Below are 69,853 nucleotides of genomic sequence, written 5' to 3' on the forward strand. Positions count from 1 at the left end.
GGTATGCAGCTGTGATGCACATGGCAGGAGAAGACCTCAGACGCCACAGCCTAGCTCTCTGTGGGGCAAGTGTGTCTCAGCCTCTCTCTGAGGAGGGGAGAGCCCCTGGACTGGAGGGTGCCCTGCTCAGCTCTGCCTGGGTATTCTGTGGCTTGCAGGGTGGAAGGTGAAGGGCTGCAGGCGCTGAGTCCCTGGTGTGCACTCTTGGCTCCTGGCCTGTGACCCTTCCAGCTCCTCTGGCCCCCCAGTTACCCTTCCCAGGCCCCCCACTCTCTGCCCAGCTTTTCCTTCTTTGGCAGCCCCAGTTCCTTCCTTATACCCAGTGGGACAGCAGGGCCCAGCCCTAGGGGCCGCAGGAGACAGACATGCCCCAACTGAGACAGACAATGGCCAGCATGGCAGGTGGCCCAGTCTCGGCCACCAGGACGTCCTAGGAGGTACGGCCCCTCAGCTGAGCTGGCTGTCCTTAGTGGCCCAGCTCTGGCTCTGGCTGGTCCTGTGAACTCAAGATGGCAGACACTGTTCCTGGTCTCAGGCCGGGTCTTGGGTGAAGAACGTTGGGTGTAGGACCCTGTACCTTTCCTCCTGGAACACCCCCAGTGGCTGGCGAGGTCACTGAGGCTCCATCCAACGGGCAGCCTCCAGGGCAGCCCTCACTCCTCCCTTGCCCTGGAGGTGGGCACAGGTCAGTGGAAGGATGGGACTGAGGGGCTGGGCCCTTCACCGACCCTGGAAGGTGGCTCCCTGTGGCCTTCCCTGCAGTTTCCTGGTCCACTGTGGTTCAGCCTAAGACACAGGTGAAGGCGTGGTTATCGCTTGGCTGCTTTTGCCAAAAGAGTGGCTTCCAGTGAAATCCTTTGGCTGCCGAAAGGCAAAGTCACCCTCCCTCCCTGTGGCCCCAACACCTGCAGGGTTTGTCAGCAGAAGGTTTTCACGGTCCACTGGGCATTCGTGGGCCTTTGGCATCCTCGAGGGCCTGCCTTTGGTTAGCACACACCCTTTGCTTGACCCAGAGGGTCCAGATGGCACTGGCTCCACGGCATGGCCTTCAGAATTGAGGCCGGCTTCGGCGAGGATGGTCCCATCTACTCTGGCCTTCAGGCCTTCACCAGGAGAGATTCAGGCTGCTGGCCCAGCCAGTCTCTGCAGGGACACCCTGGTGGGCCCAGGGAGGGACTGGGGTCAGCTGGGGCCCTGGACTCACAGTGGATCCCACTTCCCCCACGTCTTGCTTGGTTCTGGGCATAAGGGTCCTATTTCTTGGGGCCTGGCCTGGCCCTCTCACTGCTCCCAGGAAACCTGGGGAAACATGGCAGGCTGTGTTCCCCATCCTCAGGCTCCCGAGTCACTTCTGTCCAGTCCTCTGCTGGTATCTGTGACTCAGCACCATGACGGGGCCCTGTCCAGGGCGTCCTGGGCAGAAGGCAGCTCCGAGTGCACAGCGGGCACCCCATGGACAGGCTGCGTCCATGTGCCACTCCTTGGCCGCCCTCTCTTCATCTGTAGTGATGACACAGTGACCCCCACCTGTAGGCCTGGTGGCACTGCTGTCACCAGGCACAGGGAGCCTGTCCCCAACCTGGGTGGTGGTGTGAGAGTGGCTGGGCAAGGAATGCTGCTATCCCTGCTGAGCTGGGTGGGCACTGATGGGCATGGGGACCTGGAGTGCTGACCCCTAGCCCTACTGTCGGCAGGCCACACCTGCCTCTCTGGGGAACTGCTGTGTCCCCCTTGGCTGACCTAGAAGTGCCTAGAAATGTCTTTTATGTGGGGAGTCGGTGGGTGAGGGTCCCACTGTCCCATCCCTTGAGGAAGGGAGGGCTCTGGGCAGGGTCTGTACCAATTCCCCAGTGCCCGCTGAGGCCTGTGGCTGCCTCAGGCACAGTGCCAGGCACCCCTTCACCCTGGCATAGGTGTCCTATTTCCAGAGTGTAGTGCTGGATGCTTCTGTTTGGCTGTGTTAATTGAGACCAGCTTTTACAGAATGAGCCTCATGGGGTGGGAAAATCTGTACAGCCTTGGTGTTTAGGGTAACCTGAAAGTAGAGAGTGAGCTTGGGGTGCAGTCTCACTCCCCCATGCCCCTGGGCACAGCTACCCACAGGCCCACAGCAGGCAGGCAGGACTGATGCCATCCTCCAGATCCCCCGACCAGGCCCAGAGGTGGGGCCAGGAGAGATCTGGGGAGTTGGTGCCACCAGATTTCCCAACCATGACAGGATGTCGGGGGGTGGGGGGCAACAGCAGGACTGCCCCAGGCTGGGTTCCCACCCAAGTCAGGCTTGGTCGTGGCCTCATGGCCAGTTTGTCCCTCTGCGGATCTGGAGGGGTCCTCGGCTGCAGCGGGGGGCCCAGATGATCCTGACCTGGGGATGGGAAGGCCTCTGTCCGTGGTTCCCCTGCAGAGCGGGGCCTGTTGAGAGGAGCAGGGGATGGTCTGTTGAAGGAGTGGGTGAACGGAGAGGCATGCAGGGATGGATATGGACAGGGCGGGTGCTCAGACCCTACAGTCTGAGGTGGAGGGGTGGGGTTGGAGGCTGGAGTGGCCGCGGGGGAGCCTAGAGGGGTAGGGCTGTGGCTCCACCACTGTTGGCTAAGGGACCTCAGGGAGGGCTTCAGAGGCTGGGGCCCTGGCTCCCAAGGCCTCAAGACCCTCCTGCTCCCCCTGAAGGTAGCAGTGACCGCCTCTCAGAAACCCCTGGCATCCCTGGAGGCTGTAGTCCCCCGCCCCGCCTCCACTCTTTCTCTCTGCTCTGTCATTTTTCAAAAATAATTGTGCAGCAGCACCAGGCTGTCTCCGTGCCCCTCCTGTAGGTTGCCCTAACCCCACCAGGTCCCTGGCTCGGCGTCCCCAGACTCTGCCAGGCTGGCCTCACCGTGTGTATCGAGGTGTTCTCCCTGCAAGGTCTTCATCATTCCCTAATTGCTCGCATTTATTTTTCTCCTTCCTTGGTGAGTGGCCCTGCCAGCCTCAGCCTTGTCTCTCCTTGGTGAGCGTCATTAATGCAGCTTCCGCGCCACGATCAGAGGGGGCTGCCCCCACCCTGCCGGCCCTGCCGCTGCTCCTCTGCCTGCCTCGAGATGGATGTTCATTTATTGCCCATAAATCTCTGCACAGCCCTTTGTAAAGACAAATCGGAGGCCTCCTGTTCCCCGGTGTTGGTTGGGCCGATCGGTGGTGGGTTTAATTGGCCCTTCCCGTGGAGGCTGCCCCTGCAGGAGAGGCTCATTGTGGGCTGGGCCAGATGCACTGCGTCTGCAGAAGGGGCCATTCTCTGCCCCTCATTTTGTCTAGCGTCTGAGGCTGGGCCATGTGCAGGGACAAAGTGTGGATCCTCCCTCAGGCTTCCAAAACATGGCCTCCCCACATTCACGTGGCCTGGCAGCAGCCCAGGCCCAGGCAGGGCCCTCTCTCACCCAGGGGGTGATGCCTGCAGCTTCAACAGCAACCTCCAGGAAGGAGGCGCATGGGTTCGTTGAGGTGATACAGGAGTGGAAGAGCTTGGTCCCTTTAAATGAATGATAGGGAAAAGGGGAAGTGCTGCGTAGAGGAGGGTGTGATCCCTGGCTGGGGCTCCATCCCACAGACCTAGGTGAGGACAGGCATTTTTGCATTTCCCAAGACCACCCTGGCCTGCCACACCCCCATCCTATGACTATAAAAACTCGCGAGACCCTGGCAGGCATGCACAAGCTGCTGGACGTGGAGAGGAGCGGATTGGCAGAGGAGCACTCAGGCGGCTGGACGTCGAGAGGAACGCACTGACGGGCACTGGCACCCCGGCAGGCTACCAACCGGCAGCAGAATGACCTGGAGTTTGGCTGGGGCAGCCAGAGGAGAGCCCGGGCCCGACTCCAGGGGAAAACCGTCCCACTCTATCTCCTTCTGCCTTCCCCCATCTGCTACCTCCACTCAATAAAACCTTGCACTCATTCTCCGAGCCCACGTGTGGTCCAATTCTTACACCAAGGCAAGAACCTTGGGATGCAGAAAGCCATCTGTCCTTGCGATAAGGCAGGGCTCTAACTAGGGTTTAATTGAGCTGAGTAACAGAAGCCACCGACAGAGTTAAGCTAAAACAGCAAAACTAAAAGAGCACCCTGTAACACGCTCACTGGGGCTTCAGCTATAAACATTCACCCCTAGACACTGCCGTGGGGTTGGAGCTCCACAGCCTGCCCATCTGTATGTTCCCCTAGAGATTTGAGCAGCAGGGCACTGAAGCAAGCCACATCCCCATTGCATGTCCTGTGAGGGGAACAAGGGGACTTTTCCTGTTTCACCAGCACACAGCAGGTGCCTAATAAACGCACAGCAAACTGGTCAGAGAGAGAGGGACCCTCCACTGAGCCCAGCCACTGCACAGGCTGGGAGGGCAGGACTCCTGCCAAGCTTGGCACCCTTTCCTGCACCCTGGTGGCTGTGAGCCTGGCCCTGCCCCGGTCAGCAGGCCTGTGCTGACCCCACATGCAATCTGCTGTTGGTGCCAAGGAAGTGCTACCTGTGCAGCTCTCAGAATGTCAGGCTGGGTGCTCCTCCACCGAGGTCAGGGTCAAGAGTCCCTAGGCCAGCTCTGGGGGGCCCACAGGGCGTGAGGGGGGTCCAGGCAGCCAGCCCGGCCCAGCCTGGTTCCACTGCTTACTGTGTGGCCTTGCGGGGCTCCCTTGGCTTTCTGGGGCCTGGGGAACCAGGCGCGAGCTTGGTCCTGTGGTCTGAATCCAAGAAGACAGGTTGTGGGTGGGGACATTTGGAGGGAGGGACAGCCTCGGCCTCAGCTTTGGGACCGTGTGGCAGAAGCACCCTGTCTGGCCCTCTATGAGCTCCTCCAGGGCTGGGCCCAAGCAGGGACCTCTTCTTCCATGAGGGTTTACTCATTCCTCAAAACAGGCACAAAAGCAGAGGGCTGTTGAGGGGTAGTGACCTGCCCCTGGCTCTGGCCATGCGGGTCTGGGCACTGTGGATCCACTCCATGGCCACCTGGCTGGGTGAGGACCAGCCTGGAGGATCAGGGAGAGCTTCTTGGAGAAGGGAGTGGTGTCAGAACTGAATACTGAGCAAAGAGGAAGGACCAAGAAGAAGATCCTAAGGAGTTCTGGGGCTGGGGGCTGGGGATTGGGAGCAATAGGAGAGACGAGGCTGGACAGGTGCCTGTTCCTCCACCCACTGGCTCAGGACTCCAGGCTGGGCCCAGCAAGGGTCCCCTGCCCCTGGGAGCAGGACTCCCCTGCAGCAGACAGAGGCGGGTGGGGAGTGCGACGCACCTGGAAGGGGCTTCTGGAGAGCTGTGCCCTGGCAGAGCCCCACCTCCCCCGGGAAAAGACAGTAGCACCAGGCCCCAGCCCTGGAGAAGCCTGACCAACCAGAGAAGTCCCACAGCCTCCTCCATGGAGTTTGGGGCCCCGCCTCTAGACCTGGGATTGGCACTTTGGGGTCAGGCTAGCTGCTGGGGAGCCCTGGGCCCCGACACATGCACCCTCCCAACAGGAGTGGGGCTCCGGGGGCCACTGGGCTCATGCCCATCGCAGCCACTCTCCAAGGCCTTGGCATAATGGGATCCTTGAGCTGCTGTGCCCGGCGGGGGGCGGAGGGGGGAGATGGGCTGAGATACACCCTTTGCTGACAGTGGCCATTGCACTTTTCCCACCCAGGCCTCATGTGGGGAGCCCTGCCAAGCCCAGGCTGTGGTGTACACAGGGGCTGGGCTGCAGGGCAGGGCTCCGGAGTGGCCTAGCCCAGAGCAGGGTGGAAAAGGAGCCAGCTGGGGTCCAGGCAGAACAGAGGCCAAGGCCACCAGTGAGAAATCTGGGCATGAGGGTGGCCACCAGGCCGGCACCGTGGGGGAAATTGAGTTGAGGGCTGGGCCTCCTCACTGTGGCTGGAGGCGGCCCAAAGGCCAGCTGACCAGACACAGAGCTGCCTCAGTCACAGAGGTGCCACAGCTCAGGGTGCCACCCCGAGTGACATCCCTAGGCCGACTGGCACAGTGGAGGGAATTGACACCCAGGGTCTTGTGATGTCCCCGCGCACTGGGATGGAGAAGCAGAGCAGCACTCCGGAGCACAAACACAGTTGGCAGCGAAGGGTCTGCTCCCGCGTGGCCTCGGGCCCAATCCTGCCTGACATGTTGCTTCATGTCTCTGGGCCTCCGTTTCCTCATCTGTGCCCTGGGGACATTAGCAGTGTCTTCCTGCGGGGATGTGAGTGTGAGGTGCCCTACCACCCCAGGGAGGCTGTGAGCTGCAGGCAGCCCGGCAGTGAGGAGCCCCCACCCCTGCAGCCGCCACAGTGGCCCGCCCCGGGCCCCAGCTCACACCACAAACACTTGCCTCCCCTCAACTTGTTTCCGGCATGTTCTCAGTCTCGCTGGATGTTAGTTTACCATCGGCTGCTGAACATTCGGCAGCTTCTATTATTTCAGAACTAATTTAAGGATTAAAAAGTAATTCTCCCAATTACTAGGCGAAGCCCTGGGCAGCCAGATAAACAGGGGGCAGGCGCTCCCATCCAAGGACAGGGCCGCTCCTGCAGCCCTGGGCAGACAGGTGTGCAGGGCAGCTCTGGTGCTGCTCAGCCCCCAGGGCCGCAGGGGTGGAGTTGGGGTGGTTGAGAGGAATCCCCAGGAGCAGCCCAGCCTGGGCCCGACATCTGAGGGTTGCTTGCCCCTATCCCCCACCCAGGTCGGCTACAGCCACCTAGTGGTGAGCCCAGCCCTAGCTGTCACCTCCACCAATTGTGCTGGGTGGTGCTGCCCTGGCTAGGCCTGCAACACAGGGACAGGCCCATGAGCTGTGAAGGATTCGGTCCACAGGGCGCCCTGGGGCTGGCCAGGCATCTTTGGACGGGGCCAGGAGAGTCTGTGGTAGATCAGCAGCCCGCATGGGGTGGGGGCCAGGATTTGATACCCTCAAGGCTGATTCACGCAGCTTTAATTAGCTTTCTGCACCTGCTCTGGGGTCTGGGTGATCAAGGCTGGACACCAGCTGCCACCCCCAACCCCTGCCTGGTCCAGCACCTGACCTCAGGGGCCCAGCCGGCCGGGGCTGGTCAGGCAGAGCTGGGGAGTGCCGGGGTCGGCGCAGGAAGGAGCTGAGTCCCTGGGCCCTGGCCCAACGCCCCACCCACTCCGGGCCCCTCGTCAGCAGCGGCCGGCCGGTGAGCTCATCTCTTCCTGGGCTGTAAATATCACCCAAGTGCTCACGACTCCCAAATGTGTCCTCCAGCCGGGCCCCTCTGCTGAGCTCAGCCTGCACAGCCCACGCGACACCCCCGCCCAGATGTCTCCTGGGCCTCGACAAAGCGGCCGCTCCTCTCGGCGCCCCCACCTCAGGGACGGGCGCCCCGTGCCGGCTGCTCAGGGCGGACGCCTGGGAGCCCTGCCTGCCGCCTCCACCCCATGGGAGCGTCCATGCATCCTGCTGAGTCCAACTTAAAACTCGTCCACATCCTTCCGGATCCTCTCACCCCGTCCTCAGGTCTGGTTGGACTGTGCCCAACTCCCCACCCCTGCCACTGCACAGGCCCCCACTGTGGCCTGGAGGGGAGGGTGCAGAGCCCTGAGGGCAGCTGGTGGTGACAGTCAGCCCCGAAGCTGGCCTGAGGGCGACAGGTGCCTGCTTCTTAGTTAGGAGTGGGCCCAGCAGAGGTAATGAACTCCTTGTCCTGGGAGGTGTGCAAGCTGAGGTAGGATCTGCTGTCCTTCCACAAGCCATTGAGGGCGCCAGCATCCACTGCAGTTGGGTCACTCAGGTGGGGCTCAAGGCTCTTTGGAAATGGGTGGCTTCGGTTTCCTGGCTCTGACTGCAAGGAGCCCCCAGCCTCAGCTGAGAGCCCTACCCCAGATCCAGCAGTTTAGCTGCCTCTTCTCAGGCATGACAGGGGCCACTTGGGAGAAAAACTGAATAAAACCCTGCCTATGCCAGTGCCCAGGCACAGCCTGGCAGAATCCTGGGCCTGGCTGTGGGGTCACAGAGACTGGGGGTGCCAGGGGTGCTGATGGTAGGGCTCCAGGCACAGGACAGAGACTGCACAACATTTTGACATCAGGCCATCCATGGAGAGGCCTCTGCTGGGGCTGCCAAGGGTCTCCTGGGCCCAGAGGGGCTGCAGAGGGAGCCCTGGGCAAACAGCACCTCACCCCGGCAGGGCTGCCCTGCCTGAGCTGCCCCCAGCCTTGGGGCAAGGCTGCCGGCCCTGGATCTCAGGTGAGCAGAGGGGCAAACTGCAGGTGGAGGTGTGCGCAGCCACATGGGGGGCCTCAGCACCTGTGGGCACAGGCACAGGGTCTCTCAGGAGAGACAGTGCATGTGGGAGGACCCTGAGGAGGGTACAGGCCAGACAGGACCACTGCATCCTGGCTCTGCCCTGTGCTTGATGGGAGGGGTCTGAGCCTTGGGCCGCAGCACAGGCACAGAGAAGCGGGCGGAGGAGCTGGGGCCTTGGCTGCTAAGCGCGTCCTCCCCGCTTCTTCTCCCTCCTTCTCCTCCCCCCAGGCTTCTGGAGCCCTGGCCGCCCCCACGACCATCTGGCTTCACCAGCAACGCTCCCCCACACCCTCCCCCACGTCACTGTTTTTCTCCCTCTCCCCCTCCCCAGCCACTGCCCTGGCGGGGAGGGGGCCCTTTCCTGGGAAGGCTTCCTGGCCATGTGGCCCTTCCCTTTTGTTTCTGAGTCCTCTTCGGCCCAGGCCGTGGGAAAGCGTGCCTGTGCATATTTCTGCCTGTGCATATTTCTGCCTGTGTATATTTTTGCCTGGATGTGTGTGCTGCTCTCGAGCCCCCGGTGCATGCATGTGTGTGGACATGTGTTCCCTGCCCTGCTGTGTGTGCATGCGTGTATGCATACATGGGTGCAGGGACATGCAGACCCACCACGGCCTATGTTTGGGGTGTGGGCATGCTATAAGTGGGGGTGCCCCAGACACGCATGTGGGGTCTAGTGTGACCACCAGCAGCGGTGTGAGGGTGCATACAGCCCCCACTGGGCCTTGAGGCCAGGCCTGACCCGCCCAACTCTCCTTCAGGGCCTTCCTCTCCTGCCACCCACCAGGGGTAGGAACAGGGTCCCTCATCCTCAGCCTCCTCCGGGGGTCTGCCCAGGCAGCCTGATTGGGGTGGGGGGCCCGAGAGCAACTGTCCCCACAGGGGCTGCTATGTCCAGACCCATGGACCTGGCATGTGCTCCATCAGCCAGGCTCAATGACGTCAGCCACCAAGCATGCTCCATCTGTGCGGGTGGGGGGCCAGGGGCACCTGACATTGGAGCTGCCCTTGGCCAAGGCTGTCCCACCTGTGGTGCCAGGCAACTCCCTTCCTCTGGGGGCCTTGTGATGGGGGAGAGGCTGCCCGTCCAGCACCCACCCCTGCTTCTCACCGCCCACAGCACCCTAGCCCGAGAGGCCACAGCTTAAGAAAAGAGCTCTTTATTCCACGTCGTCCGATATTTTTACACAAGTAAAATAAAATGCATATCTCTATATACCGCGATCTGGGTGGGAGGCGGCGTTCTGGAACAAACGCTGCCGCCGAACCCTGTAAACATGATGGGGTGGAGATGGGGGTGGCGGGCGGTAGGCGTCCGTCAGGCAGGGCCTGGCCTGGCCTGCCCCACGGGTCGGCCGCCCGGCTGGCTTGGCGGCGTGGAGAGAGACCCCGTATGTACACACACCTGGCTGCTGAGCACGCTCTTGTGTCCGCTGGGGGTCAGCAGGGCCCAAGCACTGTCCACAGCACCAGCGCCAGGCCCAGGGGGGTGAGGCTGCAGGTGAGGCTGGGTAGGGCACCTGAGCCTTCTGAGTCACCAGTCCCGCCACCCCCGCTGCCTGCCTGGCCCAGACGGCAGTGGCTGCGGGTGCGGTTCTTGCGTGAACAGCCTGGCCTCCGGCGAGGGCCCGAGGTGGGGAAGCCTGGTGGCTCGGAGCCCTCGGGCCGCACTGCAGTGAGCGGGGGCTCAGCAGAGCCAGGCAGAGTCCCAAAGGGGGAGTCATTGATGTGCCGTGGGCCAGAGCCGTTGCCCGGTGGGCTGTCACCGGGCGGCACGCGTCCCTTCAGCGCATTGCCTGCCGAAGCTGGTCTTCCAGGCTCCAGTACTGAGGCCTTGTCAGCGGCATCTGGCTGGCAGCACTTGGGAAGCCCCAGCGGCTCCTCATTGGTGGCCCTGCCGGTCCAGATGGGATGGTAAGGGCCAGTGGCCACAGCGCAGCCCTGCAGGTCATTGGCAGCTAGGCGTTTGAGGTCACGGCCAGCCAGGCGTTGCGGGAGGCTGCAGGGCACCTCGGAGGAGGAGCCTCGGAACTTCTGCAGCCAGGCCCAGAGTGGGCGTGCCCGGCAGTCACACACCCAGGGGTTGTCATTGAGCCTCAGGTACTGCAGGGCACGCAGGGGGGCCAGGGCCTCAGTGGGCAGCGCTGATAGATTGTTGGCAAACAGATAGAGTGTCATGAGGCGGCCAAGGTCACGGAAGGCATGCGGGTGCACATGGGCCACGCGGTTCTGGTGCAGTAGGAGACGGTCGAGGCTGTGCAGCCCACGGAAGGCGCGCTCGGGCACGCTGGAGATGCGGTTGCCGTGCAGGAAGAGGTGTGTGAGGTTGCCCAGGTCGCGGAAGGTGTCATCAGGCAGTGCCTGCAGCGCGTTGTCCTGCAGGTAGAGGTACTGCAGGGCAGCCAGGCCGCGGAACAGCCCCGGGCCCAGCTCCTGCAGGCCGCAGCGGTCCAGGTGCAGCGTGTGTAGGCGGCCCAGGCCGTGGAATGTGGCAGGGTCCACAGACCGGAGCTGTGCATTATCGCTGAGGTCCAGCTGCTCCAGGAGGGCCAGGCCGGTGAAGGCAGCCGCGTCAATTCGGGCCAGCACATTCGAGTGCAGCCACAGGATGGTGAGGTTGCGGCAGGCGCGGAAGCTGGCAGCTGGCACATGCGAGATGCGGTTGCCGTGCAGGAAGATGCGCTGGCTGGTGGCAGGGATGCCCACGGGCACAGCCTGCAGGCCCTGCTGGGGGCAGCTTGTCGTCACCTTGGGCTCATTGTAGCATACGCAGGCACCTGGGCATGGGGCTGCCACCTGCCAGGCCTGCAGCCACAGCACCCATGCCAGCAGCCGGCTCCCTGTGGGCAGAAGACAGAGTGGTTAGCAGGCAGGGCAGGGGTACTGGAGAAGCTGGAGGTTTTGCTAGAGCCAGGTGGGCCCCGGAGATTGGGTCTCAGGAGGACCTGGGGCTGGGTCCAAGATGTGGCCACCACCCCCGGGAATCGCAGTGTTGGGATCCCTGCTTCACAGGCCTCATGGACGATGCTGGGCTAGAACATGCCTTGGAGCCATGCACTCCACCCTGGAAGCCACATCTGCAGACTCCCCATACCACACCCGGGAGCAGCCCACTGGGTCACCAGGGGCACTCACTTGAAGGCCTCCTGGAATGGACACTCGTGACTGCAGGTACATCCTCAGGACTCCAGTGAACACAGAGCCCGCATTGCAGGAGTCCCCGGGGGGTCCCAGTGGGGGTTCCACCCACAGGGCCTAGGAAACACTGCAATGGGGCTGGGGTCCCTCTGGGCACGTCTGCTATCTCAGAAACAGGCGCCTGGATGCCCGAGGGCGGGGGTGGAGAGCAAGTGTGTCCAGGGCTCAGGAGGAGTCGCGTCCCACAACCACCCAGGCAGCCTGCTCCCTCCTCCACACATCCTCCTTTCAAGCACTTCCTGACTTGGCAGGAACCCTCCTGAAGCCTCCCCCCCTGGCCTCATTCTCTGCTCCATCTCCTCCCTGGGAGGAGTTCACTCCTCCCCAGCCAACCCCTGCAGTGCCAGCTGCCTGCACCCCTCCCACCCAGACGCCATCAGCAGGGATAGCCTCCCAGTGGGTTCTCCCCCAGCCCCAGGTGCCTGCAACCCCTCCTCCATTACAGGGCCAGATACACCTGGGGCTTCACCAAGGCCCTACATGGGCAGTAGTCCCTCCCGGGGTGCTGCATCCAGAGCTGGTCTCACCAGCGGGGTCACCCACTCCGGAGTAAGCTTTCCTGCCTCTCATTCCACCATTGAGCCCCCACCCCTTTGGAATGCTGAAGATTCTTTCTGCCTTCAGGAGTGAGTCTATTAAAATGTGAATCCCCCTGGGAGGGTTATGGCTTATCAGCTAACACTTGAGTTATCAGCTAACACCTGCGTTGACAGCTAACACCTTCCACGGCAGCTGGCTAAGAGCAGGATTCTGCAGACAGGAGGCCGGCTAAGTGCTGGGGTTGGAGCCGGGCAGGAGGAAGGAGTGGACCACAGGCCAGCTTCCCCAACCCAGAACTGTGACCCTGGGGCCCTCCTACCCACATGGGGCCCCTGCCCCACTGGGTCCTCTCTACTTGGGCAGACAGTGCAGTCGCCCGAAACGCAGAGCCCAGCAAGCCCAGCACGTGCAGTGACCGCTGGGCATGTGCGTCCTCCCAGACTCAGGTTCATAGGTCCTCAGACCCCCTCCCCACAGCCTGGGGGCCTCCTCTGCCAAACCCCCTGCCCCAGGGCCATTTGTTGGCTACCAGGGAGATGGCAGCCCAGGGATGGGGGTCCGGAGGTCCCTCCCTGGGTGGGCTGGGTGAGGAAAGCACCTGGCCTCGTGTTCCGTTTAAACTGCGGACACCCTCTCTGCTCTCTTTCTACACACACTTCCTAGGAAGGTGGGGCCTGACCATGTCAGCTCCCCACTGCTGTCTCACCTGCTGTGACCAGAGGGAAAACTGTGCTATGTAAATGGCACTTCCTGTCCTGGGGCCAGGTGGGGCGGAGGCCCCACATGCTCATGGGGCAGGGTCAGGACTCACTGCCACTGACTGTGGGGGTCACCAACTGAGCCTTGTCACCAACCATACCATGCGGCTGACTGCACCCACCAAGACTAGCCACCCATGGTGGCCATGCCCGCCACATCACCACTGAACCATGCCACCATCCCACCACTGTCCTGTGGCTCCAGGCCTGAAGCTGTGGGCTGTGAGTCTGGCTGTGGTCAGGGCTCAGCTCACTCGCCTTGAACCGAGCCCTGTGCTCATGGATCTCCCTCCCGAAGCAGCTGTGTGTCCACTCTAAACATGCCCCCAGTGAGGTGCCAGAACTGAGCCACATGGTGGTGCGGGGTCGGGGGAGACAGGGGAGGACATGGGGGAGTGGCCACGTGGCGCTCAGTTCTGCCAGGAAGTGGGTATTGGGCGCAAAGATACGGCTCGGTTCCTGCCGAGACAACTGCTTTTCGTAAACCAACTTCTGAGAGTCGGGTGAGGTGGGCTCTCTCCTCGCTGCAGCCACGGTAATTGGCTCCAGCCCGGCCCCCCTTGGGGCCTGCCCGCTGGTCTCCATGGCAACCCCTCTGCTGAGCGAGCAGGAGGGGGCATCTTTTTATGAGATAATCAAACCCAACTTTGCAGCATGGGTTTGTCTTCACAGCCGGGGCCCTGGGATGAGGGAGACGCAGCCAGGTGGGGGGAGGGTGTCCTCTGACCCCATCCCAGGGGCCAGACTGGTGACTCACCAGCCTCCTCCCTGGCCCCATGGTGGACTGCAGCCCCTCCCCACCCCAAAAGACCTCCCTGGCCCGTGGCCCCTGACCTGTCCCCTGGGCTCTGCAGCCTCAAGGCCACAAGGCCTCTCTGGCCTTCTCGCCCACCTTTCTCTCTCCTCTATCTGCCTGGCCAACTCTAATAGGATGCTCTACTGTCCTTCTGGAGATAGCCTGGCCTCCCTGCCTGTCATCACCCCACTTTCCACTCTCACCCAGTCTCACCCTGGCCCCAGTTCTCACGGAGCCTCCAGTATGAGCTCTGTCCTTCCTGCCCCTTGCACACGGGGTGAGCAACCAGCCCTGCCATGGCCCCAGCTCTCACAGAGAAACCACGGATAGCGTGCCTGTCCACCGTCCCCACCCAGGTTGGCCCTGCGGCCACACAAACTGGTACATCTGTGCCTCTCCCACCCTCCCAGGCCAATTTACATCTCTTCTTTCCTCCAGGGTCTCCTCCTGGGACCTCCCCAGAGGATGGCCCTGCTGGCTGTCAGGGCTGGGTCATAGCTAGGAGCTCCTGTCTCAGCCCAGGCCTGGCTCAGGAGCCACGGTCAGGGGAGGGCTGGCTCTCCTGCCTGGAAGGCTCTGAGCTTTCCCAGGGGGGACAGTGACCGGATACTGACCCAGAGCCTCTCCCTGTGGCAGCCAGACTGGGCAGGGTAGGACCCAGGATCACCAGGCTGAAGGCCCAGGAGGCTGGGCAGCAAACAGTCCAGGATGCATCCCCCTGACGGGAGCAACAGGCAGCCCAGGTGGGCACCAGCACCATCAGTTCCGGTGAGTGGAGGGCTGTTCACGTTCACTGCAGGAGGGAGTGTGGCGGGGGGAGGAGGAGGTGGGAGGAGAGCGAGGAGGGCAGGAGCAGAGGGGAGGGGTGGAGAAGGGGGATGGGGAGGTGGCGGTGGGAGGCTCTGGGGATATGCCCAGCCAGCGGGCAGGCAGGAGGCTGCTGAGGTCAGCAGCTCACCCCAGCAGCCCAGGGAGCTGAGCCGAGCCGAGCAGGGATGGCCTTCTTCATGTGGTCCCTGGCCCCCACTGTTCCTGGGGCCCCGCCCACCTCCGTGCCCTCCCAAGCTTGGGCTGAAGTTCCACAGGGATGCCTCTGCCCAGCGATGCCAGGAGGCAGCGCAGGGCAGGCAGCTGTGGAGGCCCCAAGCACCGGCTTTCATCCACGCACAGCTTGGTGCCCTCGGGCCCCAATGCCGCCCCTGGGCTGGGATCACCGGAGGGTCCCATCACCTGCTATAAAAAGTGAGACAGCAATACATTTACAGATTAGGAAACTGAGGCAGTGAGTGGTTAAGCCCTGCCCTGCTCCCACTCCAGACTACCCAGGTGGAGAGGCGGCCAAGGGAGACACTCACAGTGCTGCCCGGAGGTGCCACGAGGTATGTCCTGCCCAAGCACGAAGGCTGGCGGCCTGGCTAGTAATGGGGGAGGGTGTGGAGGGGCTGGGCTGCAGGCCACGTGCAGAGGGGCAGGCAGTGCCCTCCTGTGTCATGGGTGGCTGGGAGGGGAATCTCCAGGGAGGCTCTGAGCTGCTGCTTCCCAGGGCTGGGGTAAGAGCCTGCAGAGGGCTGGGGCTGGGGGTGGGGCCAGCTGTAGCACAGCCGGGACATCAGTCAGCTCAGGATCCTCTCGGACACTAGCCATGTCCCCATGAGGCGGTCACGTCACAGACCACAGTTATGAGGCAGAACAGGAGGCCACAGCTCAGTGCACCAAGGCCAGAAATAGCTCCAGGCGGGGGTGGCGGGCCTATGTCATCCCCACACCACAGAGGGTCAGGGCACCCCTCCCACGCCTGCTCCCCACTCCTGGCCCTCCACCACTGACTCACTCCCCCCGCCCCCACCCATCTGTCCCCCCATCCTCACTTGCTTCTCACATGCACACCCACCCGCCATCCATCCTCAGGCCCACAGACACGTGCAGGGGCAGCCAGAATTCCCATGGTGTTTCCTGTGCCCTTCCAGGGCTCCAGGTGCTGGGGCAGGAGATTGGCAGCAGCTTCTGGTGGGGGCAGTCTGCCCTTGAGGGGTCCTGAATCTCCTAGGGAAGTGAGTACCAGCCCCTGATGCCCTGGCCCTGGCCCCTGCTCCTTGTTGATCTTGGCTGCAGTGGCAGGGTAGGCAGACCAGGTCAATAACAGGCAAGGACACCTGCCATGGTGAGAGGTCACTGGACCCAGACTGAAGCAGCTCCAGGCCTAGCTAGCTACATGCTGTGGGGGAAACTGAGGCCCAGTGTGGGCAGAGCCTTCAGGACTGGCCTCCTGAGTGTGCCTGGTGCTCCCTCAGCCCCCTCAGCTCCACTCTTTGCCCTGGCCGGCAGGGCTCGTCCCTGCCCCGTGATGCTGGGCTCACCAGAGACAACGAGATGTAGGTAGGTCCAGGGCCAGCAGGCCAGGCCAGAGGCTGGGCCCTTCAATCCAGCAAATTCTCTTGGAGGGGGTGTCAAGTTTACTGACCCATTTTACAGACGAGGAACATAAGAACTGGTGTGGGTATAATCAATAGCAAACACAATCCAAGGTCAAATCCAACCATATGCTACTTACAAGAAACATGCCTAAGAGTACACAAAATCTTGTAATTAAAGATATTATCAGAAAAATAATAACAAGTAAAGCAGGAGAAGCCACAGCCCCAGGGCTAGCGGGCTTCCCAGTCTCATGGCCCCAGGGGTGTGAAACGGTCTTGCTGGGCAGTAAAGGCTCAGCCACCCCCGCTCCTAACCTGAGCTCCACAGTCCTGTTTCCAGCCAGCAGGGCACCCTGAGAGGGTACACCTTTCAAGTCACAGACACTGAAGCTAGCAGAGGATGGCCTGGCCCAGGTGAGAGCTGGCAGCCCTGGATGGCACCCTCACCCCAAGGACACATCAACGTGGGCCACACCGTGCAGGATCATCCACTCCCTTGGCCCTCCCTCCGTCCCTTGGCAAGGTGTGAAGTGGCCCCTGTCCCAGGTGCTGTGCTGAGTGCCGCCCACACAAGACCAGGCCGAGGAGCCGGGTCCCAGGCACTCACGGTCCAGGGCCAGCTGACCACGGGCAGCCACCCTGCTGCATGGCAGGTGCCCTATGGGAGAGTTAGGAGCCACAGAGGCCTGAGCCAGCCCCAGGCAGCATGAGGATGTTGGCAGGAGCCCAGGAGCCCACTACCAGCCAAAGGGTCTCGGCAGAGCCCCAAGTGGGCAGGATCCTTGGCCTAGCACCTAGGTCTCGAGGATTCATCTTTGGTCAAGGCTGGGCTGCCTGCGTGGAGGGCTCCAGAACCTTACCCCATCCAGCCCACACACCCCTCACTGGAGGTGCACCCTTCTCGGCTCCCACCCCAGTGAGCCCCACACTGGGGGCCCCTGGAGGCTCTGCCCAGTGGAGGCCTCGCCCAGCCCAGGGCACAGCCAGTGCCCCCTTGCCCCACAGGAGGCTTGAGCCCACCTGGTCCTCCATGCTCCACCAGGAGCCAACAAACACCCGCTGCCTAATTATCTGGAGAATCCTGTCTCCACCAAGGGCTCATCTTGGTCCTGCAGCTAATTCAATCCAGCAGCCAGAGCAAGCTGAGTCCCCAGAGGACACTAATGAGGAAGTGACCGGTGGCCGGCCTACTCCCACCCTGGGGACGCACTCTGAGCCAGGTCTGGGCCCAACACTGCCATACACCTGCCTCCCATGCCCATCTGCCTGCCTGACCCTGCCCGGTACCTGGTGCCTAGCCCTGCAGGGCCCACATCCACTCCCATGGGCTAGCATCCAGACCTAAGCCCCAGCCCTCCCACACTCCGCCAGGACCCTGGATCTGCTGCACGCACAAGGCTGACCACTGCCTGTAAGCCCAGAGTGTCGGCCTTGACAGGGCAGGAGAAGTACAAGAGCACATGCTCAGGGTGCACGAGCCAGGAGCACAAACTCAGTGCATGCAATGGGACCCCTGGGGGTGCACACGATAGGCGTGCATACCGGAAACACACAATAAGAGCCCCCAGGGCTGGTCAGGGCTCAGGCAGAGTCCACTGAGCAGTAGAGGGTTGCTGGGATGCGAGCCCCTCCCAGGAGCCAGGGCCCGGCTGGAGGGTCTGCACGCCGCTGCGGCGGAGGAAGATGGGTAGGCACATCCCCATGTGTTCTCTTGCCCTCAGCATTTGTAAAACATGATCAACCAGGCAGGCGAGCGGCCTCTGTCCGAGCAGAATTTATTCTGCTGTGAAAAGACACGTGTGGGTCCTGAGGCTCTTGCCGGCTTGTTCTCAGCAGCCTTGGATCAGCCTCAGTCAGCAGAACAGCAGCTGGACAGGCTCCCATTGGAGCCATCCCAGGGACTGCCCAGCCCTTCACATTAGAAACTGAGCTGGGGGCAGCAGCTGGCCCACGGCATATAAGCAGTGCCTGCTAAGACCACAGAGAAGCTCAGCCAGGCAGGGCCAGTGGGATCCAGCACTCCCCAGGGGATGAGGAATCTAAGAGGCAGGAGAGGATCCTCCTCAGCCTGGGATGTTCCCATTGGAATTCCCCCAGCCAAGGCCAGAGTTCCGTGTCCGGGGGCCAGAGTGGAACCCTTGTCAGAGCCGACAGGCCTTGGCCTCCTATTCTACTGGCACCTGGCAAACTGGCCCAAGGGCTGGCTGCTGCTTCTGTAAAGGATGTGCTATTGGCAGCCAGCCACACCTATGTGTTCACGCATTGTCCATGGCTGCTTTCCCGCAACAACAGCAGAGCTGAGTTGTTATGACACACTGTGTGGCCCACAAAGCTGGAATTATTTAGTATCACACCATTCACACAAACAGTTTGCCGACCTGGTTTGTGAGCAAGCCGAGTGTGGGTGCTGCCACCTTCACCCTCACAATGGCCCCAGCAGTTCACTCAGACCCCCACTAATGAAAAGGAAACCAAGGGTCAGAGAAGACCACGGTCCTGCTGAAGTCACATAGCCAGGTGAACAGAGCCCAGCAACCTCAGTGCAGGCTCAGCTCTGTGGAGACCTGGGCAAGGTCAGCATCTCACGGAGGCCTAGGGTGAGGGGTTCTAGGCAAGAAAGAGACTGAGAAATACTGAAATACTCTGCAGGTCAAAACAGAAACGATCATTTTTCTAAAGAGGCTGTCAGGAGTCTCACAGTCAAACACGCATAAAATAGGACAACCTAACACAAATAAGTTGGGAGGGGTGGCTCACACCTCAGCCTCCTGAGTAGCTGGGATTACACACACACACATGCATGCACACACACACACACACACACACACACAAAGATAACAAAATGGTTGTAAGGAGAGGGGGACAGCAGAGGAAGTGCTGAATGACACAGTCCGGCTTCGGAGGAAAGGACTTGGGTGGCACTTCAGAGGAGACAAATCCAGTGCAGGTAGGTCTGAAGAGGGCAGCCGTTTAACTGAGGTAGGGGGTCTCTGCGGACAGGGCCCCTCCATGCCAGTCCACCCACCTTGGAACCCTGCAGAGGCTGGGCCAAGGCCTCTCCCTGCACCTTGTATCAGGGACTCTGGCCAGGTCACACCAAGGTGGCTTATGACCCATTAACATCAAGCTGCCTCCCTGGGCTGGACAGGGCCTGGAAAGAGGTGACCTGGGCAGATCCGTGTCGATGTACTTCCCAGGACATCAGGATTCCAGCCTCTGCTAAAGGGATCTTCACAGTTAATAACAAAGAAATATTAAAGATGAGAACACTTGGTGCAGGAAACAAGAGAGGAAAGGGAGTGCGGTCCCTCCTTGCAAACAGGATGCCCTGGACCACCCTCCACGGCCTCAGGCCTGGATGCTCCTGCAGACCCATAGCCAAGATTGTGAAGGAAAAGTAGGCTGTGGAGGCATTTTCTGTCCTTGTTATCATCATTGTAAACATACTCATCATCACCATCACCATCCTCATCACCATCATCACCACCACTATCACCACCATAATCATCGGCAGCAGCATCATCACCATCATCACCACCACTATCATCATTACCATCCTCATTACCATCACTATCACCACCATCATCTTCATCACCATCCTCATCACCATCACCATCCTCAACACCATCATCACCATCACTATCACCACCACTATCATCCTCATCACCATCCTCATCACCATCCTCAACACCATCATCACCAACACTATCACCATCATTATCATCACCATCCTCATCACCCTCACCATCCTCATCACCATCATCACTATCACTATCACCACCATCATCATCATCACCATCATCACCATCCTCATCACCATCACCATCCTCAACATCATCATCACCATCATTATCACCATCACCATCCTCATCGCCATCACCATGACCATCATCACCATCCTCATCACCATCATCACCATCATCTTTATCCTCATCACCATCACTATAACCATCATCACCATCCTCATCCTCATTATCCCCATCACCATCCTCATCCTCAACATCATCATCACCATCATTATCACCATCACCATCCTCATTGCCATCACCATGACCATCATCACCATCCTCATCACCATCATCACCATCATCTTTATCCTCATCACCATCACTATAACCATCATCACCATCCTCATCCTCATTATCCCCATCACCATCCTCATCACCATCACCATCAGCAACCTCATCACCATCACCATCAGCATCCTCATCACTATCATCACCATCCTCATCCTCATCACCATCATCATCATCACCATCCTCATCACCATCATCACAATCACTATACCATCACTAGCATCATGATCATCACCATCCTCATCACCATCATCACATCACTATCATCACCATCATCATCACCATCAGTATTACCATCACTATCATCATCATCAGCACCATCCTCATCATCACCATTATCCTCATCATCATCATTACCATCACTATCATCATCACCATCCTTATCATCATCATCATTACCATCATCACCATCACTATCACCATCATCACCATCCTCATCACCATCATCACCATGACCATCATCACTATCCTCATCACCATCATCCTAATCCTCATCACCATCACTATAAACACCATCACCATCCCCATCATCCCCATCACCATCCTCATCACCATCAGCATCAGCATCCTCATCACTATCATCATCACCATCATCACCATCATCCTCATCACCATCACCATCATCACATCACTATCATCACCATCCTCATCACCATCACCACTATCACCATCAGTATCACCATCACTATCATCACCATCCTCATCATCACCATCATCCTCATCACCATCATTACCATCACTATCATCATCACCATCCTCATCATTACCATCACCATTACCATCATCACCATCACTATCACCACCATCCTCATCACCATCATCACCATGACCATCATCACCATCATCCTAATCCTCATCACCATCACTATAAACACCATCACCATCCCCATCATCCCCATCAGCATCCTCATCACCATCAGCATCAGCATCCTCATCACTATCATCATCACCATCAGCATCCTCATCACCATCATCACCACCATCCTTATCCTCATCACTATCATCACCATCATCACCATCATCCTCATCCTCATCACCATCACCATCATCACCATCATCACATCATTATCATCACCATCCTCATCACCATCACCACTATCACAATCAGTATCACCATCACTATCATCATCACCATCCTCATCATCACCATCATCCTCATCACCATCATTACCATCACTATCATCATCACCATCCTCATCACTATCATCACCATTACCATCACCATCACTATCACCACCATCATCATCATCACCATCACCATCATCACCATCCTCATCACCATCACCATCCTCAACACCATCATCACCATCACTATCACCATCATCATCACCATCACCATCATCACCACCATCCTTATCCTCATCACTATCATCATCACCATCACCATCATCACCATCCTCATCCTCATCACCATCATGACCATCCTCATCCTTGTCACCTCATCACCATCAGCATCCCAATCGCCATCATCAGCATCCTCATCACTATCATCACCACCATCCTTATCCTCATCACTATCATCATCACCATCATCCTCATCCTCATCACCATCACCATCATCACCATCATCACATCATTATCATCACCATCCTCATCACTATCACCACTATCACCATCAGTATCACCATCACTATCATCATCACCATCCTCATCATCACCATCATCATCACCATCATTACCATCACTATCATCATCACCATCCTCATCACTATCATCGCCATTACCATCATCACCATCACTATCACCACCACTATCATCATCATCACCATCACCATCATCATCATCACCATCACCATCATCACCATCCTCAACACCATCATCACCATCACTATCACCACCATCATCACCATCACCATCATCACCACTATCCTTATCCTCATCACTATCATCATCACCATCACCATCCTCATCCTCATCACCATCATCACATCACTATCATCACCATCCTCATCACAATCACTATCACCATCACCATCCTCATCATCACCATTGTCCTCATCACCATCACCACCATCAGCATCCTCATCACTATCATCATCACCATCCTCATCCCTGTCACCATCATTGTCTTCATCATCATCACCATCATCATCACTATCATCACACCAGCTCTGTGCAAGGCCCTTAGATAGAGGGCAGCCTGGGGCTGACCTCACAGAAGGATAGGAAGCCCCAGGTGAGCAGTGGGTCAGTACTGGGTGGACACCAGACATCCCTGGGCAGAGGCCCTGGCCCAAGGATGGGGAAGGGAAGAGGACAAGGGATGGGGAGTAAGAAATGAGGGCCCCTCGCCTCCCTGGGACAGCCCAAGGTGCAGCCTTTCCTCATTCCTGGAGGTTTCAGGACATCCCTGTGCTGCATCCTCCCATAGTACAGTGAGGGGGTGACTGTCAACCCACTCCTCAGATGAGGCACTGACTGAGGCAAGTGCCTTGCTGGCCACCTTGCAAGGCCAGGAGACAGTGCACACAATCTGGACTCCAAGATCTCTGCCCACCCCCATCTTCATCACCACTATCCTTATCACCATCATCATCCCCAGGCGACCAGAGCAGACCCTGAGCCTCAGGGATGACACAGCAGGGAGGGGCAGCCACTCTGGGCTCCCTAGTCCCCCATGGCACCTCAACCTCAGCCCAGGAGGCTGCCTTCCCAGGGATGGCTGAAGGTGGGCCCTGGGGTCTTGCAGCCCTGGGCTCAGATGTAGCCTCTGTACCCCCTCACAGAGTAGGCAGAGAATCTGCCAGCCCCCTCCAAATCTGTCCCCACACCAGTGATGTGAGGACAATGAGAGGCCAGCACCTACCTCCCCCCAGGACCCCAAAGAAACCCCATCCAGGCCCCCACCCAGCATCCTGCCTCCCCAGAGGCCTGCCAATGTGACCTGGGTCAGCCTTGTCTCAGGTGAGGAGTCCAGGGAGGCAAGGTACAGCTCACAGCGTCCCAGAGCCACACGGACCCCTCTGCTCCAGCAGTCTTGCAAGGCCACTCTGGCCTGGCCTGGCAGTATCCCTGCTTTATTGAGGAGATATGGCAGGCAGGATCCTGGCTGCATCTGGGCTAGAAGAGGGGGCAGCAGCCAGGCTGTGCTACAAACCCACCTGGAGCCACTTCCTCGCTGCTTCTGCCTATCTCAGCCTCAGCAGAGAAAGAAGGCTTGAGGACAGGCCTGGTGCAGCCTGACTCATCTCATGAGAGACCCGGCCTGTGCTCAGAGTCGAGTTGCTGTGGCTTCTCATGCAACACTGATGGTCCCCCTCCCCTGCTCACCCACCGTGTGTTAGACACGGGGATCTGCATGAAAGACACGTGTTCCTCCCCTTCCAGAGACCCACCAAAATGAGGGTGATGCAGAGTGAGGAGTGGGGAGCACAGTGGCAGGCTGCTCCCCTGGAGAAACACCCAGAGAAAGGGGTTCCACCACTGGTATCCAGGAGCACCCAGGGCCGATGGGCAGAAGAAAAGCTCCATCTCAGCAGAGCAGCCAACCAGCTTCCCTCATAAAAGTGACCAGAAAACCAGTGACCACCAGGCATCCGGAAAACATATCAATGCAGAAAAAGAGGGAGAATGATGCTAGAGGAAGCCGACAGTGTGGGAAAAAGACAAAAATTAGGAGAAACATCTAATTTGTGTCTTCCTAGGCATAGATGGGGATTTAAAACAAGAACAGGCTGCTATGAACAAGGAGGCATCAGACAAAAAGAAAGAGTGCCTGGAAATTAAAAATAGAATCACTAAAATTAAAAAAAAATCAATATAAGTGTTAGAAAACAAGGTCAAAGAAATCTTCCAGAAAGAAAAACAAAGGAGAAAGACAAATGAATGAGATTTGGGAGACAAATATAGGTTGAACATCTAAGGGGAGTTCGAGAAGAGAAAACAAAAAACTGAGAAAAGCTAGCAAAGAAACAATACCAGAAAACTTCCCAAAGCTGAGTACCCAGTCCTCCACTGGGCATTCACAGTGCACTTTCAGGCCCCCAGGGGTCAAGAGAAGTCTGAAGCTCCAGGAGGAGAAGCTGGTCACAAAGAGGCAACATGAAGCCATGAGCAGCAGTGCACGCCGGTAATTCCAGCACTTTGGGAGACTGAGGTGGGAGGACTGCTTGAGGCCAGGAGTTTGAGACCAGCCTGGGTAACACAGTAAGACCCTGTCTCTACAAAAAATTAAAAAAAATTAGCCGGGTGTGGTGATGCATGCCTGTAATCCCAGCTACTTGGGAGGTTGAGGTGGAAGGATTGCTTGAGCCCAGAAGTTTGAGGCTGCAGTGAGCCATGATCATGCCACTGCACTCCAGCCTGGGTGACAGAGTGAGACTTTCTCCAAAAAAACACACAACAAAGAAGATGCACTATGGTATTGGCCTCCTTCATAGCACACTAGATGCCAGGAAACAACAACACTGCAACAGCTTCATAGCTCTGAGGGGAAACTAATTTCAACATGGAATTCTAGACCGAAACAATCCAGCTTGAACATACTTGTAAATACAGGAAGACTTCCGGAATGATTCTTCACTATATCTTCTTTAGAGAGTGAGTCAGGCTTATGTTTCAGCCAAAATGAGGTGCAAACCCAGAAAGAGGAAAACGTGGGGCCCAGGAAGCATTAACTGAAATTTCAACAGGTGGTAAAGGGAAGTTATGGAGCAGCAGGACAAGTGCTTGGGGTGAATCTTTATCCAGGGAAAAAAATGAGACCCCAATAGAAGCCCTGATGTGGGGAAGAGTAAGCCCATGAGGGTGGTGGATGGGTAAAAAACATCAACTGTAAGCCCCAAGGAAAACAAAAGGCCATGAAAGAGAAGGAAGGTCACCCATCCCACGGCAGGATTGAGAAGAACATTTATGTGACCTGGGTTGGGAAACACTGGCTGTGAATTTAACTGATGGCAGCGAGACAGCCATGCTGGGGAGTGTGCTGGAGGAGACAGAGCTGGAGTAGAAGCTGAGGAAATGTGGCGGCAACCACTGGCAAAGCCAGGGAACAGAGGCGACAGTGGCTGCCTCCCAGGAGGACGTGGGGCAGGGGCAGATTGAGCCCATTCTCCAGACCAGCCTCCGAGGCTGGGTGCAGGTGTTAACTCTGCAATATGTTGTTGACCGAATGTTATTATTTTTTAAAACAACTGCATATTTGGCACTAAAACCTCAGAAAACAGATAAATAAAAAGAAAAAAAGAAAGTGTATCTTCCAGAATGTGGAGACAAATGTGGGTTAGAAGCAGGAGGAGAGAGAGGGACGGTGAGAGCTCAAGAGCACCTGGACACACAGCCCCAGGGCAGCTGGCATCTGGCCAGGGAGGATCCACATGCTGCTTTTTGGTCCCCTGCTCGGCCGAGGGTGGCTGAGGATACATCTGGGTCTCCCAGGACACTATGGGCTCTTGGCCCCAGAGACTCTGCAATCCAGACACCCGAAGGGGCAGCTTCTGGCCTAAAAGCCCAACTCTGTGCTTGGGCCTTCCCTGCAGGCCAGGCAGCTGCTTCCCTCGACCAGCCTGAGTTCCTGCCTGCCCGCCCAGCCCAGCCCTCACACTGTGATGAAGCCCCACCCCTGGATTCCCCTTACCCCTGCCTGCTCCTGTCCCCTCCTTGTCACAGATCTGAGCCCCCCACTCCAGGCTGGGGCCCCTCAGGAGCCGGGGGTAGGGGTGTGTGGTCAACACCCAGCAGGGGTCGCCTAGCACTGGGGTGGGTGCGCAGCCCCCGAGCCTCCTTTCTGACCTTGGCCGAGTGCACACGGGCTTCTCTCAGCTGCTATGAGAGCCCCCAGTGTGTCTCCGCAACCAAACCGAGGCACGCACGCAGCGGCGACGTGAATAAGTAATTGCTGTTTTATTAACAAGTGATAAATTATTCCTATATGATTGTGTGTGATAACTCTTCCTTATTTGAAATCAATTTGGGATGGAAACTGTTGTCGGCTTCTCACCCACGAGGGTGGGAGGCCCAGGTGCCGCTGCCTCTTGGAAAACGAGGTCAGTGTATTTCAGCTACTTCCTGAGGCTGATGCGCCGCCCCACTGCGCAGGGCCAGTGGAAGGGGGTCAGCTGCCCTCCGGGAGGCGGGGCAGTCCGGCCTTATTTCCTCAGCATCTCTGTCTGGGACCCACGCCACCGAGCCCAGGGCACAGAGGGGTCCCTCAGGTCCAAGGCCACACTGGGTGTCACCACAGGGTCATCAGGGGTCAGGGGGCCATGCACAGGCCATACTGCATTCATCCCCCCATGTAAGCCCCAAAGACTGGGCAGCCTGACCTTTCATCCCACAGAGGACACTCCAGCACCCAGCTGGTCTCCTGGCCTGCCCGGGCCACCCCACGGTGGCTTCTCAAACCTGCAAAGGCATAAGCCATTCTAAAATTGTCCTGATGATTTTACAACAGCCCTGGCCCCATCCCCTTTCCTTCCTCCCCCAGCCTCACAGAGGAGGGTTCAGGGACTCAGCCTGTTCAGGGCAGCCCCTGGGCCAGGCCTCAGCATCTCTTCTGTTAATGCATATTTAAAACCTTGCAACCCACCGGGCAGCCAGCCAGCCGGTGCCTCCCTCCCAGGCCAGGCCTGCAGGAAGCCATGCCCCGTCCCGCTCACTCCTCCACTGGCTGCTTCTCCGACCCCGATCATGGCTGCAGCAGGCCTGGAGGCCCGGTCATCCCCAGGCCCAGTCACATGGCCCTACTCAGACACCACCTGTGCTTCTTGGCTGGGTTTCTTATCTGAGAAATGGGAGGGCTGGGTCTGGTTGAGGCACTTCTGTGGGCCCACTCCCACGGTCTCCTTGACACCCCTCCACCTTCTGCCCACTGCCAGGGTGCCCATTCCACTCCACACCTCGCTGGCCCACTTAGCAGGCTTCTGTGTAGCTTGTTTCTGTCGGTTGAGGCACCCTGGGCTTTGGGCTCCACAGGGGCTGGTGACCCGCATACAGGAGGTGCTCCATAAATGTTAGTCATGTGAATGCACTAAATGCTCACCACTAAGGGCAAGTGGCAGGCTTTGTGCAGCTATAGAGACAGCATTCCCCAGGATGTCCAGCCCTGGGAGAGAGCCTTGGCCCACAGCCCATGAGGCAACGGATGTTCCTGGGTTGGGGGCATGGCTCCAGCACCCCAGTGCCAAGGGCACGGTCTCTAAGTAGCAACACGGATAGCTTTACTTCTGTTACAGCTCAATGTCTGCGTCTCCCCCAGATTCACGTGTCGAAGCCCTAACCCCCAGTGTGATGGTATTTGGAGGCGGGGCCTTTGGGAGGTGATTAGGGTTAGATAAGGTCACAAGGCTGGGGCCCTCACCATGGCATTAGTGGCCTGGAAGAGAAAGGGACCTCAGAGAGTACACGCCCTCCTCTCTCTCCACCCTTCCATCCCCCACCACGTGAGGGCACGGTAAGGAGGTGGCTACCTGCAAGCCAGGAAGGGAACTTCCACCAGAACCAGCCCATGCTGGCACCCTGATCTCAGACTTCCAGCCTCCAGAACTGTCAGGAAATGTGCTTCTGTTGTTTAGGACACCTTGTCTATCGTATTTTGTCATGGCAGCTTGATCAGACTAATACAACTTCTTTCTTAAAACTTTGGTGTATTTTTCCAGATTTTCTACAACGAACACGACCTCATAAAATCAAGAGTGTTTTTCGTTTGTTCTGTTTGGTCTTATCCTGACACTGGGCCAGGTGGAAGGGTGGCTGAGTCCGTCTTGCAGGTGGCAGGAGCCCCCTCCATGAGCCCCCACACCCCAGGGTCCCTGCCCATCGTGATCGGCCCTGCAGGGCAGTCCTGGAACCAGTTCAGGGCTTGGGGCCCTGGCTCTGCCTGGGGAGGTCTCAGGCAGGCCCCCCAATGTCTCAGAACTGGTTCCCTCAGTTGGAAATGGAGATAATAAGGCCCACCTCATGGCGGGGGGTAGAGGTAGCACATGGCTTATGGTGGGTGCACAGGAAATGCCTGATCCACCCACAAAGAATGGGGCAGCCTGCACCTGGCCTCTCCCTGGAGGACCTTCTCACATCACCCCCGGAGGGACCACCATCCCCACCCTACAGAGGAGAAAGCCCAGCTCCAAGGCCAAGTTGCAGCCAGGAAGTGCTCTGCTGGCATCCTACCTGGCCCTGACGCCAGGCCTGAAGCCAGCACCACCCGGGGCTCTGTTGCTCCAAGGCCATTGCCCCTGCTGGCGTTTGCTCAAGGAGCTCCCCCTCCAGAATGCCCTGCCCTATTCCCAGACACACTTCCTCTGGGGGGCTCTTCTCCCCCAGCCCCACCCCTGCCACCCCTAAGGAGGCTGGCCCCTTCCCAATCCCTTCCTCGTCTGCACCACTGCCTTGCCCAAGGTGTCCATCCTCAGACCCAATGAGGCCACCATGGGAGCCCGGCTGGGTAATGGCCCATAAGCTCCTGCCCATGGAGTACTCAGGCAGGGAGGGGCACCAGCTTGGCTGAGCATGAGTGACAGGCTGGGTGGGTCTCAACCTCACCCTGGGCCTGGGGTAGCCCCATGCAAGTGAGGATGTTGAACACGGTGGACTCCCAGGCAGAAAGTGAGCCATGGGGGGCTATGCAGGACTGCAGCCCTTCCCTCCCCTCAATTCACTGGAGAGTAGCCTGTTACTCCCCCGGCTCCCAGGGCAGGACCCTCATCACCTCGAGACCCAGAGGCAGTGATGGAGACTGTCCTGCAACATCAAGCTCCCTGTGATCTGGGGGCCAGGGGATCCTGAGTACCCTGCCTCCTGGAGTGCTCTGCCTGCAGGGGGCAGTAGCAGCACCTTCAGGTGGGGTGGTTGGGGTGGCTTCCCGGAGGAAGTGATAACTCAGCTAGGAGGGGGGCGTGGGGGTGGTCCTGACATGTACCAAGGCTGGGGGTCAAGTGTGCACTGTCTCTCAGCCAGGAGGGTGGAGGCGCTGGACCAAGGCTGCGGGTCAAGTGTGCACCGTCTCTCAGCCAGGAGGGTAGAGGCACTGGACCACTGGGGCCTCAGGTGTCCAGGTCACTTGTCCCTGGAGTCCCTGGCTATGACAGAGGCCCTGGTGGGCAGCTCAGGGTTGGGGACAGGCCAAGGCATAGGGGAGGGCACAAAGGGAGGTTGGTGCCCCACCCATCACCCATCATCCGCCTCAGGCCACGCCAGGGGACCGGCCTCTGCTCCGGCAGCGGGTGAAGAATGGAGTCCATTAGGGCCGCCATCTGTCTCAGCCATGACGGGTCCTCGCGGTGACATCCGGGAGGTATGTAGATGGAATATCTTTATGGGGAGAGTTTTTCTTTTGCCAATTTTCAAATAGGAAGCCAGACACTTGTCACACCTGTCCCTGTGTCAGCCTCTGCCTGACATAAATTGGGGCTGAGGCAGGGAGATGAAAGACAGCCTGGACGCAGCCGGGTGTGCAGGGCCCATGTGTCAGGCCGAGGGAGCACCAGAGCTGCAGGCAGCCTCCCGCTGGGGCCAAGGGGAGCTCGCCCCGCAGTCCACCTCCGCAGCCTCTGCCCCTCCCTCCACTCCCCTCTGGACCCACAAGTTCTTCACCTGCCCTCCCCCAACCCAGAGCCCTCCAAGCATCTCACCCGGGCAGTGGCCTGTCCTGCAGCCACTGGGCTTCTGTTAGGGGACACTGGAGCCTCCTCAGCCCCCAGGCCAGCAGCTCCAGCTCCTCTTTCAGACCTGGGGCCAGTGTGGCCTCCATGAGCGGTCAATGTGGGGGGCTCAGAGTCCTCAACCTCACCCCCGCTGCCACTCCTAGGGACCTTGTGGGCTTCAGCGTGTCTCCCTGGAATCTGGGGGACTTGGGGGTAGAGCATGTCAAGAACCTCAAGGTCCCTGCCGCCCAGCACGGGACTGTCTTAGAACTGATGCCAGGAAGAATTTGCTAAGAGAATGAAGGGAGAAGCAAGTGACCCCTGTGGGCCTCCCCTGCATCGGGGACTGGACCAGGGCCCCCTGGGAGTGCATCTTGGTGCCCGAAACTGCACCAAGGATGAGGAGGGGAGGACCCTCCCCAGGGGACACTTGGGGTTCACCTGGCAGGCCACACTCAAGTCCACAGTCCCCCATGGCCCCAGCGGGTGGGGCGGGGGACGCACCCAGCTGAGGGAACTGTGGCAGTCCTGCTGCTGTCTCACGTGGCCCTAGGGGGCTCATCTGTAGCCCCCACAGGAGCCCCGAGAAGCCAATCCCTGCTGGGCTCATGGGCTACCACCTCATACAGCCCCATCCCTCGGGAGGCCCTGAGGAGACCCTGGGGCTGGGCAGGGCGTGACCGGCCAGCTCCATGCTCCCTGACAAGGGGGCCTGGATGTCCAGGGAGAGCCAGGAGGGAAGCGGAGACTGAAGTGGAGAGTGTGTGGGAGGGAACATTGCTGGGCTCCACAAAGGAGGGGGCACCAGGGCTGACTCCCAGGTTCCTGGTGGCATGCGTGGAGGCAGGTGGGGCCAGAAGCACCAGCGCAGCACATCCTGCGTGACGTTGGGCCAGCTCCTCAGCCCTCCCTCGACAGCTGTGCTGGTAGCTGGCCAGGCCTGGGCGAGTGAGTTCTCCAGGTAGGTGGAAGGGGCTTCTGGGGTAGGGGCCACACCCGGGTGCAGGTGGCCCACCCTCCCAATACCCAGTCCCACCCCGCCCTGCCACAACTGAGGATCTGCCCAAGGACCAGTCAGGGACAAGGCATCCTCTCCAACTGCACTGCAAGGCCAGCACAAGTGAAGGGCGGGACAGAAGCCTCCACACAACAAAGGCAGAGGACCCCATACTTCCCTCTGAGTCAGCGCAGAGGTCCTGCGGCAGAGCTCCTGCTGGAACCCAAACTGCGCCGTAGGCTCCTCACTGAGAACTAGGGACTTCTCCACATGCACCCAGCCTCCCCTCCGGACTCCACAGCTGCTAGCCCTGCCCGGACCCTGTGCACCCAACTCCCACCCCGTCATAGCCTCTCAGCCCCACTGTCATTTGGGCTCCCCTGGCATGAACTAACGTGTCTCTCAGGATGTCCTACAAGGACCCTCACGGCAGAAGGACCGATGGGGAGGAATGGCCCCAGAGAGCAGTTCCTTCTCTGTACCCACTAGGGTTCAGCAGAGGCTCCTGCTCCAGGCAGTACAGTGGGGCCCACATGCCCATCCTCACTGGCCACATGGGCTGGCCAGAGTCCAGCCTGGATCCCCCCAGGGCAGGACAGGACAGGTAAGAAGGGCTGAAAACCTGGGAGGCCTCCAGGAGGTGAGGGCCCTGCCACCCCTTCCCACAAGGCCCTAAGGCCCCAATCACTAGTCTCGATTTCCACAGCTAGTTTAGTCCAGGCTAGGAAAGGGCATGCAAGGGGCCTGGCCTGGAAGAAGGGGTCCCTGGAGCCAGGTGCACCAGGAGCCTCCAGCTTGCCCAAATCAAGCTGCCACTATGGCAGGGTCCTGTGGGCAGTGCTCACTCACCACCGCTCCAGCTTCACAATAGCCACGTGCGAACAGGGAGGCTCAGAGGGTAGGTGGCTCCTCAGGGGAAACAGAGCGACCCTTGTGCAGCCGTCTGGGCCAACCGATCTGCACCTAACAGCCAGCCTTGAAGGCCACCAACCCTGGGGTCTCCCGGAGCTGACCCAGGGACAGAAGGGCACCAGACACTGCCCACGAAGGTGCAACTGATCCTCCTCACCGGCACCTGGGCCCTCCCTCCCTGCCAGTGTGGCTGTCCCACCCTTCATGGCTTTCTGCATCCTCAAGCTAGGCCTGGGCTCTTCAAGTGGAGAGGGGGAGGCAGACACAGGTGCCAGGCACTGGGAACTAGGGACGGGGGCTTCCCTGGTGAGGATGGAAAAGGTTCCTACATGAGACCCTCTAGCCCAGGCCCTGAGAACGAAGGCGCCAAAGCTTCACCTAGGGGCAGCCATGGGGGAGTTTAGGCAGGCAGCGCCTGGCTGGAAACATGTCTTAGGGAAGCACTTGAATCCCGGGGTGGGGAACAAGATGGTAGGCAGGGAGCCGGGGCCGGCTGTGGCCACAGGCTGGGGACAGAGGCCAGGTCTGAGGCTGGCCCTCAGTGAGGAGTAAAGGGGATGGACCGGGAGACAGGGTGCAGGTTTGACACTGATTTTGTCTTTTGGGATGGGTCGAGGGAAGAGGCTGAGACTCTGGGCTTGGACGTTGGGTACGGAGGATGTGACACTAGCAGACAGGCTGGATCTGGAGGCCCAAGGTGTGCAGTGTGGGGAGCTGTGTGTGCAGGAGAGATGCGGGGCACTAGGGAGCCTGAACCCCTGCTCCAGTGCACAGGCCGGGCACACGGCAGGGAGGAGGCAGTCACCATTCCCTCACTTGCCGGGACCTGGGAGGCAGGGCAGAGCTGGTGATGGGCCAGGCTGGGGCCTTGGAATGACATCTGGCATGTGGCAGCGGAGGGGGGACATGTAACTGGGGACTGTGGACTCCCAGCTGGAATCCACCTCCACCTTCCACATCCACGCACTGCCTTTTGGTCTTTACTGAGCACCTGCTGTGTGCAGGGGCTGCTCTAGCCCCTGGGACCACCAAGGGCCAGCCCTCCGCAACTCCAGACCTGCACTCAGCCCCCACCCACTTCCTCCAGAGCCCCACACCCCACACACTGAGGACTCTAGGCATTTTCCCACTCTTGAAGACACTGAGCTGGGAACACCACCTCTGGCCACCAGCCGTGGACTGCAGATGAGGCCTACGGTGACCAGGAAGGGTGGAGCTGCCCAAGGTCACACAGCAAGCCGGCACTGCACAAGCTTACCCATGGCTGCCCAGCCTTGGGGAATGGGGGACTTCTGGCATGTCCCCGAGCTGGGCCCTGGCAGAAGGCAAATAAAGGCAACATCTCAACAAGGTTGTGATAGCCGGGGATCCAGGCAAGCAAGGGACAATCCAGGAAGGCTCCCAGGAGGAGGTGAGGGGCCTGGAGTCCACCCTGGCCTAAGCCCCTCCTTGGCACTCCAGCCTGCCTAGCCCTACCCCCTTCCTTGACGGGCCCCTCACCCAGCCTCAGCCTTGGCCTGACATTTCCCGTGACATTTGCTGCAAAGAAATAGAGTCATAAATCCAAAGGTTAAATTTGCACATCGCCTCAAATTGCTGGGAGAAGCAGTGGTCCCTCCACCCACTGGGCGCCCCATGGGTGCGGGGTTTGTGTGGCAGGGTCTACCCATCCCGGGGCCCTTGCTGGAGGCCCACAGGTCTCCTCCTCTGGTCCTCCGAGGCACTTCAACCACTGTTTCCCAAAACAGGTTCCTGGGCACACCAGGCCCTGAGGTACATCGCATAGGGGTGCCTCTCAGAGAAGGTGCTGCCCACCCCTCTCCAAAACAGAGCCCAAGACGCCCTGCGGGAAAGGAGCACCATCAGCACCATTCATTCCAGCAGGTCCCACATTTGACCACAAAGCCCTTATGTGATACCCCCAACATTCCAAAGAACTTCAACTCCACGGACCGTGACCCGTGACAGCCAGCTAAGAATGCCAGGGTGCCGACTGGAGAGCCAAGAGGCACCCGGGGGCCCAGGGCAGGCTGCTCTGAGTGAGGCTGGGTCAGCACCTGACACTCCACTCCCAGATCAGCCCGGCTCCATGTGCCAGGGCCCTGAATGGGGCTTACCGCCTGCCAGGCCCGTGTAGACCTACATGGGGACCCTGGCCTGTGCCCACTCAGCCCCTCCTAAGGCCACTCTTGAGGTGTGCCAACAGCCCTGCCTTTCTTCTCCACCTCCTGGTCTGGCTGCCGTGGGTTGCCTCCATCGGACAGGACACAGCTGCGGAACAGTGTCAGCATCACCCCATGCCCCGCTGCCCTGCTGCCCCGCAGAAGAGGCCCCGCAGGCCATAGCGGGCACGACCAGAGGCTGTGTGAAAGAGGCAGGGGAGAGGTGGCCCCAAGGCACCCACTGCACAAATGGCTGCCCAGACTCTACTCACTCACCATCACCCACCCGGCCAGCCCACGGTTGTCAAAGGCCTCAGCAGGCTAGGAGGGGCGGGATCTGGCCCTGCTGCCGAGTCCCCTGAAATCAGCCCAAGCATCAGGGGAGAGGCACGTGACCAGCCCCCAGACCTGGTGGGTGCCAGCTGAGGACATGGTGGGGTGGGTGTGCAGAGCTGCATCTCCCAGTGTCCAGCTCCACGGTTGCAGGCAGTGCAGGAGGCCGGTGCAGGTTTGGATAAATAAATGATGGTGCATTCTCAGGAAGGGATTCCACACACACCAGAAAACCCATGATGCACAAGAATAGTTCCCGATGTGCAAAATGTTTAAAATACAGCGATAAAAGAAACGGCAGCACAGAACACCTGGTGTGGGGGAACCCAGCTGGGCCCCAGGGACAGTGCAGGGAGATTTGCGGGGTGGGGCAGCATGTCCGCCACTCCGATCGGGCTTCCCTGGGCCACTCTGTGACCTCCTATCCTTTAAAGCATTTAATCCTAGAGATGCACGATGCCAAGGATCACACCCCTTGATTTGCCTGGCTCAGAAGAGAATCTGACAGGCTAGGAACGAACAAGCGAATGAATGAACAAATGAGAAAGTGAATGGACGGTTGGGGCAAATGCAGCATCTGGGATCTGGCTTTGAGGAGGGTGCCTGTGACCTTGGCCTGGGTGCAGCCAGACCGCAGAGCAGGGACACTGAGGGGTGCAGAGAGGGCCCCGAGAGGGCATCTGCACAGCTGCAGAGGCAGCAGGCGGCCAAGCCAGCTCCCTGAGGCCCAGGCCCTGGGTGGCTGCAGAGGGTCAGGCAGGCCAGCCTGGGGGTCAGAGGTCAGGCTCACCAGAACGGGGGCGGGACGGCATGAACCTCATTGATCAGACAGTAGCCAAGTGTCAGGAGCCCTCACTAACCCTGTGCCAGGGCCGGGCGGGGCGCCTGGCTCACACACGCATTTGTTCATTTCCAGGTCATCCTGAAACTCCCCGTGTGCTTCCTGCTCTTGACCCCTTTCCCAGGTGCACAGATCGAGGCTCCTGGTGAGAGGTTCCGGGCCACAGGCCCAGGACAGCAGGAGGGCTCCTCTGCCTCCCGCCCGTCCTGTCCTCACCAGCTGGACCCTCCTGGTGTTGCACCGGCTGCACAGGGCCGTCCGTGCCACAAAGCATGAATTCAAGGCTGGGGCAGGGACGAGGAGAGGGCAATGCTACAAGGCTGTACTGTTCCTGGGCAGAGGGAGGGGGAGAGCACAGTCCCACACACCCTGGCCCTCACAGCCTGCCTGTCACTCACAGCAACAGCAAACAAACCCTGGCCCCTCCACAGGCTGTGGGCCAGTCCCCAGCCTCCCAGGACAGCAGGACCTTCCCCTACCTTCCAGGGCCCCAGCCCCTGTGGGGGTGTCCTCCATAGACCCTCCACAAGCCCTCTGGCTTTCGGAGACCTGCTGGGCCAGGCCCTCCCTCAGCCTCTCCCCTGCTTCTCACTCCATGCAAACCTACGTTTCTGCCAGTCCCAGTAGAAGGACCCTGGCACAGGGAAACTGAGGCTCAGGGGTTCCACAGACCCCCAGGTGAGGAACAGGGGGAGGGCAGGGAGGGAGTGAAGGTACTATGGGAGGGTCTCCCAAGCTGGGCAGCATCCCTGCCCTGTCCCCCCTCCACTCACCTGTGGCCTGAGTTGCCTGACTAGGGGCTTTTATTGTCCCTTCTGCAAATGGATGGGGTGAGGGGCCAGCTGGCAGCGCAAAGGTCCCAGGAGGACTCTGCTGAGTGGGGGTGTGGGGAGGTGTTCTGGGCATTCTGAGGCAGAAGCACCAGAGTCGGAACTCCACAGGGAAAGCCGGGCCAATTCCGCCCAGCCTCAGCCTGGAAGTGCCCCGATAATCCCTGACCACTGGCCCATGGTGCAGGTGAGGAAGACTGAGGCAGAGAGGTGACCTGTCACACCCAAGGTCACACCGCCAGCAGGTGGCTGAGCCAGGACCCAAATCCAGGTCACGGTTCTGCCACGGCAGGCCCTGCACGTGCCCCTCTGCCAGGTGGCGTCTAGGTGCTGATGGCCACCCATTCCCACCCCCGGCATGGGAGCTCACTTCCTCCTCACCTCAGTAGAGAAGAACAGGGAACAGTACCCCCTTTATAGATGGGAAGACTGAGGCTTAGAAAAAGAGACTGGCCAGCCCCACTGCTTCAGCTGCTCCTCTGCTAGTATGTTTCACCCTCACACAACCTATAAGGATAACCTGCTGGTCCCCACTCTATAGATGAGCCACTGGTGGTGGCCAGGGGAGCAGGAGGTGTGGCCTGCCAATCCAAGCCCCAGTCCAGGGCCCTTGCCACAGTGCTAGTGGGCCACCCTTGCGCATCATGCAGCATGGCATCCATCTGCTCAGCACCCTACACAACACCGGAGGTAGGGGAGCTCACCACGGAACCCCTCACCAAGAAGGTCCTCACCATGGAGAAACTGAGGCACTGGAGGCAAGGCCTCTGCAGTCACGCTGGGTCACGTGCTCTAGTCAGCCAAGCTGCAGCGGCCACCAAGGGTGCCCAGGGTCTGGCCTGTTGGTCACAGTGTTGACCTCATGGCCTGAAATGGGTCTTCCCTGCCCAGGCAGGTTCCAGCCCACCATCATCTATCACTGCCTCAGCCCTGGTGGGTAGGGAGTGGCTGGGAGACCCTACCCCTCACACCCTGGGCTTTGCAGTATTCAACGAGCCCCCAACACACATTCCAGGGCCTCTGCTCCAGATTAGGCCACAGCCTGTCTAGGCACACAAGGGGCACCCACACCCTGGAGGCAAAGAGACATGCCTATGTGCCCGCAGGCACACATGATCACGCGCACAGACACACGTGCAGATGCATACCAAGTTACACACACGCACACACGCCCGAGGCGGGGACCCCCAGGACACGGAGGCAGGCAGGCAGAGGTGGGGCCCAGGATGTCTTGCCCCTGTCTGTGGGCCTGGCCTCCCCACTCAACAGACGAGCATGTGGGTGCGGGAGTGGGTATTGCGAAAGGGGCCCCAGCATGTGCCACCCGTGGAGACCACAGCAGGCATGCCGCGTGCATGCATGTGTGGCCGTGGGCGTGCAGGCGGGGGCGAGGACACAGATATGTACCCTCAGAGTCCGTGTGTGCACCCAGTGTTTGTGCATGTGCACACTGGGGCGGCGTTGGCTCGCATGTGCACCAGAGGTGTGCAAGTGTGCAGTCCGTGTAGACACGTGCACGTGCAAGGAAACGTGTGTGCAGCCTGCGGCATCATGGACATCAGCAGGGCAGCCTGGGTGGGCACCTGGGGAGCACCCTCCAGGCAGGGCATGCCCAACTCACATGGAGCCCACCCTCCCTTGCCCGCACCGCGGGACCTCACAGCCGGTGGGGCGGGGGAGTCCCACGAGGGCTGCTAGGGAGGGGTTGCTGATTGCCCCACCGGCCCTGATTCCCCCAGCCAATCCTCTCAATGTCCCTCGGGCTGCAGATGGCGGGCGTTGCTGCCTCCTCTCACCGCCCGCCCTGGAGGCAGCGCTGGGACAACCCTGTCCCCCACGCCCTCTACTGCCACCAACGCCCCCATTCATCCCACTGTGGACTGACCTCGGAGAAACGGGAGGTTCTGAGCCCAGACCGTGAGGCGGGGGTGGAGGCGGCCCGACACCCCCACCCACCCTCGGTACCCACGTTTCTGCAAAAACCCGCTCGTTAACCCCTTGGTGGCCGGGGCGCTCCGAGGCCGGGCCCCGCCCTTCCAGCCCACGGCCCCCGCCCTGGACTTGGCCCAGCATCGGGGACCCTCGGACCGCCACCCTCGGCCCTGCCGTCGCCGTCAACTTTCCCGGGAAGCGGCAACTTTTCCTGCCGCCTCCGGCTCCGCCCTCCCGGGGCCGGGGCGCCAGCGGCCCCAGCCTGGCGCGGCACTGCGGTGGCTTTCCCTGCCGCCCGGCTACGCTTCCCCCGCCTCGGCAGCCCGGGACGGGCCCTGCGGCTCCGGGGAGTGGGCGAGCCGCCCCCCTCCGCGCCCCGCCGCCGGCCGGGCTCGGGTGCAGCGCGGACACTCACCTCCAGCGGACGCCCTCTTCATCGTAGGGGTTGGGCGGGGCGCGTCGGGGACTGAAAGTCGTTTCGGGGCGGGCGCCCGTCTCCCCGCGGCCGGGTCCGCATCCAGGCGCCGCCGCTCCGGCCCGGCCCCGGCCCGGCCGCGGGACGAGGCTCGGCGCGCTCCGCTCCGCCCGGCTCTGGCTGGGCTCGGGCCGAGGGCGCGCAGGGCGCGCAGGGCGAGGGCGGCGGCGGCGCGGACTGGCGGGGCGCTCGCAGCGCGGGCCGCCGGGAGGATGAATGTTTTATGGGATCAGGTGGTTTGACGCGCGAGGAATCCGCCCGGTTCCCCCGCCGGCCGGGGCGGGGCGGGGGCGGGCCGGGGCGGGGCCTCGCGGCGGGCGGAGCGCTCACCTGGGCGCGGGCGCGGGCGCGGGCCCGGGCGGGGGCTGGGTGGCGCGGGCCGGGGTTGGGGCGTGGGCGGTGCGGCGGGCCGGGGCGCGCAGGCCGGGCCGCAGGAGGCGCTCAGCCCGCCCGGTGCACCGGCGCCGCGCGGTCCCAGACAAAGGCGGCGCATTCCTGAAGAGGCGGCGGCCCCTGCAGGCGGCGGAGGGGATGGCGGCCCGGGCGGGAGCGGGCCGGGGACGCGGGCCCGAGGGTGTGGCGGCCTAGGCTGGCCCGGTCCCCAAGCGGGCAAGGGCTTTGTCTCGAGGCCTAGGAATGGCCTCTGCCTGACCCACTCCCTTCCTGGCCTCACGAAACCCATGAATCCCCCGCCCCCTGCACAGAAGCCCCTTGCTGCAGCACGATCGCCCCCATTTTTCAGTAAGAAACAGGCTCAGGGCTTAAGAGAGTTCTGGGGGCCCTCCTGGGCCTTTGTGGCCCTCTCTGCACCATCCTAGAGAAGGGACCTAGGCCTGATGTTACCCGTAACCCTGCAGGGGTCCCCCACCTCTTCCCTTCTGCGGAATGGGGGCTCCAAACCCAGAAGACGCTCTCCGAGGTCACCTGCTTAGTATCCCCCACTCTACCAAGCCAGCCCCCCACGGGCGGTGTGGGGCATGGGGCCAGAGAATCCAGTGACGCCCCTGCACACACCACACAGGGGTGCAGGTGTCCCTTCTCAGTCTTCTGCTCGGGGCACCTACCGGGCCTCACCGATGAGCTCCTAAGTGCATCCCGGGGTCTTCAGACAACTGCCAGGCTGCCCCTGCACCTGGAGAAGTGCTGGGAGTCAGCTCAGCCGGGCTGGGTCCTCCCCAAGCCCACCCTGCATGAGAGGACCATGCAGATGAGGGTCTTGCAGGCCCACCTGGTGTCAGTCTGTAGGACCCTGACTCAAGGACGGAGTGGGCCAGCCTGATGCCTTGATGGCCCCCCTCAGAGCCCAGGTCCACTGATATGAAGCAGAGAGACCTGGTGACTGGGCAGCCCTGTGCTCTCTGCCTGACCCTGGCCATGGAGGTGGCCCTGAGGGAGATGAGCAGGGCGCAGGGCTGGTGACCTGCCTGCCTTGTGCAGAGGAAATGAGGACCTCCCAGAGCCCTGGTGCTCCCATCTGATCCCAGTGGCAGGCAGCTTCGCAGGGCGGAGCCATGCTGGGTGGGCCCTCTGTCTGGTGTGGAGGCTGCACTGCCCACATGCCTCTGGCTGCCGCTCTGTGGCCCTCATCACCTTGGCCTGCTTTATCCCTATCACCCTTGTCCCAGCCTAGGCTTATGAGGGCATTGTGGAGTGCATGCCATTCCCAGCCACACAGAAGGTGAGGTGGGGCCCAGACACCCCCAGCCACTCTGTCCCCTGGCCTCCTGAAGGGGTGGGCTGTGCACACACTGCCACCTCCCCAGAGGGTGCTGGCTGCTGAGTGCCACCAGCTCAGCCCCTGAGGTGGCTCAGTGGGTCCTCCCAGAGCCACACCAAGACGTCATCACCCATTGCACAGATAGGGAACCTCAGGCGAAGCTCACAGAGCCAGTGGGAGGCTGAGGCCTGACCCCCAGACAAGCATTCTTCTCCAGGGTCCCTGCACACAGCAGCCCCCAGGCTAGGAACTGAGCTCTCGCCACAGGGATGTATCAGACCCTAGATGAGTCATGTGGCACTGACCATCAGTCTGAGGACAGCGCTGGGGTGGACCAGGCTCCAGTCTCAGGCTGCTCTGTGCTTGCAGAGAGGCCTTGAGAGGACACTTGCTTGCTTACTCCGCGGGCGTCTCTTCAATTACCAGTGACCCAGAGCAGCCCACTATAGCTGAAGATTGTGACCCCACACCCTATGTCATAGGTTTAAAGCCCCTCCCACCCCTCCTGCAGCAGCGGAAGTGACCATTCTGGGGCATGGGATGGGCATGGGGTAAAATGGGGAGCAGGGGTGGCCCTGGAGGCTTCTGGCACCAGCACCCTCTCCAGCCACCAACCTGGCTGTTCCCGGTTGCTCTGCGCTGGGACCTGGGCCTCCACCTCCCCACAGGTCTCTGCAGTGGGAGCAGGGCTGAGGCCTGCAGAGGGAGCGCTGGGGGATGGGCTGGTTTCCTCTGTCCGCCACCTCGGTCAGCACGTTGGCCAGCACCCTCCCCACTGGAAGCTGGGCCCACTCCTGGGTGCTAGCTGGGATGGTTAGGCGTCGGCCAGTGCTGATAGGGAGTTATGGGGGTGCAGAGGCAGAGTTGAGCAGGGCTAGGCAGCTGGTCGGTCTGCTACCAGCAAGGCACAGCCCACTTCTCAGGCTGCGCATGTGGGAGGGTTTGGTAAGCCACATTTTTCAGGGTGTAGCCGGGTGAGGGGTAGCATGGGGAGTGGTGTACTCTCTGGGCAGGCGACCACGGAGCCATCACCCCCCAGGGCCCAACGGGCAAGAGGGGGAGCAGCTGACGGCTGGTGAGGGGCTAGCAGGGAGGGCTTGACAAGGGCTGGAGACCCTGGTCAAGGGGCACAGCCAGTTCTATCGGGTGACCTCATGGGAGGAGCCAGGGACCCTGTGGGCAGAGCCTGGCCGTCTGCTGCCCGGAGTCTACACCAATCAGTTCCTAGGAAGCCCCAGCAGGGGTGCTGGGAGGACAGGCCATCTGTGCCCAGCTGATGCAAGCTCCCAGGCTTTCTGGACACGTGGCCCTGGGGATCAGGAGTGAGCTGGAGACTGCAGACAGCTGTGCCCTCAGGGCCACACAGACCTGTCACACCCTGCCTGGACTGGGTCAGCAGGGCCACACGGGCATCTGCCTGAATCGTTCCCCACCTCACACCCACCATGTAGGGCACATCCTTTGCCAGCTTCCCCACCCACCACCCCCCTCCAGTGAGGCCAGGGGCTGCCTCACCTCCCACCCCCACCCCCACCCCCAACCTGGGGCTCCGCCTCCACCACCAGCATGCCGGTCATGAGGGCCCTGCCCAGCTGTGTGACCTCAGCCCAGCCCCTTGGCCTCGCTGAGCTTGCACAGCATGTGGATGAGGCAGACGCTAATGCCTCAGGGTCTGGTCAGCTGGTCACCGTCCCTCCTTTGTTCACCTCTCCTGTCCCCTGAGAGGATCATGCAGGGTTTTCACTCAAAACTCCAGGCCTGCCCATAGAAGCCAGCTTGAGATGAGGGGAACTTTCACGGTGGCCTGTCTTGGGCTGACAGGGACACGGTTCAGCCTCCTTGGAAGGTCACTGCTTCCCAGGGCTTGGGAAGACTCATCTCCTGCCTGGAGAGATAGGTGTGCCATGGCTTTCCTTGGCATGCCTGTGCGGTACTCACGGACATCCAGGCCCTCGGTGTCTCCTGGGGAGGGATGGGGCAGCAAGGAAACTGGGTCTTTACTCCACACATTCTGGGCCATTCCAGGCCAATGCAAGGAGGGACCAAGAAGGAAGCTAGAAGGTCATGTGAAAAGCACATGCCTGCTGCCCAAGCGTGTCAATGTGACTGACCTTCCCTGCACTCTGAGTGGGCGGCTGGGGATGTGGTCCCAGTGCCAGGGAGCTGGGGGGTGTCGGCCTGCCATCTGCTCTCACCATGGAGGGCGGCTGCATGCCCAAGGCCTAAGAGGAGTCTGTGCCAGGCCTGCTGAGTGAGTCATCCCATTCAGTCCTACAGTGTAGACACTACTACCACCACCCATTTTCCAGACCAGAGAAGGAGGTCTGAGGAGCTTAGGTGGACCCACATCTTGGCAGCCCCTTTCTGCCCTCTCTTTGTTCACAGCCTCTGCCTCCTCCAGAAGCCTCTCACCATCCCCCATCCCTGGGGCTGCAGAGGGTGTCCTGGCCTTCCCCCATCAGTTCTGCACCCCTGAGGACTCCCATCCCTAGGAGTCCCTCTGCCCAACTTTGGTGCATGTTAAGCCATAATTAATTTGCTTCCTCATCTCTTATTCATCAAAGCCACAGCAGCAGCAAAGGGGGCTGGCACAAGGAAGGGACCGAAAACCAAACCCTGGCAGTGGCCCCAAGAATCCCACTGGGCCTGCCCATCTCCAAATGCCTCTGACCCTTCACTAGCGAGGGCCTCCTCCCACAGAATGGCATCCTGGATTGTGCCACACTAGGCAGGCCCCCTGACGGACCATGTGCACCTCCCACCACCTGGAGGCTGCTGGGGACCGTCAATGGGACGTGTGCATTGCACAGTGATGGCGCTTACCTCTGCCTCCCCCAGCCCTGGACTGGATCCCTTGTGGCCCATCTCCAGGATGGGAGCCTGAACGGAGACGAAAGGACACTCGGCCAAGTGGGACATGCCGGGCTGGCACCTGGACCCCTGGTCCGCCACTCTTCCTGGTGCCTAGAGGAAGGGGTGAGTCCCCAGGGCTCCTGGACCTTGAGATGAGCTCGGGCCACTTGTGTTCGCCAGCAGATGGGCTCAGGGTCTTCTCTCAGTGGGCACAACCGACTTGGTGGCCTCTCTCTGGGGAGGCCGGCTGGTGGGGGCTGGGGAGTAGGCGGCTTCTGGTCCCCGAAGGCCCAAATCTGGTGCAGGGGCAGAGCTCCGGAAGGCGGGGGTCCCTGGGCTGTGCCCAAGGCATCCGCTGTGGCTTCACGCCCCTCCCCCGCCCCTGCAGGGAGTGTGGATCCTTCTAGAGCCACCCACCTGGCAGTGACAGCTAAATTGGGAGCTGCTGTTCACACCAGGAGCCCAGCGGGCAGTCAAAACCGGGTCGGGGGGGAGGGGCACCCGCTGAAAACACCCACAAGCTCCCAGTGGGGCAGGGAAGGCAGGGAAGGCATGGCGATAGCTGTCAGCAGGAGTGGGTGGGGAGTGGAAGGCAGGGTAGACCGCCAAACCCATCTTGGGGCCACAGTGAGATGGCCCCTGGGATGCTTCGGCTGGCCAGTGCCCAGCCTTGCTCTTGTAGGAGCTCCCTGGGTCCCTGGGCACCCCACTCTGGGCCACCATGATCCATGCAGCATGCAGGTTTGTTCCGTTTCCCAGATGGAGAGGCTGAGGGCTTACCACAGGGTTCCATCAAGGACACAAAAGGGCCAGCCTGACTCTGAGCTCAGTCGCCCCACCCTCCACAGCCTCCCTTGCTGCCTTCATCTGCTCACTTCCTCAGTCACTCAACAAACACTCTGGGAGGCAGACTGTAACACCCTGCCTACCTCTGCTGGACCCCCATTCCGCATATCCCCACTGGTTACAGGTGCGGAAACTGAGTGCCTGGGAGGCGGGCCTTGGCCTGAGTCCCCCAGTCAGTGATTCCAGGATAAAGGGCATAGCCATGCCGTGTGGTCACTTGAAGCCCACAGGGGTGACTGGGAAGAGCCCACCTAGCACCCCACATTCTGCCAGGGTGACTCAGACCAAGTCCTTGGGGCTCTGCCCCCCAGCCAGTGGCTCTGCCTCTGAGAGCCATGGGACAGGGAGCTGTGCAGGGTGGGGCCAGCAGAGCCTGTGCCCCTGCCCGAGCTGGTCCTGATGGGGCCTGCCCTGACCCCTTCCCAGGCTCACGGGTGCGGAGCAGGGCGGGGCCAGCCCTGGCCTTGCAGTGAGATGGGGGCCTCTGTGGGCAGTCCCGGAGGCCAGGCCCTGGGGCTGGGACTCACTGGCACAGGGCCTAAGTTTCCTCCTGTGTCCGCAGGCCTTATTGCCTGCAAGGGAGGTGGAGGGGCACAGGGGCGGTGCCCAGCATGAGGAGGGGCTCTGAGGAGGCTGCAGCAGCCGGCGGGCCTCTGAGACTGGGGTATTTTTAGCCAGGATTCCTGCTGACGGTCCAGGCTGGCCGGGGTTTGCTGCCAGCCTTAGAGGCGCTTCTCCTAGTCTGTGTCCGGACATCTGGGGTCTGCTGGCCCCACCCACCCTCTGCTCAATGCCCCCGCCCCACTGGCCCATCCAGCCAGGCAAGGGGCTCCCAGGAGGCTGGCCATGGTGGGAGCAGAGCCCAGGGCCCTCGGGGTGTGGCTGAGAAGAGGCCACATGGGCTGCTGGGGGCTGCCTGGGTCCTGGGTCTCCAGCTCCCAGCTGCCACTCTTAGCCGGCCCGCTTAAGGGGCAGGTTTCTGGAGGCTCCGGTTCATGCCCAGGCTCGAGTTCTGAACTGAGCATTCTCGGTCCGCTGCCTGCTGCCTGCTGGAACGGATGGCTCAGCAGAGCGGCCACAGCTTGGCTCCCCCCTGGGCACTCCTGCCTGCCCTTGCCGCTTAGGTGCTCTGGTCATCAGGCCTCTCTGGCTGGCTCTGCCAAGGTGCATGTGTGCAGGGCCTGGGCTTGCAGGGCCTTGTGGCCCAGCCAGGACCACCTCCCTTCCCATGGGCAAGTGAGGACATCCAGAAAGAGGGTCCTCTGCTTCGGCCACTCCCTTGGGACACCTCTCCACCCCAAGGCCTCGCATGGAAACAGAGTCCAGCACTCAGCGTCATGCCTATGCACTCCACCGGCAGGACTGGCTGAGTCCTGAGGAGCCAGGCCCTGGGGCACAGGCCAATGGGATGGAACCCAGATGAAAGCCCAGTGCTGGGACCCACGGCCCATTCTCTGGCCTGGCTGAAGCCTGACGGCTTGTTCCTTGAATGAATCAGGAGGCCCATCCAGAGCAATTGTGAAATTCACATGAAAGAATGAGCATACGGAGAGAGATGGGCCATGTCGCATCCTGAAACGCCTTATATTCTAAGACCATGATAATTAACACAGACCCTGGACAGTCACACGATGGGAAAGAGTCCAGAAAGAGGCTCAAATGCAAATATGAGAAGAGGCAGGTCAAATCCAAGAGGAGAGATGGAATATTCAACAAATAATCCCACATATACAATCAACACTTGGCCTTAAGACAACGGAATTGACATATGGAGGAAACATTTGGATTCCTACCTCACTCCTTGACGCTAAAACAAGTTCCAAGTGGAACTAAGATTTAAAAAGTAAAAATGAAACCATAAAACTCCTAGAAGAAAGCATGGAATGCAAAAAACCAATCTTGAGTCACTCTAAGAATTACACAAAACCCAGAAGCCATGAAGTAAAAGATGGGTATATTCAACCTCGTGAAAATAAAAGGCAGATGCACAGAGAGAAAAAAACCACCATAAAATGATAACCAACAAAGGGTAGAAATATCGGCAACTCAGTTCACAAAGGGCCTTTTTGGTTCTCAATACAAATCGTAAGAAAAAGAGCAACAGCCCAAGAGAAAAATGGGCAAAGGCATGAAAGGAACCTCCCATCACCCCCTGCTGACCTTCACTCAGAGTGAGAAACATGCAGATCTAAGCTGCAGTGAGATGCTGCCCCTCACCCACAGGGATGGCAGCCGCATCAGGCTGGGGGTTCCCTAGGGGGCCTGCTTAGGGGCTCCCACAGGTCTGGCTGTTGGACGGCAGGGAGAGGCCTGCAGGTCTGGTGGGGCCGGGGTGAGGCACTCACAGATATGTCTAGTGGGGGTGAGGAGGGGGACCGCCTGCAGGTACAGCTGGGGGTGTCAGGTCACTGGGGATGGGGTGGAAGGAGAGGATGCCCATTCAAAACAGGAAATATATATATTTTAAAGTAAAACAGGCTAAGTGCAGTGACTCACACCTGTGATCCCAGCAGAGCGGGGAGAATCCCTTGAGGCTAGAAGTTCGGGACTAGCCTGGGGAACACAGTGAGTCCCAGTCTCTATAAAAATTAAAAAATAAAATTATCTGGCTGTTACGGTGCACGCCTGTAGTCTCCGCTACTTGGGAGCTGAGGCGGTAGGATCACGTTAGCCCAGGAGTTCGAGGCTGCAGTGAGCCATGATTGTGCCACTGCACTTCAGCCTGGGCAACAGAGCAAGACCATCTAGAAAAATAATAAAAAAAAATTTTTTTAAAATATAAAATAAAATAAAAACCAGCTGACATCCATCCTCTCCTTGCCACCACTGACATGGCCGTGGGCCGAGTTCTCATGGCCGTCCCACCGCGAGTCCCCAAGCGCTCCTGATGCCTGCTCACCCTTCTTGTCTTTGTTAGCGCCCCGTTAGCAGAGGCCTGCTTAACTTGTCTCTGGTCTTGCTTCTCAGGAGCCGTGTCACATTCAACAGTGGCAGCACAGAGGCCCTGCTCGGCCCCAGTCCCTCACCCTAGGCCTCCACTGCCAGGTGTGGTCCTGGTGGTCCTGGGGACTCCAGCCGTCCACCCCTGCCCAACCTTCACAGGCCACCAGCAAGTCCCAGGCCTCCCACAGGCATGGCTCTGGGCAGTATCTTTACCTTCCCAGCCTCAGTTTCTCTGATGGTGAAACAGGGTGAGATCTACTTCCTAGCAGAGAATCTGCGGGAATGGAGGCCGTGGGAGGAAGAAGACTCGAGGAAAGGAGCATTCCTGAGGGGTCCCAGAGCGGGCTGGGGCTGACAGGACTGAGTTTGCAGGCCCTGGGGACATTCCCTGGGGAGGTGCTAAGATGCCAGTCAGCTAGAGCAGCGGGGAGTGATCCAGGATGGCTGCCCAGAGGAGGGGCTGGGTCGCTGGTCCCTGAGTGCCAAGGTGGGCTGTCCATGTCTGCAGGAACACACCCACCCTGCTGCCTCCAGGAGGGGTGCTGGACAGGCCTGAGCTCCAGGATCAGAGGAAGCAAAAGCCACTCTCACCAAAGAAGAGCAAGTGTGCCTCCCCTGCCAGCAATCTGTCTGGTCCAGCCCCTACCCAGCTATCTGGGGAAAAGGCCACCTTTTCAGTGGAGGCTGAGCTCAGGGCAGGAAGAGGTTGAGAGGGGAGAAATGGAGTGAGAGCTAGAAGGTGAGAGGTGTGGGTGAGAGGAGTGAGTGAGAGGTAGGGGTGTGAATTGGGGGTGAGAAGTGGTAGGTGAGAGCAGCAGGTGAGAGGTAGGGGTGAGAGGTGGGGGTGAGAAGTGGAGGTGGGCAGTCATGGTGATAGCTTGTGGGGTGAGAAGTGGAGGGTGAGAATTGGGGTGGGAGTTGGGGTGTCACCTCCCAAACCCTCTCACCCTCAGATTAAGAAGCCCCTCCTATGGGCCCTGGAGGAACAGGCCTTTGACCCACCCCAACCCCACTGGTGTCTTGGGCAGGGAGATCTCGAGGTGGGGGCCTCAGCTCCCCATAGGACCGTCCAGCCCTGGACCACCTGACCACAGCTACAGTGGGACAAGGCCCCTGTTGCCTGTCTGCTGGGGGCCGAGCGTGGTGTGGAGGAGCCAGCAGCCCCGGCCTTCATCACAGAAGAGGAATCCGAGGCCCAGGAGGGTGTCTCTGGCACCCAACACGTGAGACCCTTTGAAAATCCCCCGAGTGCGTGGGGGGCTGGGATGAACATCTGGGGGCGGCAGCAGCAGGTGGCCCACCTGGCCAAACACACTCCTGCGTCCCCTTGTTTTTGGCAATTTCAATGACCAAAATCAGATCCTGGTATGGAGAAAAGGACATCGGTAAGGATGAAGGAAATGTGAACACTGCATGGACGATGGCTGATAATAGTGTGCCGCTATTGGCTCAGCAGCTCTAACCTACCAATGCGAGATGCTCACAACGGTGAAACTGGTGTGTGGTAGATGCGATCTCTCTGTACTGTCTTCTCAATTTTTCAGCAAAAATAAAACTGTTCTAAAGTTTAAAAGTTTGTTTAAAAAAAAAAAGAAAAAAGACAGGCTTATTAGCAAAAATCTGAGATAGAACCAAGCAGTAGGGCCCAGCCCACCCACTGCTCAGGGCGCACCAGCAGCACCCCTCTCTCAGGGACATGGCCAGGCCTGGGCCACTCTGAAGAGCTCTTCCTGGTGCTGGGGGGCCTGATGGGTTTATTCCACCTGTCAGTCTCACTGCAAAGTGTGGCAGTGGAGTCTGAGTGAGGCTGACTCTTACCCTGCCAAGGACACCCCTGCACTCAGGACCCAGCCCTGGCCCCCTTGCCCTGTGGGCTGGAGGCGACCCTGTGTGCAGATGGCAGATGGAGGGGCATGGTGCCGTTGCTCTCAGGTCAGAGGCAGCAGCCTCAGCCCTGACCAGCCCTCTCCTGTGTGGCTGTGGCTGGGTCTCTCGGTCTCTGGCCTCCTTTCCATTCCAACCTGTAGAAAACAGTGTGGTGGGGGATGCTCGGCCTGCAGATCAGACAGGCCAGGGTCAAAGCCCCGAACTACCAGCTGAACTAGTCCTGGCCGAGTGGCGCTGATGCTCTAGGCCAAGGGTCCCCTTGACAGAACAGCCATCATCTAGCTCCGCCGCAGGGCAGGGGAGGTGGCAGCGTGGGCCGCAGCCCTCGGCTGAAGCAGGGGCCAAGCGGGGCTCTGTCTGGTGCAGGGGGTTTCCTCTATGGGGCAGGGGCTCCCAAATTAGCCCTGGTGACATCTGGAGCTCACCTCTGGGGGCTCTGGGGGCTGAGAGAGCAGGCGGGGCCCAGTTCTATCAATCATCTGCCTTGTTCCTGGGGGATCGCGGTCAGTCCCAGCCTCCCCACATGTCCTGGGGCGGGGCAGGCCTGCTGGAAACCCAGGATGCAGAGAAGAGCGCCAAGCACCTGAGACAGGGCTCCGAGCACGGAAGGCAAGGACGCCTCCCTCAGCCTCAGCTGGGGAGCCGGTGGCCCTGCATGCACTTTCTCCCGTCGGGGGAGCCTGAGCCCTGACCCAGTCCCGAGGCCCATGTGTGCACAAAAGCCTCCTGCTTTCTCACCCAGGACACTGGCGATCAGCGCGTAGGCGAGCCGGAGCCCAGCTGCTGCGCTCCCTTCCCTCCCGGGACCGGGCCAGCTGCATCCTCATGCCTGGGTTTCAGGGCTTCTTGGGGGATGTGATGGCACTGCCTGAGGACGTGGGATCCTTCCACTTTCAGTAGAAGGCCCCACACTGGGGCCACACGGCTGTCCCCAGCACCCTTCCAGAAGGGACAACCCACTCCTGGGAGGTCTTAATGTAGACATCGAGGTCCCCCGAGCTTCCTCCATGGCCTGGCCACTTCACAACCATATTTCTTTATGTTCCACGCGCCTTGCCTGCTCCATGGCCAGGACCAGGGCCACCATCTGTGCAGCTTGTGAGGGGACAGCTGCTGTGGGCTGGGCTGCTGAGGCAGGACAGGGGTCCGGGCCAGGGAGGGGTGGATGGAGGCCAAGGGTGGGCCCCTTGGAGACAGCCTTGGGGTGCAGCCAGCTCTGCCACCTCTCCCTGGCTTCCTTCCCTCCAACCTGTGACTCCTGGGAAGTCCCTGATGGGCCAGCCACTTGGGGCCGGGAAGTAACTGTGGTGTGTGGTGGTCACCCTCACCAGAGTTCATGGGGTGGAGCAAGGGGGACAGAATCTCCCCCAAAATCAGGTGTCTTTTTCCCAGGCCCAGCACAGAGACCTGGCCCCCAGACATCTCTGGACATTTGTTAAGAGTGGACAACTGCTTCCATTACACAGGAGAGGAAACCGAGGCTCTAAGGGGTCCCAGACTTGCCTGGCTGCCACAGTGAGCAGGCAACAAATGCCAAGTGGCTGCCGCAATGGGGTAGGTGGGAGGCAGCAGCTGAACCAGAAAGTGCTGCTGTCGATTCTGCTGGTTGCATGAGTTTTAGGAGATGATCAAAGGGCAGATTGTGGGGAGATAAAAAGTATGAGTGGGGAACAGGATTGGGGGGAGCAGAAAAGCCTCAAAGACCCTGCGACATTCTCAACGTCTCGACGGTGACTCAGAGATAGCTCCAACCCTCATGGCGGGCAGAGTGCGGAGGGGACGGCTTTGTGGCTGGATTAGTCATCCCCGTGCAGCTCACCCCAAATCCCGGCTTCCAGCCCTGGGCCGTCCATGCTGGGATGGAGGAAGGGCAGCCTCTCCGCAGGGCCACGTCCTGGAGCCTGATGACCTGGCCAGCACACTGTGCAAATGGTGCATGAGACAGGGAGTCGGCTCTGTGTTCTCCACGGTGGCCAAGGGACCAGCTGTGCCTCAGTTTCCCTTATTCTATCAAACTTTGAAGAAGGTCCCTGTAAAAGCGCATCTGTTTTCAGGGTAGGGGCCAGAGTCAGCCACCCACACCAGAGTGAGAATTGGTGGGTGCCCTAGCCCTGGCAGGATCTGGCATTTTGCTGGACGGAGAGAGGAGGCGGCACCCACTGGGGCTCGGGCAACCATCCCGGCTACCCCCGCCCCGGCCCGCCAGGAGAGGAGGGAAGCCTTGAAGTGCCAGGCCTTTGAATCGCCCATCTCCATGGCAACGCGTGGGCACAAAGGGCCGGGCCGGCGAGCAGGCGGCGGCTGCGCAAGCTGGAAGGAGGAAGGGAATCTTTTATTTATGGGGAGGGAGAGTCGGGGAGCCAGGCTGCGCCCACGCTCAGGGCCAGGCCACAGTCTTAAGGCTGGGCCCCCTGCCCCATAGCCAGGGCCTCTGAGCAGCACCTGCCCACACACCCCTGACCCTCCGTGCCCGGCTGGATGGACGGAGCATGGGCAAATGGAGGGCAGAATGGAGTGAGTGTCCAGCATGCACCCAACCTGGAGATCGGCCCAGAGGGTCCCTGGGAGCCTGCCATCCTCCATACCCCAGTCTCTGTGATGCGGGCACCCGGGCAGATACCATGCTGAGAGCCAGCTGGGCCTGCAGTGAGGAAACATAGCCCAAAGCAGACTGCAGAGCTGGAGCTCAGGTGGGGCTGCTGCCACAGACTCTGAAGACAGGGCAGGAGACCGAGAGGGGCCACCAGTGCCAAGGCCCTGAGGCAAGCCGGAGCTGGGATCATCTGAGGATGGGCATTAGCGTGGGGCTCCAGGGTACAGCCGGTCCACTGCAGGCAGCCTGGCCTCCCCAGAGACCCAGCCATGGCTCCTCACCTTGGATAGGGGGCCCTGGGCCTTGGGCATCAAATGACCTGCCTGCCGTGGTGGAGGCTGCCATACCAGGACGCCGGCCCACGGCCTCCAGCGGCCCGTCCCCACCTTCCCAAGCCCCTCCCCTCATGGCTCACACCCTGTTCCCTGAGCCCCCAAACATGGGAAATGGCACCTGTTGTGCCCCAGTGGGGGAATTCTGACCCCAGACCCTGGGGCCAGTGCAGAAACCACCACTGAATCAGATTTTATTTCATCTAAAAAATATCTGAGCCAGATTGAAAGCAGCGGGGAAAGGGTCCCATGGCTGCTTCCCCCAGCCCCACACTCCACAGGCCCTGGCCCCTCCCAGCCCCCATTTCCTTTCCTTGAGAAAGTCTAAAGTGGGGCAATATTTTGTGAAATTGGAGGCACCACATTGGAAATTCCAAACCCGTGTATACAATGAGCTGCACGCGCGTTTTGAACCTTCCCTGGTTTTGAGCTGAGGGAAGCGGAGGGTGCAGGAGTTGCCCACTCCAGAGGCCCTGGGTGTGCATGAGGAGCCCTAAGGCTGGGCCGAGAGCCGCTTGTGGGAGGCACTGTGCCCCCTGCCCCCGAGATCGGGGCCTGGGTGCCCAGGACACTACAGACCTTTTGGGGATCCTGGTGGTTGGGAAGCCTAGAGCTGGAACCCACAGGCCAGAGTCTGAGCTTTCATCCCCCACCCCCGAAGACGCTCCCCCAGCCACTGCCTGCGCATCGGGGGAGACAAGCTCCCCCCACGCCCACCTTGCCTCCAGCAGGGCTGTTCCTCCCCTCATCTGCTGGAATCAGTTTTTTCTTTAACTGAGCCCCATGCTGGGGAAGGGAGAGCTCCAGGGGACCAGGCAGCAGAGAGGGCAGGGGAGAAACCATCAAACAGGCCGCGGGCTGGGGGGCCATGCACTCAGCACAGAGCCCCACATGGCAGGAGGGTCTGGGTGGCCAGCTTAGAGCCCATTCTCTCCTGGACCCTGTTCTGGAATGGCCCCTGGCCCCTCCGTTCCAAAGATGGGACCCTCCGGTCCCCGGGGACCCTGGATGATGTCCCCCAAACCACCTCTCTTCCCAGACCTCATCAATGGCAATGAATGGTGCATCCTGGCTGGGGCCGCCACCCCTCACTGTGAGACTTCAGCCCAGACGAGCGCCCAGCCCCTCCTGGGGTCTCAAGATAGTCAGAATGAAAGGCTCACAGCTGCCATGCACTTCCACAGGACTTTGTGGTTCCTCCTGCACCCCCGGTGATGCTTTCATCCCTCCCCAGCACCATTCCAGAGGCCAGAAAACCATGATGTTTGGGGTCAAACAGCTGGGAGAGGCAGTTGGAACTCAGGCCAGGCCCGTCTGACTGGACAGTGCAGAGACTGGGACCCTGCTCCCCTACAAGTGCTGTCAGTGCACCCTCGATGCCCCCCAGAGCTTGCCATGCCCCGACAGTCTCTTCATGACCAAAGTGTTCCCTGGCACAGGATACCCTGGGGTGCCATGTCTGCAAGAGCTCACACCCTTCTCTCCCCAGCTGCTGCTAACTGCTGCCAGAGGTGGGTGTGCGGAGGGCTCAGGGCCTCTTCACCCTCCCTGCACCAACTCAGCTCCAGAACACTCCCAGCAGTGAGGAGAGGGTGGCCACTGTGCTGCAGCCCCAAGGGATGGGCAAGGCCATGCCAGCTGGAGTCATCCATGTCCCCTCGGACATGGTGGCCTCATTCAGAGGGCAGCATGGAGGAGGGTGCAATGAGGGTGGCTACCAGGGACAGTGGAGATGAGGCAGTCAGGAAGCCCAGGGACAGGCCTGGAGGGGACACACGGCCAGCCTGGGACAGGGCCTGAGGCGTTTGTTCTGCGTGCTGTGGCATACGGTGTTGGCTCTGGCCCTGGCCCATCTTTTGTTAGTGGTAGAAGGGTGCTCCTTTAATCAGCCAACTCTTTGTTTCAAATTGCCCCTGTCCTTGAAAACACTGCTTCAGGGAAGAGTGAGACAAAGCCAGTTCAGTGGGGTGCCTACCTGGCCAGCAGCCCTCATCCGCAGGGGCTGCTCCTGGGGCACGTGCCAGAATCAGACAGCCCCACCATCATGCAGGTGCCGGGGCCTTCAGTCAGCAGGACCAGGCAGCCCATGTCCTGGGGACCCTCGGGGAGGTGTGGGCATTTGCTGAGTTGGGCTGTCATTTGCTAGACAGGCGCTTGGCGAAGGGGCCCTTTCGTGCATGGATGCCCTGGGCAGGTGTCAGTCCTGAGTCCTGGAGAGGAAGGCAAGCTTTGGAGTTGATGCTGGGTCCTAGGAGGGAGCGTGTGGTTTCGCCAGCTTCTCAAAAGTCACCTGAGACCCTGCCAAGGGACCTCCAGACATTCAGTGCAGGCTCCTGGAGGCTGGACAGAGGGCACCAAAGGGCGACGGGCCCCGAGGACAGAGGTGTGCAGCCAGGTGGGGCCATAGGCTGGGACCTGCTGGAGCTCTTGTGTGTGAGCCTGGAGGAGCTGCCAGGCTGGGGGAGATCGGGGCTGGGGCTGGGGGTGGGGCTGGGCGTCAGCAGGGTCTGCAGCTCCCATCTTCCCAGCTTATAGACTGAATATCCAGGTTGAGAATAAACCATTCTCCCAGGGCACCATAGCCTCCAGGAAGCACCTCCTCCTTCCACCATCTGCCTTTCAGGAGGGGCCTCCCTGGGGGGGCTGTCTCTGGGACTGCAGGGGCTGCTTGGTGTATCTGGGGCTCTGACACGAGTGAGATTGTTCCGGGGCCTGTGCTGCCCAGCCTCTTCCCCAACAGCTTCCTCTGGAGGCAAGGGGCCTGGCAGGAGCTGCAGGGAGCCAATTATCCCTGAGGCAAGCTGGCTGCAGATAATTGGGAAGACAGGCTTTTCACCGGCAGCCAAGCTCTGGGGCGCGCTCGCGACACCAGGACTTGGGACTTGAGGACCCAGAGGTCTGCCAAACCCCACGCCTGATTGGGAGCCCCATGTGCTGCCATCTACCAGGGGAGGTGGCATTTTCTTGGCAACTGAGGGGGGAAGCCAGGTGCTGAGGTGTGGCCCACGGGACGCCTCGCCTGGGGACCTCCCAGCCCTTCTCCTCTGCCTCCCAGGGGCCTCCTCTCCTTACACATGAAAACCTCCAATGTCTAGCCCAGGGCTCCAGATTAGGAGTCAGTGCCGCTCCCAGCCCAACTTCCTCTGGGAAGTGTGGGGTTCTCCCCGGGGCACTCGGGCCTCTTTCTCACAGGGCTTCCCAAGGGGAGGCATCCAGAGGAAGGCAAAGGCTGTGATCAGGTAGAACCCGCTGGGCACCCCCACCATCTCCCTCCATCAACATCAAAAGACAAGCTGACCACCCCCAATGCAAGGTGGACATTAGGGTTAAACCCTGAGTGACCAGCACTCAGCTCCCAGCCTGGCCGGGATGCAGTGGGGTGGGGTGTGGTGGGCTCATGGGTCTGGTGAGAGCCCGGTGGGGTGGGTTTCAGGTGCTACTTGTCCAGGGCTCAGCTCTGTTCCTTGGGGCTCCCTCAGCCCAAGGGCCCACCTCCCCTCTGGGCAGCCCCGATCGGCGTGTTCTGCCTCAGCCAGCTGTCAGCCACCTGCAGCTCCTCCCTCATTGCACCACCCTGGAGCATCATGGTGCCCAGGGCAGGCCGTGGAGACCTGGCTAGCCCATGGTTTGCTCAGTCCTCACCAGCTGTTGTGACAGAAACAAGTCTGTGCTGATGAGCCGAGCCAACCAGGCTGCAGCCCTCACTTCAGGAGAGGGTCAGGCCCAGCCAGGCCTGGTGAGCAGGTGTGGGGACGGACAGGTGCTCATGTGCGGGAGGTTTCTTAAGAGTGGGTGAGAGGAGGACGGAGAGGGGACCAGTGAAGGAGAGTGGAGGGCACTGCCCCCGTGGGGCAGGACAGGGTGGGGCTGGTGTTAGCTGGGTTGGGTGTGTGGGTCTGGCAGGGAGCCGGGCATGGGAGTGGGTCCCGAGGAATGCTAGCTTGGAGCCAGGACCATGGGCCTCACCAGTCATAGAAGCCTCACCTCAGGGCAGAGGGGGCTGACAGACTGGGCTGACGGGAAGGGGGGCTTCCTGTCACCAGAGAACATAAAGGGACCACTAGTGGCCTGGGCCATGAGGCTCTGTGGCCCTCAAGGTGCTGAGCCCCAGGTGGCCCCAGCCTATGGCTGCCTTTGTGGGGACCCCACAGGGAGATGCTGGCCTCTGAGGATGCTCAGACCTGGTTCAGCATGGCCAGGCCCTGGCCCAGCCCAAGGTCAGCACTGGCCGCTACCCTGGGGGCTGAGTCTCCATCTTACCCTGTGCCATGGTGCCCACACTATGAGCCAGTGTCAACCCTTTGCCCATACACCGGGAGCCTTGTGTGTCCATACTCATGGCTGAGGGCCTGTTTGGGGGGGTCTCTGTGTTGGGGGAGGTGGGTCCAGGGTGCGTGGCCCCTGGGATTGTTCATCATGAGTGCCACCTGGAAGGTGCTGGAGCCTCACCCGTCCTCCAGAGTGTTTTGGGGAGATCCTGTGCTGGCATCTTGGCTGGGCCAGGATGGTGTCTAGGAGGGACCCTTGGGAGGGAAGCAGGGGCATCAGGGGGCCTGGTGCTGGGGTGGGTGGCAGGAGAGGCTTGGAGGGCGGTGGCCCAGGCCAGTGGCTGGGCAGGTGTCAGGAGGGAGAGGGGTGAGGCCTGGCCTCCCTGCCGCAGCTGAGCCAGGGCGTGGGGTGTCTTGGGGTGGGACAAGGCCCAGGGCAGAGGCAGGGCTGCTTGCATGCGGGGTGGCCACATCCCGGCCTGGTGAGCGCCGGCCACTCAGTTCTGCGGCCCTCTGCTGCCCTCCGCCGGCCATCTCTGTCCCTGCAGGCCCAGCCATCTACCTGCAGGTCTGGACAGACCCTCAGAGCCCAGGCTGGGAGGTCTCAGGAGTCAAGACGGGGTTGAATCCCATTTGAGGGCATCTGAAGGAGTGAGAGCCTATGTCAACCCCCTGCGCAGCCTTGCCTCGGCCAGTGGCTCCCAGGGGACTCTGGTGGGCAGTGGCTAAAGATGACAGAGGGGCTCAGAGAGGCTGAGCTGCTGTGTAAGGTCACACAGTGAGCAGGGGCCGAGTGGCCTTGGGAGAGGCAACAGCAGGAGGGTCCTCGGCATGGCCACAGCCCGGGGACAGGAAACCCCTGCTGGGTTCCCCCACCAAGTAGCTCCCATTCCCAGCCCTTAGGGTGTCTCAGGAGAGGTTCTGGGGGAGGTCCCACCTGCCTCCTGCCTTCTCCCCCAAACACACCCTAAATGGGTCCCAGCTCCCCAGCCCCTCCCACAAGGGCTCACTCGCCAGAGCTCGGGGAAAAGCCCTTCAGGGTGGCTGTTCCTCCGTGTGCTGCAGTCCTCTGGACACTGAAAGCCAATCCCATCCATCTTAGTGGCATTTAATATGCACAGTGAAAGTCAGCAGCCACAGCCACGGGCGTGTGCTCAGGGCAAGGTTTACACGCGGATGCAACCAGGCTTGGCCCATGAGTGGCCTTCTGGGTCCCAGGAGACCTGTGGGGTGGGGGTGCAACTGGGTGGGCCATGGTAGCAGAGACCTGGGGAGGGGATGTGGGAGGTAGGAACTGAGCTAGGCAGGGACTCAGGGGAGGCTGAGGCCTGGAACAGGGAGACTGAGACCTCAAGGAGGCTGGGACATTGGGAGTCAAGACTTGGGGAAGCTGGGACATGGGCAGGCCGAGACGCAGGGGTTTAAGAATGAGGGTCTGGTGCAGACCTGAGTTGGAGCCCAGCCGCTGCTGGCCCCACGTAGCTGGAGAGTGTGCTGACCCCATGGTGGCTAGAGAATGTGCTGTTGATATGGAAGGCAAGTGCTGGGAAGGGAAAAGTGTGGTCCATTTAAATGATACGGAAGCAGGGAAGGGAAGTGCTGGGTAGAGGAGGGCGTGGTCCCTGACTAGGGCTCCAACCCAACGGACCTAGGTGAGAACAGGCACTTCCTACCCAAATGTTGCATTTCTCACGACCACCCTGGCCTGCCACGCCCCCATCCTGTGCTTATAAAATCCCCCGAGACCTTAGCAGGCAGACACAGGCAGCTGGACGTGGAGAGGAGCACATCAGCGGAGACACACACGGGCGGCTGGATGTCGAGATGAACGCACTGATAGGCACCGGCATGCTGGCAGGCCACTGACTGGCAGAACCACACGGAGTTTGGCTGGGGCAGTTGGAGGACAGCCCAGGTGCACAGCGGCCCCACTCCAGGGGAAAACCTTCCCACTCCACCCCCTTCTAGCTTCCCCTATCTGCTGGGAGCCACCTCCCCTCAATAAAACCTTGCACTCATTCTCCAAGTCCACGTGTGATCTGACTCTTCTGGTACACAAAGGCAAGAACCCCAGGATCCAGAAAGCCCTCTGACTAACACAAGCCACCCTACAGATGACAAACTAAAAAAGCCCCCGTAACACACGCCCACTGGGGCTTCAGCTGTAAACCTTCACCCCTAGACGCTGCTATGGGGTCGGAGCTCCACAGGCTGCCCGTCTGTAAGCTCCCCTAGAGGTTTGGGCAGTGGAGCACTGAAGAAGCGAACCACTCCCTTTCTCACACACCCTGCTAGGGCAACAAGGGAACTTTTTTTGTTTCACTGGACCAAGGTGGCTGGACAGTGTGCTGGCCCCCCGGTAGCTGGAGAGTGTGCCGCACTCCCTGGCTTTCCTCCTGATGTATAAAATGAGTTAGCGGGTCCTGGGGGCTGTTCCCACAGTGACGTGGTGGAGGCTGTCCCTGACACCCACTCCTGCTGAATGCTCAGTGAATGGTGGTCACTGTCAGGAAGCATCATTGCTGTCCTCCATCAGTGTCTGTGGGGCTAGGTGACTCTTGGAGGATGCTTCCAGCAGCGTTGCACTGCCAGGACAGAGGCCGTCCACCTGCCTCTGGGCTTCCTGGTGTGAACAGATGGATGGATGGGTGGGCCTGCTGCATGCAGGGAGCTGAGGCTGGGTCTTCACCTATGGGCAGGAGGCTATGCAGGGCTCAGGGAGAGACAGCACTGTGGCTGGGACAGAGCCCATGTGATGAGATGCCCTCGGTGCCCCAGGCCTCCCTCCTCGCTCCTGCCCCTCTGGAACATCACCCAGAGCCCCCCTTGCTCTTTTGGGGGATGTCTGGGTGTCTGCGGTTGCTGTCACTCTTGATCCCACCCACCCCTGCAGGTTACTGGCAGGACAAGTGCAGGAGTCATCTCACGGCTTTCCCTGGGATCTCTGTACCCGCTGAGAGCCGGGAGCTGCACACAGCCTGTCCAGCATCCTGGGAACTCACCCTGTTGCTGCCGCTTGTCCTGGGTCATCCTGGGGCTCACTCCTTGCCATTCAGACCCCTGTGAGGAGAGCACTGGCTGTGAGTTGCTCTGTGGCTAGTGATGGTGAGGCAGGGCCTGGAGTAGATCCATCACTGAGAATTCTTTTTCTTTTTCTTTTTTTTTTTTTTGAGACGGAGTCTCGCTCTGTCACCAGGCTGGAGTGTGCGATCTCGGCTCACTGCAACCTCCGACTCCCTGGTTCAAGCAATTCTCCTGCCTCAGCCTCCTGAGTAGCTGGGATTAAAGGCACATGTCCCTATGCCCAGCTAATTTTTGTATTTTTAGTAGAGATGGGGTTTCACCGTGTTGGCCAGGACGGTTTCGATCTCCTGACCTCGTGATCCACCTGCCTCGGCCTCCCAAAGTGCTGGGATTACAGGTGTGAGCCACGGTGCCCAGCTGAGAATTCTTAATGAAATGGGAACATGCCTCCCAGGAAATGCACAGTGGCCTGCAGTGATAGAGCGGCCTCAGGTATGTGCACAGGTGTGAACACGCCTTCCACAGAGGGCAGTGGACGTGCACATGCCTCACACACACTGTGGCGCAGGGCAAGTGTCCCACATGTGTTCATGCTTGCACACACGTCAGTGGGCTGGATGTGTGTGTGCACACCTGTGTCATGCCTGCAGAGAAGACAGTGGAGAGAAATACACCCAAATCTCCCCTCTGGGTCCCTGCCCTGGGTGCTGGGATGTCAGAACAAGTCAATGTCCTTTTATCCTTCCCCATATCCACCACGCTGTCTACCAAAGCACGCCTTAGTTTTATAATCAGAAATGAAATGCACGGTTTCAAGAAAGCCATGGGCCAGCACTTCTGTGCCCTGCTGTTGGCAGGGGCAGAGGGGCAGGATGTGTAGGGGGAGATTAGCCTTATGCAGCCGTGGGGCCAGGGAGGCCAAGGTCAGCTTGCTCAGCACCTGGAGTTACAGCGAGTACCAACAACACAGCCTAGCTTGACCGCGGAAGGAAAATCAATGCCGGGCGCAAGGAGTGACTGCAGACTCACTGGGAACACTGTCCACCGACGTCAGAGCTGCTCACAGGGCACCGGGAGCTTGCCAGGGAGCCCGGCTGCCTGTGTTTGGAACAACCCTGGTGGGCGAGCACGGGCCCCTCACCTGACTCCACTCAGTGCCCTTCCCAGAGGGGAGACAAAGGCCGTGAACAGCTCTGGAGGCGCTCCCTGCCAGTGCCCCCCAGGCCTGGCTAAAGAAATCTCAAATACCCCGAAGGGCCTGGCTCCAGCGGCCCCTGCTATGGGTCAGCCTCAGGGGGATGCTCATCTTCAATTGACCCTGACTGTTCCACATTACAAGATAAACTGTGGGGTTAACTCAAGGCGTTATTACTTTGTAAAGACCGCTCTTATACAAGAGCGGTGGATGCAGATGCAAAAACAAAAACATTGCCATGTAAGACAGGAGTCCTCCGAGTCCTGTCTTCCTCCATTCCATATCCTTGCCCCCCATCCACATGTGGCCTGCATGGACAGACAGCTTCACACACTCAGACTCTTCCCTCCCCGCGCATCAGAGATGTGTGTCCCTGTTACTGACATGCAGGGAGGGGCTCATCATCTTGGGCACACCCCATGGTGCTCTGAGCCCATCATCACCTATGGTGGACGTTGAAGGAGTTCCCAGGTTTTCCTTTTCAGGAGCCATGGCTCGGGCCAGTGCCTAGGAGGTCAGAGGTTGGGGGCCCAGGGAGAGGTCACTGCCCAACTGTGCCACCTTGGACTCAGAGTGCCGGCCCAGGGAACCAGGCAGGCCCGGCTCTGACCGTGCCGCTGGGCGACCGCTGGCTGAGACCTGGGGCTGAAACACATCCCACATCAGCCAAGGAAACAGGCTCTGCATGAGGCCTGAAGCCCCTGAAGGGCTCTGGGACAGGAGGAGAGCCCAAGCCTTCAGCTGTGATGTGCACAGCACCGTCTGCCCCTGTCCTCCACCCAAGGGAACTCACCTTGGTGACCCTGCTGGAAGGCACAGGTTGCTGACATTCTGACCCCTGACATTCGGACCTCCAGCAGAGCCTGCAGTTTGAGACCTCTGGTTCAGGAGCTGGGACTGATGGGGCCCTTGGGGATTCCCAAGCTGCTGGAGGAAGATGGGGGCATGGATGTGTCCACAGCAAAGAAGTGAGAAGTAGAGGCCGCCAGCCCCCTGCCCCGACCCTTCCCTGGCTAGAGTGGGGCAGGCTTAGGGGTGAGTCTGGGGTGCTGATTTCACCCTCCTGGGCCAAAGTCTCCCCGTGACTTTATGGACTGTCTCCCTGTGCTCCCTGAGACCCTGGTTCTCCCTCACCAGCCTGGGTCCTTCTTGTCTCAGCTCAGCTGTCACCTCCTCCGGGAAGCCCCCAAGCCCTTGAGTGGGTGCCCAGCAGGCACGGTCAGTGCTGAGGCTACAAGCCCTGCCGGCACCCGGCAGGGAACACAAGGCCAGGTCAGGCTCTGGGGACAGTAGACAAGCTTATCCCTGCACACTGGGGACTGCCCACCTGGGGGAGAGAGCTAGGTCAGGCTGGGGGGACGTCAGGGGATGGCCGGGCACCCCTCCCTGAGGAGAGCTCCACCTGAGCAAGGGTGTCACCAGGCCCACTCCAGACACATGCACTGCCTCAGACGGGCTGGAGAGAGGGTGTGGCCGGGCCATGGGGTGAACCATTCTGGGTGGTTGTCCTGGCATCACCAGACATGTGGCTCTATTAAGCATCTCGACTCCACAGGAGCCCATGTGGCATGTCCTCTGACCTCCTGTTCACTTCTGAAAGGGGCGGCCCTCTGAGATTCTGCCTGGAACCTGTCAGGCCTCCTGACAAGGTCCCTGGTGCCCGGCCATCACAGGCACCCAGCCACCCTACAGAGAGACTCTGGGAGGCTCAGCCTTGTCTGGGGCCCCAAGACTGATGCCAGCTGGGGCATCTCACAGGGAGCACCCCTACCTGTAAACCGCCCAGCTCAAGCCCTGCCTCGACCTCTCCAAGTCAGCAGCCGACCTTCCCCAGGGCCCCTCCCAGCCTGCAGGGGGTCTGAGGCTCTGAGGCTTTTCTGCAGCCTCTCAGTCCCCGACCCCGCTACCTGCTCAGGCAGAGAGATCATGGCTCTGGGTTATTGTGTGCTTAGTGGGTGCTGGAGCTCGTGCTAAACAACTTGGGTGCCCCCTGAATCTTGACAATAATCTGAGGGGGCATTATTATTACTATTCTCACTTCCCCAAGGAAGAAGTCCCAAACCCGTCTGGCACAAAGCCAGCGCCCCGAGTCTCCCTCTGCAGTCCATGTGCTCCCATGTGGGGCATGCCTGGGACATCACAACATCTGGGGTCAATGCGGCTGCTGTTGTCACTGTGGCATTCAGCTTTCCCAAGGCTCACATCTGCTCCATCCAGCAAAGGGGTCTTGCACCCCAAGCCTGCCTCCCTCTTCACACACACAATCCCACTTCGTCAACCACAAAGATGCATGGGTTTACCCAGCCTCAACCCCATCGGCACCTCCCCTTCCAGTTGCCGGAGGGCTCAGGTCCCTTCAGCTGGGCTCCCACATTCCTGACCCCTGGCCTGCAGGCCCTCAGGACAATGCCAGCCCGGGCTTACCTGGTGCCAGACACCTGCATCTCCCTGGGGTGGGGGTTGGGGGCAGTAGGCTCTGTGGACCTAGCAAACGTATGATTCTTGGAAAATGTAAATGTCTCTGAGGACAGCGATCCCAGCTTCAAATATTGCTGTGGGCTCTTGGGCAAGTCCCTCCTCCTCTCTGAGCTTCAGTTTCCCCCGCATAAGATGGAGCAGTGATCGTAGCTCCTGCATGGGAAGGTTGTGAACACCATGCTTGTCAGCAGAATATACCCTAATTTTGCAAGGAAACAATATGGCAGGGGTGGGGGGGATCTAAATACCTTTCCTTATACACGCATTGAAAATGATTATATAAAGTGGTGAAGTGTGATTGCATTCACATAAACAGTGGCGTGTTCTGGGATCTAGCAGACAATCTTAACTTCAGGAAATGCAATCACATTTTACTAGCTTTGAGAAAAGTGAATAAAATGTCATAGCTAAATAGAACTCAAGTAGGATCTGTGAACGGCAGCATGGAGTGGATAAGGGGATAATGTACTGATGAGGGAATTTATATACCCAGCAGCCCAGGTTTGGTGCAGGCTGATAACGGAAAGACAAACTCCAAATTAAATGAATGTGAATGAATTCCTTTGCCTGCAGACAGACCAAAAATATCGGTAAAAGTGGCTACAGGGCAAGCCGAAAAATGCAACAAATTAGAATGAATGCAGGGAACCATGTTTCTGGCAGAGAAACAAATATTTCAGAGTACAGGTAAGAGGCACATGGCAAAAAAAACAACAACCTGACTTTGCCAGAGCTCCAATGTCATGCTCACGGCTGAGGAGAAACAATTATCTCGCTGGGAATGAGTGCAAGTGAGAGAACGGAAGGAGTCCTGAGCACGGTTGACTGCATGTGCCCAGAGGCCTGGACAGGCAGCACAGAGGCCTCTCTACCCTCGAAGGTCTGTTTCTTGTCTGCTTCCTCCTTGAGAGTGGCAGGCCCTGGTGACCGGCCCAACCTCGGGGGCGCCCAGCAGCTGGGTCCCCACCACATGCCCAAGTCTGGCCCTCTCAGATCTGCCTGTCTCCTGAGCTGGAGAACGGAGCCCACCCCTCCGTCCCCGACACTCACCTCCCATCCAGTTGATCTCCCTGAGGACCCCCGCACCGACAACTCCCACCTGGATCCCCTGGCCCTGGTGGGGCATCGTTCTTTCAAAATAATCCATGACTGGGCTCAGTGGCTCACGCCTGAATCCCAGCACTTTGAGAGGCCAAGGTGGGAGGATTGCTTGAGCCCAGGAGTTTCAGATCAGCCTGGGGTAACACAGCCAGACCCTGTCTCCACAAAAAAACTATTTTTTAAAAATTAGCTGGGTGCAGTCCAGCCTGTAGTCCCAGCTACTTGGGAGGCTGAGGCAGGGGGATCACAAGCCCAGGAGTTCAAGGCTACTGTGAGCCGTGATCACACCGCTGCACTCCAGCCTGGGCAACAGAGAGAGACCTTGTCTCTTAAAAAAAAAAAAAAAAAAAAAAGCCATCAGCTGGCTCAGGGTAGCCACCTGCCAAGGGTCCCCAGCTGAGCATAAGACCTGCTTCCTAGGATTTACAGAGCTCCTGTGAAACTCGGTTGTTTCATTGATTGTCACATGGAGCCAGTGACTTTCAGGCCAGCCTTGTTCCCACAGGTGCCCTCACAGGTGGGCTCTCCCGTGGGCCTGGGCACCCAGCGCTAGGCCTGCCCTGCTATGGTCTGGACGTGAGCAGTGATCTCTGTGATCCCTGTACCCCTCGCTTCTCCCCCTGCCCTCTCTGCAGCCCTGCCCCTGGCAGCCCCTGCCCACCTTCGCCTCTGTGCAGGGCCACAGGCTTCCTTGAAGCAAATGCTAGAACTTTGAGCTGTTTGCTTTTTAAAAAAAATATAACAGCTTTATTGAGATATAATTCATTATACTATTCATTTATTACCTTTTGCATTATACCATGCAATTTTTTCCATTTCAATGGCACAATTGAATGGTTTTTTAGTCTATACACAAGGTTGAGCAGACATCAACACTCTCTAGCCCCAGAGTATTTCCAGACCCCAAAGAAACTCCGTGGGCCTTGGCAGCCCCTCCCACTCCCCCTGTCCTCCACCTCCAGGCCCTTACCAGTGCCACAGTCACCAGGCTACACTATGGGCTTGTCTTCGTGTGACTTCTGTCTCTATGGGTTTGCCTATTCTGAACTCTTCATATAAACTGAACCATAAAACTTGTGGCCGTCTGTGTCTGGCATCTTTCTTTCTTTTTTTAAAAAAATTTCACTTTTATTTTAGAGACAGGGTCTCCTTCCATTGCCCAGGCTGGAGTGCAGTGGCACGATCATAGCTCATTGCAGCCTCAACCTCCTGGGCTCAAGCAATCCCCTCACCTCAGCCTCCTGAGTAGCTGGGATAACAGACATAGACCACCATGCCTGGTTAATTTTGTATTTTTTTATAGAGATGAGGTCTTATTATGTTGCCCAGACTGGTCTAGAACTCTTGAGCTCAAGTGATCCTCCTGCCTTGGCCTCCCAAATTGCTGGGATTACAGGTGTGAGCCACCACACCTGGCTATTTTTATTTTTTAATTGACACATAATAATTGTACATATTCGTGGGGTACGTAGTGATGTTTCTATACATGCAATGTATGGTGATCAGATGAGGGTAATTAGCACACCTATCATCTCAAACATTTATCATTTCTTTGCATTACGAACGCTCAATATTCTCTTTCTAGCTAGCTGAAAATACATAATTTTTGTTTTGGTTTGGATTTTGGTTTTTGTTTTTTGTTTTTGAGACAGGGCCTCACTCTGTTGCCCAGGCTGGAGTGCAGTAGCACCATCACGACTCACTGTAGCCTCTACCTCCCAAGGCTCAGGTGATCCTCCTGCCTCAGCAACCCCTGAGTAGCTGGGACTACAGGCATGTACCACCACACCTGGCTAACTTTTGTATGTTCTGTAGTGATGGGATTTAACCATGTTGCCTAGGCTGGTTGTGAACTGCTGGGCTCAAGCAATTCTACCCCTCTAGGCCTCCCAAAGTGCTGGGATTACAGGCGTGAGCCGTGACACCTGACCCATAATATGTTATTGTTAACTAGAGTCATCCTACATTGGTGTAGAACACTAGAACTTATTCCTCCCATTTAGCTATAATTTTGTATCCTTCAACACATCTCTCCCTCCCTCTCCTTCCCTTCTTTCCACCCTTCCCAGCCTCTACTATCCTCTGTTCTACTTTTGACTTCTATGAGGCCGCTTTTTTTAGCTTCTGCATATGAGCAAGAACATGCGGTGTTTAACTTTCTGTTCTGTCTCATTTCACTTAACATAAGTTTCTCCAGTTCCATGCATGTGACTGGCTTCTTCGATTTTGCATATTTTCAAAGTTCATCCATGTCATGGCATGCATTAGTACTTCATTCCTTTTTATAGCTTAATAGTATTCCACTGTATGGATGGATCACGTTTTGTTTGCACCGTTTTTCTGTTGTGAATAGTGCTACTGTGCACCAGGGTTGTATTCCTCTGTGTGCCACTGGGTTGAGGGTTGGGGGATGGTAGGTGTTCCCATAAAGGTGGAAATTGACTGATACTGGCTGAAATGGACCAGGCTCTTCATTAAGCTGGCCCCTGAATGTTGCAAAAGCGTTCTGTTGGTTTCCAGGATCACTGCTTAAGACGGTTCCTTTCAGTACCATTGTTGTCCAGGGGAGGGATGGGTTCCCGGAGCTTCCTGATCTGCCAGCTTCTCTGATGTCACCCTCAGACCCTCTGCTTTTGAGCCCCAGGCTACAGAGTAAAAGTTTGATGGTAGGATGTGAGGTGAGGGACCTTCCTTGACCCTGGCACCCACATGAGGCAGGACTGAGAACACCCTGAGGACTGCCCGGGGTGGCTGGGGTGCTGAAGCCAGGCTTGGCCCCTCCACAGGCCATGCATGACAAGGACCACCCTGTCTCTGAGCTTTGCCTTGGCCTTGCCGTGACATTTTCAGGTGTGTTTCGGCTTAGATTCTGCTCCGGGGTTTCCCATGTAAGAACAGGGATGACGTCTAAGCCCTTGTCTGGCATTTGTCAGGAATATTGGGAGAGGCAATGTGGCAGTGTGAGAAACAAGCCCACCCATCCAAACCTGAAGAATGGACTCAGAGGCACGAGCAGTGAAAGTGAGACTTCTTTTTTTTTTTGAGAGGGAGTCTCGCTCTGTCGCCCAGGCTGGAGTGCAGTGGCGCCATCTCGGCTCACTGCAAGCTCCGCCTCCCGGGTTCACGCCATTCTCCTGCCTCAGCCTCCCGAGTAGCTGGGACCACAGGTGCCCACCACCACACCTGGCTAATTTTTTGTATTTTTAGTAGAGACGGGGTTTCACTGTGTTAGCCAGGATGGTCTGGATCTCCTGACCTGGTGATCCGCCCGCCTCCGCCTCCCAAAGTGCTGGGGTTACAGGCGTGAGCCACCATGCCCGGGAAAGTGAGACTTTTAATAGTGGTCTTGCGAGATCGGTGTCTGGTGGATAGGCGCACTCAGGGCAGTCACAGCAAGTAACTTATGCCCTAGCACACAAGTCCCTCCTCCTCATTGGTCGAGTACTATGGGGTTACAATCTTCCAGGACATTGCCTAAGTTTCATTATCCACCTTATAAGGTTATACCCCGTCGCCTTCCCCGCTTAAGTTTCAATTTTCCAATAACGAAACTTTCTTCCCTTTTATGGGCTGACCCCTCTTCTACATTCTGTTTGCTTATCGTGATCTTCTACGTGCATGAGCCACGCGGTTTGTTACACTCGCAGGCTGGCTGCCAGTACTTAGATTTATCATGCCTTGAAAATGGGCCATTTAAAATGTTTTCTCGTGGCGGTAAGTCGGTGAGCTGACTGTCATACACTCAGTCATTTTGCCCAAAGTGTGTGTGATGTGGAGGGCTGACAGCCTTCTCCATTACCAGTGCAGTGAGAGGTGGCACAGCTGGTGGGACCCCCGCTCTCTCATGGATATTAGTGCGTTAGAGGGGAGGTCTTGGGCCAGGAGCAGATCAGATCAACAGGATTATCCAGAAAATGGCAGTCATGGTGAGTATTGGCTCCAGATGGGGAGGGTTAGGGTCAGGGTCGGCTCTTTTCACCTTCCTGAGCGAGTCACCAGCGTCGACAAGTTACTCCCAACACACAGGGCCTGGGTGGAGGCTGAGCGCTAGGAACCCAGGCTCCAATTCTGGTAACCAGGTGCAGATGCTCAGGAGAAGAATGCAGCCCAGACAAGCGTGGTGTGCCCTCCAGAGGAGAGGACGTGGCATCAAAGGGCTGTCTTTATGGAGAGCAGGAACAGAGACTTTGGGAAGCCAGGGGGCCTTGGCCTCAGCCCTGCTGGCAGAGGGTCCCCACCATGTAGCTGAAGTGCCAGGGTGCTTGTGAGGACTGGGTGTGGTCCAGGGTGACTCAGGGCAAGGCCTGGGGGATGCATCTCAAATCCACAGTCACCAGCCTAGAAACTGGGGTCACACTTCCCACATGGGTTCCCACATGTGGAAATTTCATTCACTAAATAACGACACATCAAGGCAGCAGTATGGATGGGGCACAGCTGTCAAAGTCACCAGCAACAAGTGCAAGAAGAGAAGAGGGAGTTGCAGCCACGTAGGTGCCCAGGTGGGCCCTGGGGGTCAGAGAGGGCCTGCCAGGGGCAGCACCCACCATGCTGACCCTGATGAGGAGAGGAAGGAGGGTGTGGGATGCAAGGGAGGGATAGGTGACTGAGAGCAGCATGCAAACAGCCTGGGCTCAGGAAGAGCCGATGGCATGACAGGTGCTGGGGAGAAAGGCGTGATAGGTGTGGACAGGGGCCACAGGAGGAGGGATGGTCCTCAGGAAGGGGAGACTGGTGGCTATGGCCGGCTGCCGAGGCTAGCCTCTCTCCAGCAAAATGAGCCTGGATTCATCCACTCCTTTTGTCTCTCCCCTTTGCTCTGTGGTGCCAGCAGGAGGAAGAGGAGCAGAAAAACTGTTGCTCCATTAATCAGGAAGCCTCTCTCTCTCTAGAGTGGTGGTGATGGTGTCCCCCAGGGGCACCTGGCAATGTCTGGAGACATTTACGGCTGTCCCGACTGTGTATGTCTGTGTGTGTGTGTGTGTGTACTACAGGCCTCTGGTTCCTGGAGGCCAGGGATGCTGATACACAACCTGCAATGCACAGGGCAGCTCCCACAAGGAAATTATTCAGCCTCAAATTTCAACACTGCAGAACAGGTCAGGGAGTGCAAGCTACCTCCTGCTCTTTTCAGCAGGTGCAAGGTGCACAGGGAGAAGCAGGTGGGTGAGGTGGGAGGAGGCTGGAGCCAGACCCAGCGTCTGTGGGGTGCAGGAATATCGTGAGGTGACGAGGGGCCCAGCGGTGAATGATGGGGAGGGGTGCACTACGGCAGGCCGCCAGGGGCGGTTCCACCAAGAAAGTGACATCTGTGAGGGGCATTCAGGCAAAGGGGCCGCGAGAGGGTAGGTGCGGCCCACGGGCGGGCGGCACTGAGGCCGGGCCTGCAGGGGAGGCGGTGTGGCCAGCGGACTCTTGTGGGGCGGCAAGGGAAGGGAAGAACCACAGGGCTGCACAGGTTCCGAGGGGGCCTAGTGGTCCGCGTTTGCCCTTGGGTGGGCGGTGGGACTGGGAGGACAGGAGAGGAGCGCGGGGCAAGCCCCTAAGAGGCCTGAGGGGTGGGAGGGAGAGGACGGCTTCCCATACGCCCATTTAGACCAGAGGAGAAGCGGACCCACTTTGAGGGCTGGATTCTCAGCCGATCCGGCCTCAGCTGTGGGTCCACGCGGCTCAAGGACCAGGGAGGAACCCAGGTGTGCGGCTGCGCTGATCGGCGGGCTCCGGACCTACCTGGCTGGCCTGGGGACCTGGGAAACCCGGTGCGGTGGGGAGACCGCAAGCCTGGTCAGGGGTCCCGCTCCCAATGGGGCGGTTCTCCTGTGAGGAAGGCGGAGCTCAGGGCGGGTAGCCCCGGGGACCGGGTCTCTCGCGGGGGTGTGGCCACGGCCTGCCAAGGCCCCGCTGCGGCGCGCAGGGCACGGCCCGGTGGGCGGGGCCTGCTGTGGACGCACAGAGGTCTGCAGCGCGCGGGGCGGAACATCCCGAGGAGAGGGCGCGGCTGGGAGCGCGGGGCGGGGCCTTCCGAGGAGACGGCGAGACTGGGAGTGTGAGGCAGGGCTTCCCACGGAATGGGGGCGCGGAGCCGGTCCTCCCGAGGAGCGGGCGCGGCTGGGAAGGCCGGTCGGGTCCTCTCGAGGAGCGGGCGCGGCTGGGAGCGCGGGGCGCGGCCTCATGAGGAGAAGGGGCGGTGGGTCCTGGGGCGTGCCGGAACCCTTGAGGAAGAAGCGCTGGTCTTCTGGAGTATGACCACCGGAGCCGGCCGGGCCTCGGGTTGGGGCGGGGCCTCAGGGGTGGGGTTGGGACTTCGGGATGGGTTCTCCAGAGGTGAGAGCTGGGGTCGTAGGGTGGACCGGCATCTGCTGAGGAAAGGGAGCTGCTTGGAGCGCGGGGCGAGGGACTCACGTGGAGAAGGCGTGGGCCCGATGGCGGGCGGGGCGGGGCCTCAGGAGGAGCGGGTGCAGATGCTAGGGAGGGGCGGGGCCCCTGGGATGGGGCGGTGTCTCCCGAGGAGTGGGC

At 59.5% G+C, this 69,853-nt stretch overlaps 2 protein-coding genes across 2 annotated transcripts in view; one reads left to right on the plus strand and one right to left on the minus strand.

Annotated features, from left to right (window-relative positions):
- Positions 1-9,402: 9,402 nt before the first annotated feature.
- RTN4R (reticulon 4 receptor) lies at positions 9,403-38,277 on the minus strand. Its single transcript, XM_034952289.4, has 2 exons — positions 38,041-38,277; positions 9,403-11,098 (listed from the first exon to the last, which is right to left on the minus strand). The coding sequence occupies exons 1-2, from the start codon at positions 38,060-38,062 to the stop codon at positions 9,699-9,701; spliced, it is 1,422 nt and encodes a 473-aa protein (XP_034808180.2). The 5' UTR covers positions 38,063-38,277; the 3' UTR covers positions 9,403-9,698.
- Positions 38,278-69,345: 31,068 nt separating this feature from the next.
- Positions 69,346-69,853, plus strand: part of LOC100994912 (proline dehydrogenase 1, mitochondrial-like) — a 13,771-nt gene continuing 13,263 nt past the window's right edge. The window contains exon 1 of the mRNA XM_063603226.1: positions 69,346-69,853. This exon is cut by the window's right edge and continues 385 nt beyond it. The gene's annotated coding sequence lies outside the window, so the exon portion shown is untranslated.

This window comes from Pan paniscus, chromosome 23, assembly GCF_029289425.2.
Source record: "Pan paniscus chromosome 23, NHGRI_mPanPan1-v2.0_pri, whole genome shotgun sequence".
Classification (NCBI taxonomy): Eukaryota; Metazoa; Chordata; class Mammalia; order Primates; family Hominidae; genus Pan; species Pan paniscus.

What these genes read in the sequence shown, in the direction of transcription:
- RTN4R (XM_034952289.4), bottom strand. Translation starts at nt 38,062, where the DNA reads ATGAAGAGGGCGTCCGCTGGAG. An exon ending in GAAGAGGGCGTCCGCTGGAG is followed by an intron (nt 11,099 to 38,040) that starts GTGAGTGTCCGC and finishes TTCTGCCCACAG; the next exon opens with GGAGCCGGCTGCTGGCATGG.